This window comes from Camelus bactrianus, chromosome 1 (assembly GCF_048773025.1).
Source record: "Camelus bactrianus isolate YW-2024 breed Bactrian camel chromosome 1, ASM4877302v1, whole genome shotgun sequence".
NCBI lineage: Eukaryota > Metazoa > Chordata > Mammalia > Artiodactyla > Camelidae > Camelus > Camelus bactrianus.
Genome location: NC_133539.1, coordinates 109,552,007 through 109,622,353, shown reverse-complemented (window position 1 = coordinate 109,622,353; position 70,347 = coordinate 109,552,007). Strand labels below are relative to the sequence as shown.

Below are 70,347 nucleotides of genomic sequence, written 5' to 3'. Positions count from 1 at the left end.
GACATCTGAATCCGGACTCCTCCCCCAGCCTTTGGAGGCCAAGGATCAGGCAGGCATTTGATGGAAAATAAGCACCCACCTCTGCTCTTCTGACTTATTTCATATTCTTAGAATTTCCTCTCTTGGACTCTGTCTTTGTTATTTTAAAACTCCATGGGTTGATTAGGGTTGGGAAAATCCCTTGCTGCCCCGAAGAAGAAGCCCCACCAGCAGGCCTATGGGCCGATGTCCGAGTGAGCGCAGTGAGTGCCTGAGTCAGCCTGTGTGAGGGAGGCTCTCGGGGCTGGGCGTGAGCCTGTGCTTGCTGGTCCCGCAGTGGGGACGTGGCAGTGTTTGGGTTCCAGCTGTCTGGGCCAGGGCCAGGCCAGAGTGGTGGTGGCTCTGCTGGGAAATGGTGGGGACCTCCAAAGGGGTCTCCAAGTGGGCCTGGGTGGTACACACACTGAGAGGACACCCCTGGCCCACCAGAGAGTTGTCCCATGCCACATGTCCTGGGCTGCCTTCTCTCCTGGGCTCTATGTGGGGGACACATGGGTTGTGTGCTTCCCTGTCCAGCGTGACTTCTGCCTCTTGCTCTTGTCTCTTTTTAAATTTATTTTTATTTTTTAAGACATATTTTTATTGAAGTATAGTCAGTTTACAACGTTGTGTCAGTTTCTGGTGCACAGCACAATACTTCAGTCATACATGAACATACATATATTCATTCTCGTATTCTTCACCATAGGTTACTACAAGATATTAAATATGGTTCCCTGTGCTATACAGTAAAAACTTCTTGTTTATCTATTTTATATATCTTGCCCTTGTCTCTTGATACCCGCCCCACACGAACGATCATCGTAGCATTTCCTTTAATCACTAATTCATTCATTCACTCATTCATTCATTCTTTCAAGAACTATTTACTGAGCTCTACCAGGTATCTGGCACAGTGCTGGGTACCAGAAATACAGAGACACATTAACTAGAAAAATTGAAAATAGTCTTAGGGTAAAATGCCATAATCAAGATGAATAATATATTAATGAAAAATTTTAAAAAATAAAAATTAATCCATGGTGAGCAAGATAGTAGAATTTTAAATAAAGATAGACTTAGGGACAGTTCTGTGCTGGGGTGCATGGGAATTTGAGGGAAAGGAAAAATCAGTGATACTGATCCTGGGTTCAGCATTAAATACAGCATCGGCAGAATGTCATATAAGTATAAATGTATGTCATGAAAGTTTGCTTATTGACGTAGAAATAAACTCATGGTGTGGTGTCAAGTGAAAAATAGATTACAGAACTGTATATAAAGTATGGTTCTATTAAAAATATATCTAGGTCCTGGGAACTGTAAGAGCGTATGCCGAGCTGTTAATAGCGTTCCCTCTTATTGTCTCTCTTTTATTGCTTTCTCTTTGTTTGTCTGTGTCTTTTGGTTACTTTAACAGTGAATATGCAATACTTGTATAATTTTCTGAAAGGTATTTCAAAAAAAAAAACAAGAGAATTGTAGTAGAGCACGCTGGACTGTATGGTGTAGCTAATCGTGGGCTTTCTGACCTTGGAGAGACAGAAGGACTCCCGCGATCAACCCCCTTCCCAGTGCAGACGAGGAGGGTCAGGGCCAGGATTACCAGTCCCACTTTACAGATGGGGAAGCTGAGGCTCAGCGAGGTCGAGGGACTCAGAGACCCATCGAGGCATGGTGGGCCCGGCCTTTGCAGGCAGCTCTGCCCTACTGGGATCCACACCACCGTGGCCTGGCAGGCTGGGTCTCTTGCTTCCCAACTTCTTCCAAACAAAACCTCTAAGCCTTGCTTCTTGGCTGGTTGCTTCCCGTCGACCTTCCTCTTCCTTCTTCAACTGAGAGCATAAATGTAGGAAGAAAACCTGCAAGAAATACCTGGGTAGCATGGCTGGCCCCTCTCTGGGCTTGTGAGGGACTGGGTGAGGGAGTGAGAAAGTATTTCCAATGTTACGCTTTCCTCTCTGGCCCAGACACACCCTGCAGATTGGCATGAATCATAAGTAATTCTCTAAAGCCCCATCTGCCTGGAAATGCCTAGTGGTATTTCCCAGAGTCCAGAAGCCACCAGCCCTCCGTGCTGGCAGCCTTGACTACTCCCCACCCAGCCACAAAGCTGCGGCCCATCCCCGGGGGGGGGGGGAGGCACTGAGGGAAGAGGGGTCTGAGGCACTTCTGGGGCCTGTGGCCACTCTGGGATTATGTTCACACAAGCCTCAAAGCGGAGACCTTCCTGAGTTAGCAGGCCGCCTGTCTTAATCATGGTGCCAGTGGGGCCAGAATAGAGGCTCTTTCTCTGCCAAGGAGCGGGTTCCAGGCTCCAGCCTGCTCTTGGCAGTGTGTGGTCTCTGCTTGCCTACTGAATGCCGAGGGCAAGGGCACCCTTGCTTCTCAGGGTGTGGTAGATTGCATTTCCCGAAGACGGCTGCGACAGTATTCCCTTCGCAACTAGCTATGCCTGTGTCACTAAGTGTGGCAATGACATGGAAGTGGAATTATTGTGTAGAAGTTTCTGGAAAGTTTTTTTCAAAGAGAAGTGGGGTGCCTGTCCTGTCCCTTTCTCCATGCTGCTGCCTGTAATACAGATTGGATGGCTGGAGCTCTTGTAGCCTTGTTGGGCCATAAAGATTTGGGATGGGGGAAAGCTTTAACAAATATGAGAAACCCAGAAGCTATGAAAGAAAAGATGAACATTTTTGACTAGGTTGCAATTTTAAACTCTGTGTGGCAAAGATAACACAGAGACAACAGATGAAGAGATTTGAAGACTGTGTTTATAAACCAGGACAAAGGGAGCAAAGAGCTTTTACAAACTGATGAGAAAAAGATAAATATTGACAATTTATTCAAGAGCAATTCTAAAGAATCAGAAAATATGAAAAATCACTAGTAGTTAGCAAAGTAGTTAAATCAGCCTGAAAAAAAACGAAAAGGATTGGTAATCCTTACTGCTAGCGAACTTGCAGAAAAGGGGGTATTCACATACGTTGTTAGTGCAAATGTTCATTTTTATAGCCTTTCTAAAAAGTCAATCTGGAAGCATCAATTAAAATTATTATATAAAATTAATAACTTGATATATTGTAATTTGTATAAAATATATGTATATAAATATACTTTGACTGCCAATCTATCCTTTATCATCTATTCTCAAATATCTTTACAAGATAAGGATAATTATTACAGCATCGATCATAGTGTCCAAAAATTGGAATCCAAGATTATAGTTTAAATAAGTTATGGTGCGTTCATAATAGGAATGTTGTGCAGCCATTTAAAAGAATGAAATAGAGATATACCATGAGAAATTTCCACTAGACGTTGAAGAATAAGAAAAGCAAGATGAACAAAAGTATTTACAATATTTAGGGAAAACAATGATTTAAAAACCTAGGGGTGTGTGTGTGTACGCACACGCACATGTGTGTATCGTGTGTGTTTTGTTAGTTTGGGTCCTCCAAGAATAAGTCACCAAAGTGGGGTTAGATTTCAAGTTTATTGGGAAAAACTGTGAGTGAAAAATAGAGAGTTTGCTGGAGGGGACTGGGAGAGTGCAGTCCTAAGACAGTTTCAGCAACTCAATGGGGTGTCCTTGAATCAAAGTCCCAGGTTCCTGGAATCCTATGTCCGGGAACAGTCCTGACTTAGTGTCCATGCCCTGCTGGCTCGATGACAGGGGAAGCCTGGCCTCTTGAAACACTACAGTCAGAGGTCCGAGAGGTGCTGCCACGTGGACGTGTGTGTGTCTGCCTACGGGTAGATGTGTACATATGTACGCACAGGGATAGGTGTGTGTATGCAGTTGTGCGCACATTTTTTAGATGCATGTGTTTCTGGGCGTAGAGACAAGTATGGTCAGTAGGCACTAGGTGGTTTCATGGGTTATAGGAAGGAGTCCTGCAAAAAAAAAGAAAAAGAAAAAGAAAAAGAAAAAAATTGCACTAAAACCCATAGAATTCCAGACTGGTATATTCAACTGTTTATACAGTATCTGAAGACACAACTCAATTTTGACACGTTTTAAAAAATGGATTTCTGAGAACCTTCTTTGTGGCAGGTATTCTGAAATCTCCCCACCACTTGTCTTGCTGTGGGTCTTTCCGCATTTACTGTACTATGCACTTGACAGGCACTTAACTCATGTCCTTCCGTGCAGGGAAATTTTCTTGTGGTATTTTTACATATCCTTTCCTTCTCTCTGCTTCCTCTGAACCTCCTTTCCTCACTGGGCCTCTGATCAAGCCTCCAAAATTTCTCCTCTTTTCTTTCCAGGCCTGTCTCTTTGTATTCTTCTCTCTGGATGATTTTTCTCATAGCCAAATCTTTCTATTTTTATTTTAGAATCACCATTTTAATTTCTGAGAGGTTTATTTTTTTCTCTCTGTCTTTAAAAAAATGCTGATCTAATTTAACTGAAGTTGTTTTCTCGTCTCTCTGAAGATATTATTGTTTTTCTTGATGTTTTCTTCTGCTTGGTGCGTTATCTGTTGTCTGCTTTATTCTGTTTCTTTGTTGTGATTTCTGTCTTTTGTGTCAGGGGTTTTCTTAAGTGACTGGTGATTCTTGCATGTTCTTTTGTATTTCAGGAGAGGTGCTCAAAAAAATCTAACTGGAAATTCTGTGTGCTTAGCTAGAGCTTTGCTTCGCCGGAGGGTGTTAGGGGGACCAAGATGTCAACTTCTTTGGGTCCTTTCTTGGAGGCCATTCTACCGAGAATGGTATAATCTGCTCCAGGTGGGGCAGGCGGGGTCACGGTGTGGCTGGCTGGCAGTGGTTGGGGGTATAAGGAGAAAGGGGCTGGTGGGCACATCCTTCACATTAGACTCTCACCCAATCCCCTGTTTTCAGTGCTGAGTCCCTCCTTGCCCTGTGCCGTGCCTGGTTCCCCTGGACCTGGAGTCCCAGGGTTTAACTTTACAGTCTCCTCCAGGTGGGAGGTAAGCTAGCCTGCTGCCCAGTGGGGAGGGAGCCAGGATCTCACTGCTGTCTTCAGCCCGTGAGCTTGTGGCCTGCTTTCAGCTCTAGCCCCTCCTGCAGTGCCCAGGTCCTGATTCCCGAATGTGTGGGCTTCTCGAGAGCAGGCTCCTCCTGTCTGGCACTTGGCTTTCAGCTTGTCCATCTGCCACTTACTCTTCCTCTTTTATAAACGCACTCACATCTTTTACTTACTAGTTTCTCCCTCCTACCCCTTGCCATCTTCTCATCCCATTTATACATATATATATAGTTCTGCCATTTGCTTTTTTCACACATTACCAGGTCATGGGCATTATTCCATACCTGCACATTCAGATCTATCCGTCCCCTGGATGTATTTAACTATCCCCTTATTATGTCCACATGTGGCTTGTTCTGGATTTTCACCCTTGGAAACAGGGTTGCTGGGAGCTTCCCGTATGTCCTCAGTGGTGCACCTGGCCCTCCACCCTGAGCCTTTGTGTGTGGGACCCTGCTGCTCACAGCTGGATCGGACGCCCTCACACCACGTCCCTGCTGGGAGATGTGCTCAGGAGGATCGGAGGGTGGCTCTCCTCCTTCCGGGAGAGGATAGGCATGCAGGAGGGTGCGGGTAAGGGACTTGACTTCCCTGACAGTCGGCCCATCCGAGGGCCCGACACTGAGTCACTCCCATTATCTCCACTTTTCTAGGGAGGAGGCCTTGCCACCTGCCCAGGGCAGCACCGTGAGTCAGAGATGAGGCTCCCGTCCCACCTGCCCCCTCCCTTGAGCCCTAGTTCCCAGGTCCAAGTTCCCAGGCAGGCTGCCACAGAGATGCCAATAAGAGGGCGCTCCAGCTTTCAGATGACCCGGCAGCCCGGGCTGAGGAGGTCTTCAATGGTATTTATTTATTTTTTGAATAAGTAAGACAGCCATGGACTCTTTACATTCTTGGATTCAAACACAGGGTAATTGTCCCTTATGTTCCTGTCACACAGCCAGGCCGTGCCTTTCATTAGAGGCAACTGGTTCTCTAGTTTCTTGTACATTCTTTTTTTTGGGGTGGGGGGGAGGTAACTAAGTTTATTTATTTATTTAATGGAGGTACTGGGGATTGAACCCAGGACTTTGTGCATGCTAGGCACGCACTCTACCACTGAGCTACACCCTCCCCTCTCCTGTGCATTCTTAAAGAGATATTTTAACAGAAAAAAAAAAAGTGAAAAAAGGCCCGCATTTCCTTATCTGGAACCTCGGAGCAGGTGAGTTTGGGAATTCGGAATTCAAGCAGTGTATAAAGATAGTGTGTGTATGTGTGTCACAGCCCCAGAGAGTCTGTGATGAAACATGTTAATATTTCTGCACCACATGGGATACATCGAGCTGTAATCAGCCTTAAGTCAGTTCAGCTCAGTTCAGGTTTTGCTACCAAATATGTTTGTGCCAAATTTGTTTAAAGAAAAAGCCAACTTCTGTTTTTTGTTTTTTTTTTTAAGAGAGTTTTGAATTTCATAATTGTGGGTAAGGGAATGTGGACTTGTGTTTACACTACTTATTTAAAAACTTCTGGTAACACTCTATACACACTGGATCAGTGTTAAGGAGCTTCTCTGTTATTAATTTGTTTTGTATCTGCATAGTATTCTATTACACACATACACCATAGTTAATTTAGCCTTTTTTGGACTTTTGGATGTAGTTTTCTCCCCAGCTGCTTCAGGGCTGCAGTGAATAACATCGTACACTCATTCAGCACAGGCACAGGCATATCTGTAGGATAAATTCCTAGCAGTGGACTTGCTGGGTCAATGAATAATAATAATAGTTAACATTTGCATGGCATTTACTAAGAGCTGGACACTGTGGTATGTACTTTACAAGAACTAATATATTTTAATCCTCACAAGCATCTTCAGAGGTAGGTACTATTATCATCACATTTTATAGATGAGAAAAACTGAGGCAGAGAGAAGTAGGTGACTTGGGCAGCTGGGATTCACACCAAGGTGCTGGGGCTCCAGTTCATTCTTCTCTTTTTAAATTTTTATTTATTTTTTAATTAATTTTGGGGGGTCAGGTAATTAGATTCATTCATCTATTTATTTAATGGAGGTACTGGAGCTGGAACCCAGGACCTCATGCTTACGAGGCGCGCACTCTATCACTGAGCTATACCCACCCCACTCTAGTTCATTCTCTTAACCATTACGTTTTACTGCCTTTCAAAGGTCGTGGGAATTTGTCACTTAGAGGAATGTGGCCAAATTGTCTCCCCTGCAGTTTTACCAATTCACATTCCCACCAGCAGCATGTGGGTACACTTGTTTTCACACCAGCGCTGTGCTGAATCAAACCTTCTGCTCTGTGCCAATCTGATAGGTGAAAATGGTTATCTGTGTCATCCTAACTTGAATTTCTTTTACATGAGTCAGGTTGAGCATCTCTTCATCTAAGGGCCCTGTGTACTTCCTTTTCCATGAAACATCCACTCATATCTTTTGCTCATTTTTCTGCTTGTTTACATCTGTGACTTTTGATGAGCTTTTTATATCTTGGGAGGATGAATCCCTGGTGATTCAAGTTATACAGATGGTTTCACAGGTAGTCATTCTTTTGATTTTGCTTGTGGTGAGTTTGGGGCAGAGTATCCTGCAGGGATAAGTGAAGGGCAAAGGCTTGTTGAGAAGGGGAGGGAAGGGAAAGACGGAACAGATCCCTGGAGAGAGGTGGTCTCTGCCTAGTGAGGCAGGAAGGAAGGAAGGGGATGGTGAGAGTGCAGGGACCCCTTGTAGAGACAGGGGCACAGGGCTCAAACCCTCCAAATGTGACCCACTCAGACCGGAGGCTGATGGGGAGGGGTTCCACCGCAGACACAAAGGTTTCTCTCTAAGAAAGGACTGCCGGGCTACAAGGCTGTGGTTAGCAGGCAGCCTATAGCTATTGGCTCCTGCTGGGTCCACCCAGCTTTCAGACCAAGTTTAAGCTCTTCCTGGGGTGGTCCAAGGGCCTGGGCATTTCCACGCTTCCACCCAACACAGGCTCCTCTAACTGTCCCTGGCAGGCTGGCGGAGACTGTCAGGTCTGCATCGCAGTCTGGAGGCTCCATCGTGTTTTCTCCCTCTTCTTTCACAGGTGTTAGTTCCTCTGCCCAGCTCTCCCATAAGTCATCTTGCATTCCTAAAGCCACCTCCATGTTGGCTTCCTGGAAAACCCAAGCAGTCCAAACTCTTAAAATCTTTTGGTAAAAATTGCATAAAAATGTTAGCATTAAAGAGCCAGGCCTCAGTTTAACTGAGCTATATTTCATATTTGAGTCTAAAGATCTGCTTATTTGTTTTCTATTTCATGGTGACTATAAATGTCCTTTGACTTGGACATAAAGTGAAAATGTTGTCCTGTCGGGGAAGACAGTGGAGGGTGGCCCTGCCAACACCTAGGGGGATTCTGATCGCAGCTCAGAGGCTGGAGGAGCAGTGTGGAGTGGCTGGTCTGGGGGTGACCTCTGGATGGGTCTCCTGTGTAAGGATTGTGGGAGCACCTCCAAAACTGGCCCCAGGCCTGAGACCACACCATGCAGGACGTGGGGCTCAGAACCATCTTTGCTGGCAGCCTTCAGTGGACCGGGCTGGTCCCCCACCCACTGAGTATTGCCAGAGTGACCCCATCACACCACTTCTCGGTCTTAAGCTTTGGATGGTAAAACCTGGAGTCTATCCCCCTCGCCTGTAATTCAAGGCCCTTCAAACACTGGGCCTGGTCCTCCTCTGCAGTCTCTTTTTGACCAACCCCACCTTTTATTCTCTTCTTTCCACACTCACGGGACCACTGGCCATTCTGAGAGCCCAGTGGGCACTGCATCCCAGCTTGTCTGTCTGCCTAAAACACCTTTCTGTCTCTCTTCACTTGTTAAGGCTTAGCTGATATATCAGCTCCTCAGATGTGCTTTATGAGGAGAGAGAGGTAGAGAGGAGATAGAGAAGTGTAGGTTCACTTTGCCATTCTCAAGTTTCCTTAAGAGACGGCACTAGAGGGGGAGGGTATAGCTCAGTGGTAGAGTGTGTGCTTAGCATGCACAAGGTTCTGGGTTCAACCCCCAGGACCTCCATTAAAAACAATAAGTAAATAAACTTAATTACCTACGCCCCCCCAAAATAAATATAATAAATACAACGAAAAAATTTTTTAGAAGAGAGATGACAGTAAATATTCAGTGTTTTTAATTAGCAACACCCCTCCACCACCCACTACCCTGTGGAACTGCCCTGTCTTTGAAGAGGCTCAGCGCGGAGCCTGGACCACGTGAGAGCTGGGTTATACGGGTTACACATACTTTCCTGGAAGACGGCCTAACAGGCAGCTCTCGGCCATTCTTCCCACAGCCATTTACATCCCCTGCTGGCCGCCCCCGTTCCCAGCATGCGTACTGCCGTGACCACCCTCAGTGATCTACATCAAAACCACTAATGTTTATCAGACATTGTTTCAACTTTCTCACCAGGACTGCCTGAAATGTCGAAATGCAATAGCATGTAAGTCAGCCCGAAAACACGTGTTGAGCACATAATGTGGGTGATGAATGGTGGTGGGTGATGATAGGTCAGGGGGCTACGAGGAAGCACAATGTGACATAGTACCTGCACCCATGGGCTCAGATCACCCCATCTGTAGATAAGGCAAACACCAGCCAGCCAATAGCCGTGCGTGGCCAATGACACAGGCCCAAGGTGACTGGGGACCTCAGAGGAAGGCGATCACTGCAGCCAAGACAGCGAGAGAGCTCCCCACGGACAGTGGGGATTGAGGTGGGTTTTAAAGAACGGCAGGAACTGAAGAGACTGGAGCGTGAGGAGGGCCTCTAGGGAGAAGGCGGTGCCATGAATCACTCAGGAAGAGCCCCACTTATTTTGTTTGATGAGCCTGGGATGTATCAGATATCTCTTTAAAGCAAGGTCTCAAGCATGGCTAGTATTTTAATTACCTGGAAGTTTAAAAAAAAAAAAAAAAGACTGATACCCGGGTCTCACCTCCAAAGAGCTTGATTGAATTGGTCTAGGGTACAGCCCAGGCACTGGGAATTTGAAAAGCTCTCCAGGTGATGTGTGGGGTGCAGCCAGGGCTGAGAGCCTCTGCTTGACAGGAAGTTCAGGCAGCGTGAGGCTGGCAGCCTGGCAGCCCTCGGGCACACACACCTGTTAGGCTCTGGCACTTCTAAGGCATGCCTCTCATTCCGTCCTCCTGGACAGCGGCCACCCCAGGGAGAGGCCCGGCCTCTCTTACATCCCACTCACACACCTGGCATCAGGTTCCCAGGAAGATTTCTCTGCCGGTTTCACACTAAGAGTCACATGGTCATCAGCTGGCCACAAGCTGCTTGGCTTTCCCTCTGCCATCCGTGTCTCTGCCCTGCACTTTCCTGCAGCTCTGAAGGAGGCAGCGGAAGCTGTGGGCATCCACCCACCTCCCAGGACCCTTCACTCGCAGGGGACACATCTACACATCAGGGCTGGGCAGGGGCCTCACATGGACTGCAGAGGTGGTGCCGGAAGGTGATTTCTCTCCCCGCCTTTCCTGACCGTGAGCGGTGAGGGGGGCCTGAATAAAGTCCAGCTTGCCTTTTGAGGCTGTTTCCACCGAGCGGTCTCAGGAATGCTGTTCCTCATTTCAGAGGACTCCGTAGGTGTGGCTGTTGGCCACCAGCCAGCGTGCGCGGTGAGGACCGGGCACTGGTCACAGGTTTGACCCAAGGCCACCGCCCAAACTCCTTTTAGCAGCTCAGCCAGGTGTCTAAGCAGCTACAGGAAAGGGCACATAGGGGTGACATTATGATTTTCCGACAAGAAAGATTGCTACACCCTGGGGTTTACAATCCAGGCAAGAGATGAAGTACCCTGGCTCAGAGGCCCTCTTATTTGGTTATTTATTTTAAAATAACTTTATTGATTTTGTTTGAAAATGGTACACATGTTTTATTAAAAGAAAAAAATGCAAACAGCCACATACTCAGAGGAAACTGAAGTCCTATTGGCTCAAGAAAGTCAGTCTCTCTAGCACTTTGCGAGCATCTCCAAAGGTCAGCGCCGCGGGCACTGGGCTTGTGCACCGGACAGGGGCATGGAGAACCTGACCGCTGAAAGCTCTCTCGGTCCTGGGCCTACAGAAGTAATGTGATGACTCTGTCTCCAAGCAGGCCCCTCTGGAGATGGCCTATCACTCTGCCTTCTTGGAAAGAACATCCAAGCGCTCCCACACTGGAACCCATTAGAACAGAGCGGATGCCGAGGCGGTGGCTCACCTCCTCGGGTCTGGCCCGGAGAGTTCTCCCAGGCTGGCCGTCATCCGCAGTCATCTCCGTTGCCTCACAGCCCTCCAACTATGCTAAGAATGCGAACCATTTCCCATGAGGTTGGCAAGCGTGGAGCAATGTTGAGCCTAACCTCCCCAGATATCTGCTTTGCAAACAGATACAACAGAAACATCCTGAAAATGTGATCTTCAGCCCATTCACCTTAGGCCGTGTGCATGTCTGCTGGCCTGCCAGGAGTGTTTCTGCTTCTAGAGTCCATCTTGGGGTTGCTGGGGAGCCGGCCTGGGATGTGGCACATTCCCCCCGGATGCAGAGAACAGAGAACTCTCTGGAATGGACCTCTCAGGGGAATGAGGGCCAAGTCATGACCCAGGCCCTTTGCAGAGGGCTGGCTTCTACCCCAGTACTGGAGTCATTCGGGTGCCTTTTGGCCTCTAAGACTCCTGCGCTGGCTTCACCAGCAGCAAGGATCCACCTCAACCAGGCTTTGGCCTCCATCCGATTTTGTGGTCAAGCCAAGATCATGCCAGGCTTCGCAGAGTGTGAGAGGAGGCAGAGGACAAGACTTTCTGAGTTGCTCTCACCTTCTGAGAGACTCTAGAATGCCTTGTTGCATAATCGGGCCCCTGTGACCTACATAAACCTTCCAGACATAGAGCAGGTGGGGGCCCGGACTCATCCCAGGGGAGCCTGACTTGGGGAGGGTGGGAGTGGGGAGGCTTCATAGTCCTGAGATGTTGAAACCACCTAGACATTCAGTGATGGCTTAGTGAATCATGATATGTCCACGGGGTGCAATCTCATGTAAAAACGATTATTGTAAAGTCTATTTAGCAACATTACAAATGTTTACGATACCATGCGAGGTGAATAAAAGGGAGAGACGCCTATTTTTTGCACACCAGCAAGAAGAGACTAGAAAGGGATTAAAAAAAAACAGTTGCTAAGGTAACAGTGGTGTGATTATGGACCTTATTCTTTTAAAAGAAAACAGTGGCTTTAAAGTCAGACAGATCCGGACTTAGTTATAGCTCTCATTAGACATGACCTTGGTAGGTAGTATAATGTCTCTGAGGTTGGTTCCTCATCTGTAAAATGGGCACAAGAATTCCTGCCTTACAAGATTCCTGTGAAGACAAATCAGATGATGCGTTTCCTCCCTTCTCGCCTTCTTTCTTCCTCCTCTCTCTCCCTCCCCCTGCATATTTTCCACTAAAACAGCACCATGCGGTTACTTACAAAGGATTCCACCGCTGAGTCACCCTTGGGTCTGCCTAACTCTCTCTCGCTTCCCGGGGAAGCATGTTTGCCTATTTGTGCTCCAAGCAGAGCTGGACGCATATGCCTGGACAGGAGGCGCTAAAGACAGTGTAGTCCAGGCTGCAGTGGGCAGGAGGAAGCTTGTCTGGCCTTCACTTTCAGACCTGCAACCATGATGTCCACCTTCCACCCCCAAACAAAGCCACCAAGGGGATGTGGCCCGGCTGACCACACACTGAGCAGACCCTTCTCCCTTCCCTGCTGCTGGGCTCAGAGCTGGATCGGTCCTTCCCAAAGCAGGTGCCCCTGGAAAGCAGAGTGATTTCCAGTGGCAAGTGGACATACACGTTCATTTGAAGAGGGTGGGAATTCCATATATGTTCAGAAAATAGGAAGCAGTAGCTGTAATGGTGTAACAGAAGTGACAAAAAACTGATCCAACAGAAAGGGAACTAGTGCATAAATCATATTTGAGGTTGTAATGGGTATGCTGAACACCAGGAAGGAGCAGGGGGAGTGCCTTACACTTGGGGGCCACTTCTCTGCCCTCTTGCCTCCATCTCCTAACTCTGACCCAGCTTTGTCTCTTCTAATGTCTGCCCCTGACCACCTCCCCCTGTAGCCAGAGATCTTCCTAAAAGGAAACCTTCACTCTAAAACAGTGCCCTTAGGGAGAAGTCTGGGCTTCTCCTTGGCAAAGCCTCCAAGGCCTTCTAAGATGGGACTCCGCCCGTCTTGAGAGTTTCATTGTCACCCTTATCCTCTTCCCACTTTATGTCCCTACACCCTGGAGTTCCAAACCCAACTTGCTTGGGATGAGTCTTGAGATGTGCTAACACCTCTTCCTGGGATGTCCTTTCTCTTTCCTCTATCTTAAGAACTCCTATTCAACCTTCAAAACCTTTTCAAGGGTCTCTTACCTCTGTGAAACTGTCTTGATCTCTTTGCAAAGGGTTAATCCCACCTTCCCCTCTGTCATGAACCATTATATTACATGGAGCCCAAATTTTCTGTTTCCTCGACTGTTTCCTTGGTGAGGTGATCTCTGTACGCTTAGGATTTTTAGTTCAGGGTCTTAGAACTTTGTACAGTAGTGGATATATGACAGGTGCTCAATGCTAAAAAAAAATGTGATAGTTATAGCTACTGTCTGTGAAGTGTTCTCTGTGTATTGTCTCATTTAATCCTCACAGCCTCCTTAAGAGAAAGAAACTATTGAGACACCCATCTTAGACATGAGGAAACCGAGGCTCAGAGATGGAATACATTTGCTGCAAATCTGACGAGTGGAGGAAGCAGGTTTCACAGCCCAGCTGCCTGACTCTTTTGTGCTGGGCCCCTCGCTCGCCGCTATCTGCTCTGCTGCAGTGCAGAGCCGCCCTCTCAGAGTGGTCAGGGGACTCCTTCCCGCCACCAGGTGTGGCCACAGCCTCCGGCCTGGCTGGGGAGCTCAGGCTCTCGGAGCGGCTCTTTCAAGCTCGCAGGGCTAGGGGTGGAAGCACAGGAGGAAGGAGAAATGGAAGTTGAGTCAGAGGCCTTGTGGAATTTCTGGCCTTTTTTGAATTCTGGGAAGAGAGAAAAAAAATGATCATACTTATTCTAAGTATGTCAAGATCATAAGGGGGGCTCTCTGCTGTTCACATGCAAAAATCTCTGGCAGCCAACACCTGCAAGCAAGAGGCCAGGCCAGGAGTCTGTGAGACCCAGACGCCCTGAGCTGGGCCTCATGCTCCCAGAGGGGCAGCTGGCCCAGGGGGAGAAGCAAGAAGGGAACAGGGAGGCGGGGACCGTCCTGTCCTCACAGCCCTGGCATTTCCTACAGGAAGAAATCGGTCCCCGTCCCTGGAATGTGGGCGGCCTCTCTTGCGTGGAAAGGGAAGTGAAAACGGCCACCTCTTTCCAAGCCCCAACTCCCAAGTGGGTGCCCTTGCTCTCTAGGGGCACTGGGCTGTCTCATCCAGTCTCATTCCTCAGCAATCCTCTCTTCGAGGAGGGGCCCCGCCACTCAGAGCTCTGCAGAAACACATCAGGAAGGGCAATTCGTACTCCATCTTCGTGTACTCAGATGTTCGTGAATTCAGTCAACATCCATTTACTCATTCATTCAACGTGTGCCCTGGGGCTGGAGGTGCTGCCAAATGCGGAGGATTTGGTGGTATCTGGGAATGTCCAGATTGAAGCTTCTCACTTCAATACAGGGGGTGGGTTTGCACTCACACACTCGTGCTGGACCCCACCCAACCTAGGAATCAGGACTTCGGGGAGGGGTCTGGGGCTGAGGAATTTGGAACCCCCCCCCAAGTGATATGGACAAGAATCTCAGGTCCAGATACAGTGATCAGATTGGAAACATTTTTGTTCAGAAGTAGCTAAGGTTTCTATCTCTTTGGGAAGGTGGGGACATAATCTACAGCTTGGATTCATTCATTTATTCATTCCATTGGTTTTTAGTATCTATTGAACTCTCAGCAAGTGCCACTCCCTGCAGGAGGCGTTGGGGTGCAGACCTCCCGGGGCTCCCACAAGTGTGAGGACCCATCAAGCTGCTCCCCTCCTCCGCAGAGTGCCCCATCCCATTCTCATAATGAGAATGCCATGCCAAACTGCCATCCCTGAGGTCCCTTCTGTTAACTCTGTTGAAGGCTGCCACCTGCCCTCACCCCGTCATCACTTACCCCGCTTCTGTTTTCCTCAGCACTTACCACCTTCTGATGTTTCTGTCCTTTGCTAATTTATTATGAACACTGCTACTGTTTCCTGTCTCTCCCTCTCCTCCCAAGGAATCTAAGCACCCAGAGGGCAGTATCTTTGCTTTGTCCCTGATCCAGAAAGTCCCTGGCAGAGATTGGATGCTCAGTAAATAGTTGTTGAATGAATTAAGCAAATAATAACACAGAGAAGTATAAAATTCACTAATGTGGTAACTGCTGGCTAGAAAGAAAGATCAAAATTATCTCTGAGCTCCCAGCTTGTCAGCGCTATCATTTTAGTTCTGTTTTTCTTTGAAACACCATTCGCTTTTTACAATTATCCCGTGTGGTCAAGACTGTTCCTTTCTATTTTTATAGTTGTGTTTTTCCCATAACCCCGACCTCAGGAGGGGAAAGTCTGTTGAAGACCCAGAGGTCTCGGTCTCTCTGCCGCCCCAGGGTTCTCTGTCACCTCCCTGGGAGTGAGGGCAGCAGGGGACCGGCTGGTGGCTGGTGGTCAGTCACGTATTCAGCCAGGATCAGTCGCAGAGCCTATTCAGAAGGATGAGATAATAGGATTTAAAACAATTGTAAAAATACCTAACATGCCAGCAGGGACTCCTTCAGCAGGTTCAGGAGGTACTCAGGCTTCTGACCCTCCATGGAAGCCACGGGAGAGAGAATTCCAACGAAAGCGCTCCAGGGTGTTGAATATGGTGCGTGTGTGTTTGTGTGTATGTGTGCACGTATCTGTGTAAAAAATGCTGACCCTAGTGACCCCGGCTCCAGGACCCCAGCAGAGATCAGAAAAGCCACCTCTTCAAGGCAGACGGAGAACCACATCAAAGGACTAATGCATCAAAGAAAGGATGAGTCAGTCAGAACCCTGGAGGTAGCCAGCCCCATCCCACGCTGACACAGAGGACAGGGGGCAGCAGCCTTAGCCCAGCCCTATGGACCATTAACCATCCCAGGGATGGGGTGGGGGCAGTGGGTCCTCGCAGTCTGAGCCTCTCAGGACCCTTTCTTCTATCTCCACCCACTCTCCCCAGGCGGCTTTTAGCATCTGCCTATTATAAGTGTAACAGGTGTCTAGCATCCTAGTCAGGGTGACCCTAAGGGCCAGTCTTTGGCCTGGTTGATTGGCCCTTTCCCAGAGAGCCAGAGACGGGCTCCAGGAAGGCGAGGATGCAGAGCGGGCTGGGCCAAGGAGGAGGCCACCCACCAGCATCTTCCTGATGCCTGGGTAATGCCTGGTGCCCCAGAGCCATGACCCTCCTTTAAATGTGCTGAGGGATGTGCCTGATGAGCAGGGGCGTGGCAGGTACAGGTGGTGCCGATGAGAGGTCTGCGGGGGGGGGGGGGGGGGGGCGGCAACCTTGGGAAAGCCCGGCACACAGTTGTCTGCTAAGGCAGGGCTGTGAGGCCGCCTCAGGGCCCGAGGCGGGCAATGGAGCCAGAGACACCAGGTCAAGGAGGCTGCAGGGAGGGGGCCAAGGCCAGGGGTGGCATGGCTGGGTCAGGGCTGGCCCATTCCATCGGGGGTGAGACTGGAGGTCACAGGCTGTGACTGAGGTCACGTGGTGGGGAGGGTGGGAGGCAAGTCCTGCGAGCTCACGGGGAGGAAGGAATGCCGGGAATCCCTTCTGCTGGGAGTGAGTCCAGGCTGGAATGGTTTGTGGATTGATCAAGTCATCCCTGTCTCAAGCACCTTCTGTGGTTTTGATACCCCAGGATCCAAGTCCAAATCCCTCATGTTTAGCCTTTAAAGCCTCCAACACCCCCTCTCCCAGGCTCTCCCCGCCTTGGCCCCCAGAGCCCCGGTGCTGCCGGGAACTGTGACTTCTTCCCTTGCGCTTCCCTTGCCGGTGCCGCTGGTGACCTGGAGGGGCTCTTTTGTCTGGGAGTGTCCCTACTTTAACCACAGACAGGCAATGGGTGCAGAGTGGAGAAGGTCAGAAGCCTTAGTACCTCATGAAGCTGGGGCTCAGGGAGCTTCTCCGGAAGCTCATGTCCCCTCAGTGAACCAATCCTCTCAAATTCAAGGACAGCACTAAAGTGTGCGTACACAAAGCATAAGGCAGGGAGGCTTCCAAAGTCCAGTCTCTGACTGTACTGTCCAGACCAGCAGGCCCCAGAGTGGTTCCTTGGAGACAAGAACTCCATCAGAAACAAAAGGATTCTGAGGGAGGGTATAGCTCAGTTGTAGAGTGAGGGCTTAGCATGCATGAGGTCCTGGGTTCAATCCCCAGTACCTCTGTTAAAAAATAAATATAAGTAAATAAACCTATTACCTTTCTCACTCCCAGCTCCCTCTACCCCCCCAAAGCAACAACAGCAACAGAAAAGAAAAGAAACAAAAGGATTCCATGGCCAAATGCATTCAGGCATCTCTCCATGCTGTACATCCTCTATACATCCTCTATCACCCGAGCCCATTAAAGGCTCTGAAAAGTCCTGCAGGAAACTGCCTGTTTGACTTCCCAAGGTTACATAACCAGGGAATCTATACGTGTGTGACACAAATCATGACCCCTGGACCTCTTCCGTGCCTTCATTCTGACCCTTCCGTGCCTTCGTTCTGACACTCTGCCTACCTGCAGAATAAGTTTCTTCTGTGGTCAATGAGGGTGAATACGGTTGGCTGGCGGTCCCAGGAGGACATATTGTAGGATGCTCCTGTGGTTTAGCCTTGAGGTTATGATCTGGGCACATGGCACAGAAGCAAAGGTGAGTCCTGGGAAGCTCATCCAGGACCCTGGCAAGATCATATCCCCCACTTCTGACCCACTCTGTGACCATCTGACCAAAGAACCCCCTACCAGGTAACAGGCATCTCCTGGGGTCCATGCTGTCCTGGTCACCCTCTCTCCAGGCCCTCTACTTTCTAGCCATGCAGAATGACTACTGGGTCCCCCTCCACCTCCACTCCCACCCAAACGCTGCTCTCCTTGCCTTCACCCCAGCCACCAGCCTTCCATTCACAAGCCCCTTCTTTAACTGGCCAGTTCGACCTGTAGGCCTCAGCTCAGATGCTATTGTTCCATGAGATTTTTCTGGCTTCTCCCAGGTCATAGGCCTCTGCTCAGAGTTCCTGCAGATACTCTGCTTCCTTCTTCACAAACGTTCCACATATTGTGAGTTTTTTAATCACCTGCCTCCAGCCAGCTGGAGCTCCTCCAAGGCACGGCCGTGGCACCATCCGTAGCCAGCGTAGTACTAGAGGAGTTGCTGAAAATGATGCTTGAAACTGTGATTCCCTCTCACCCACCCTGGATCTGTTCTGGCATCCTCTTCCCTCCTCCTGTGGGGAGCTGTAGATCGTGCCCGTTTTCTGCTGCTGAAATGGATGAATCACTTGTCCCCACGTTGGCCCCACAAGGTGAAAACCCCCTCCCAGGAGCACAGAGGAAGTGCCACAGGGCTTCTGGCCACTTGTCCCAGGAGGCAAGTGAGTGTTGGGCAGGAGGTGCCAGTGCATAGGGGAGGGGCGGGGGAGCTCCAAGCCCTGCTCTGAGCATCTTCTTGGTTTCTGCCAGCTGGGGCTGCGCAGAGGGGCAGGGTATGGCCCCCACCTGAGCTGAGTCCTGGGGACCTGAGCATCCCTGGCAGATGCTGGGGAAGATAGTGCCCGGCAGCCCCTCCCAGCCCAAACTGCCTGATAGGCTGTGGGATGAGCGAGCCCCGGTGGCTGATGAGGAGCCCAGGCTCAGGTGGGCCCCTCCTAGAGCCTGAGGGGGGAGGCAGGCAACAGACCTGACACGGTTCAGGTGAGTGAAGGGCCTGAAGTGGGGCCCTGGAGTCTTCTAGCTTGGCCAGTCCAGCCTAACGGGAAGCCGGGGCAGGGAGGGCCGGTGGGATGGAAAGGCTCGCAGCCCTCGAGGAGCCAATGGGCTGCTTAGCGGGGGCTCCACAGTAGGTGAGACCTGATGGTCACGCTTCCTCCCAGGTCCAGGGATTCTGGTCTGGGCAAGTCTGGGCCTGATCCCTCCTGTGGCCACTGCCCAGCAGGGACTCTCCCAGGGGCAGCTTCCCTGCCGGGGCCCCTGGCTGCCTCCCTTAGCCCTCCCGTAGGTCACTGTTAGAAGCTTAAGGCCAGAGCTGCCAGAGAAATACCAGGGAGCAGAGCACTGTGGGCCTTGGGGTGGGGACGGCGGGGCCCACGGGGTGAGTCTCCAGCTCCTCCTAAAATGCAAACTGACCTTGCCACTCCTGCCTCCACACCTTCCCTGGTCCCTCTAGGCAATCAGGACAGCGTTCAACCCTTGCCTCCTGGGATGTGGTCTTGACTCCCATTCCTGCCTCGCCCCTTGCTCTTCTCCACTGGTGAATTACCTCTGTTTCTTCTCTGCCCCAAGTGCTGGGTATTCAAAGGCCACCCCAGCACCCAACTCAGTCCTGCTCATTCCGCACTTGCTGGTCCAGGGGGGGCATGGCTCTGACCCCCATCCTGTTCCTCCTCCCTGCAGCCCCACAGCTCCCACCCGCCCCCTGCAGCTCAGTGCATCGCTGAGTGCACCCCGGTGTCACACGTGACTAAGTTGCTGAGGATCCCCCAGAGCGTCTCCCTAGGGTCCCTTCACAGCCTGCAGGCTCCTGCAGCATGTTCGCCTGCCTGCGTGCAGGGTCCACCTGGTCTTACCTGGAGCTGTTTCCCAAACTTCCTAAGGAAGCCCTGGCCACTCCTGCTCCTGGGGGGCTCCCTGAGCCTAGCTGTGGGGCCTTGCTTATGATGTCCAGGCAAGATCTGACACCTTTTATGTTGCTCACATTAGGACTCCTCTATGGGGGCCCAGGCCCATGGATACTCTGCCCCTGAGCCTCCTTACTTGTAGATTCCTTCCCCACGCCGTGCCCACACCCTCCCCACAGGGCCATTACCATCACCTCCCTGCATCTCTGTCTTCCTGGCTCTCGGCCTTCTCTGGTAGCATGTTGCCAATGGGGCAGCCTGGGTCCCTTTGTTCCTCTCCCCTCCCTGGCCTGGGCTTGCTGCGTGCCCTTCCAGTCTGGTCTGAGACATTGCCCTCCTGTCTCTGGGGCCGTTCTGGCCTTGACACCTGCTGCTAGCCTCCCTAAGGTCCTCATGGGAGCTGCTCAAGTGACGGTTTATGCACCAACATCTCCCCCTTCCAGTCTCCGCCCCACGGCAGGCCAAGGCTGGAGCCAGGGCTCGCAGTGTGGCCAACAGATCCTGTCCTCCAGGCTCTCACAGCCTGCTGGGCAAACAGTTTACAAATCAGATAGACCCGTTACTCCGGGTGCTGACCAAGGTGCTCGGGAGCTGGGTGGGCAGACGGGTTGCTGACCGGCAGAGGGTCCAGGAAGATGTATTTGAGCCTTTTGTGACTCTGGCCATTTGACCCCTGCCCTTCATCTGCTCAGACCCTCTCCTCCCAGTGGCCTCTTGTGATGTTCACTGATCTCTGAGCACAGCTTTGGGGGCATGCATGCAGACAGTCCCTTTGCCTGAAGCCGAACATCTGCTCTTTTAACCCCATCATGGACTCCACAGGGGCTGAGCTCTTGGTTGCCCTTGGTGTGAGGGCCTTTTAGCTTGGTGTGCAGCACTGAACTTAGGGATTACATGGGGAAGGAAAGGCTCTGATCTCTAGGAGGAGACCACCCCTCTGGTCCTATGCAGCTGAGGGGCCTCCATGAAGTTCCCCTCCAAGTTCTCTGCCTCCCTCCCATCTGAGCCAAAGGGCTCACTCACCATTGTTGTTGAAGTGGTGAGCAGATGCATTTGTTGCCAGGGCAGCCTGCTCCAGGCTTTCATGGGAGCAGAGGGCGTGGTACCTACAGCAAGGCCAGTCCACATGGTATCACTGCTGGTCAGTGCTGCCGGCAGCTGGGTGTACCAAGGGCCTGGCTCCCATCGCCTTGGGAACAAGGCCAGGCACAAGAACACTGGAGGAGGCTGAGCCTGTCTGCACGGTTGAGCCCCACCCTTCCTACTGACCACCTCCAAGTGCGTATCCCAAGGTTCAGGCTGAAGGCTGTAAGTGGAACTGGGTCACCACCATAACACCCCACACATGGTCTTGCCAGCTCCTGGGCCTCACCTGTGCATCTCACACCAGCTAAGGATGACCCTGAATGCGTCCAGCTCCCCAGCATCTTCCCACTCTGTCATACTCTCAAGCCTGGTCCACAGGGTCTTTCTGATCTGATTCTGTCTCCTTCAAAACCTGAGCCCCAGACCCTCAAAATGCCTCTGTTCCCCAACCAGGCTGTGTTGACCCACATTCTGTGTCTCTACACAAGCTGTTAAGACTATCTAAAATGTCCACCATCTTCCCCCACCCTCCTCCATCACCAGGGAGACTCAGCCACAGGCCTAAGGCCAAGGGTGGGCACCTCTCCAAGCAAAGTGGAGCATGTCTGCTCTGTTCCATGACTGAGGCAGCCGCCATCACACTGCCTGGTGTTTCCTCCACCACCCCCATTAGACTATGACCTTCCAGAGGAAAGGGTCTGGGTCTTCTGTTGTATCCCTAGGGTTTGGCAGGTGGAATTGCTCAAGAAACACTGAATGAATCAATTGTCATAGTCAAGATTCCTTTGGTTACAAGTTTAGCCAAAAGGAAGTTTCTCTGGAAAAAAAATCTCATAACTGCAGGAAGAGGAGGGTGTGGGTGGGCCTCAGAGAGAGCTGGAACCAATGGATGCAGCTCCAGGATTCACCTGCATCTCCTGTTCCCCCTTGACCTCCTCCCTGTGATGGGGGACATGACAACCAATGGATCCAGAGTTTTCCGGCTCCAGATCTATGGGGGCACTAGGCCACCTCTACACTCTCCCATTAAAAACCCCAGGGAAGACTGCTGATTGGCCTACCTTGAACCAGTCACCCATCCTTGGGCCGACCCTATGGAGAGGGTATCTAAGAAGACTGCAGCTCCTTTTCAAAGCCCACGGTTGGAGAAGGATGAAGAGAAGGTCCTGGAAGGAGGGTTCTACCCTGGACAGACAAGACAAAATTAAATGTTGCATAAGTGAATGAATGGATAAAGGAATGAGCTAAGAGCAACACACATCTTTACAGACTACGGTCCAGTTTGCAAATCATTCTCACTGGTTCTTACAAAAGCCCTATGACCCCATACTTTACCCAATGAATAAATGCAGTCACGGTTCCGCCTCTATATAGCACGTGAGATGTGTGCCCTCAGAGGCTTTTTCCCCACAGAAATGTGGGTAGCCAGATCTCTCCTGGGCAGTCACTGGAGAAAAGAGCAAGTGTTTGCCTGTGAGAGAAGGAAGCGGGGACTCTGCCACGGGTTAACTCCGAGCCCATTTCCACACCAGCTCCCTGGTTTGAAAATCTCTTGCCATAGTCAGTGTTGTGCATGAGGATATAGCTGCTTCTTTGGGAATCTGAGATCATGCCATCCTTGCTTTCTGGTTAGATTATGATTCCCAGCGATGATTATCTGAGCTTGTGCTGGAGTCATAAAGTCATAAGGGCACAGGACATGGGGGTCATTACAGAACCAGACAAAGGTGAGAGGGCCTTTGATCTTAGAATCAGATGGCAGCCGAGTTTTTGCCTCATACTATCTCCCCCCACAGACACCAAAGAAAGCACTGCTTCCTCCCATGCCTTTATTCTAATGCATGGCTCATTCTCTAGTGCATCGTGATCAGCGGCTTCACTTGCTTCTTAGGGGCAAGGCCTGCCTCCGTTCATCTTATCCTCCCAGAACTTGGAGACTATGTTAGATTGTTTGCAAAGATAGTTTCAACAACTCCTCTCATCCCCTCGTGCATGCCCCATTGCAATGTGACTCTTTGTCCATTAAGAGGAGGAGTCAGTTTCCCTACCCCTTGAATTTGAGCTTGTCTATGACTTGCTTTGACCACTAGAATGCAGTAGCCTAGTTTCAAGAGGCTCGTCAGCTTTTGCTCTTGTACTGTTAGAATGTGCTGGGCTGTGTGTGGAGCATGAGAGACACATGGAGTAGACCAGTGCCACTTCAAAGGAGACTCATTAGACTGCTGGCACCAAGAGTCTGACGGATGAATAAGGCCATCCATCTTGGACCCTGCAGCCCCAGCAAAGCTACTAGAACACTGTCGCCATGCTAACAATCCAGGTGAGACTAACAGAAGAATCTCCCAGCTGAGCCCAGCCCAAACTGCTAACTCACAGAATTGTGAGCAAGTAAAATGGCTGTTGTTTTAAGCAGCTAAATTTTGAAGTGATGTGTTATACAGTAATAGATGATGGGTATGGAGAAGTTCCTGGCTGTAGTGGGTTGAACTGTGTCCCGCCCCCACCCCATGCCCCCACCAAACATGTTCAAATCCTAACCCCTAGTACCTGTGAATGTGACCAAACTAAGATGAGGTCATACCATATTAGACTGAGCCCCAAATCCAATAATCCAATGGCTGATGTCTTGACAAGAGAAAGGAGAGCAATTTGGATATAGAGACATAGAGAGCACACAGGGAGGAAAGCTGCGTTACTATGGAAACAGAGGAGGGAATGATGCGGCCATAAACTAAGGAGTGCTAAGGATGGCTGGGAGCCACCAGAAACCAAGAAGAGACAAAGGAAGGATTCTCTTCTAGTGCCTTTGGAGGGATCATGGCCCTGCTGACACCTTGATTTCAGACTTTCAGCCTCCAGAATTGTGAAAGAGTAAATTTCTGTTGTTTTAAGCTACCCTGGTTTGTAGTGATTCGTTATGGCAGTCCCAGGAGGTGAAGGCGTTAGTTTGACAGTTTTGCTCAGGGAATGCTGGCTGGTTGCATGGAGAAGCTGAGAAGCGGAGGAGCAGAGAAGCCATCCTTTGGGCACCTTTGCCCTGCGCTGGCTGCAGTCACCATACAGCTGGGTCACTGCTGCCCAGGGCTCAGACATATGCATGTTCCGCCCAGCCCTCCAGGGCTGGCTCCTGGTGTGCTGGCCATGATGCTCATGCTTTCTTTGAAATGAAGATGTGGTGTGTGTGTGTGTGTGTGTGTCCGTGTCCACTTTTTTCTGCACAGAAAAGTAGTTTTATGACCCTTTAAATATGCTTAGAAAAGATAACAAAGCCAAAAGATGAAAAGCAAAATTACCCATAATTTTTTTTATTTTTATTTTTTAATTGAAGTACAATCAATTACAATGTGTCAATCTCTGGTGTACAGCACAATATCCCAGTCATGCATATATATACACATATTCGTTTTCATATTTTTTTCCATTAAAGGTTATTACAAGATGCTGAACATAGTTCCCTGTGCTATACAAAAGAAACTTTTTTAAAATCTATTTTTATATATAGTGGCTAACATTTGTAAATCTCAAACTCCCAAATTTATCCCCTCCCATCCCCTTTCCCCAGTAACCATAAGATTGTTTTTCTATGTCTGTGAATCTTTTTCTGTTTTGTAAATGAGTTCATAGTGTCTTTTTTTTTTTTAGATTCCACATGAGTGATAACATGGTGTTTTTATTTCTCTTTCTAGCTTACTTCACTTAGAATGACAATCTCTAGGTCCATTCATGTTGCTGCAAATGGCATTATTTTATTCTTTTTATGGCTGAGTAGTATTCCATTGTATAAATATACCACAACTTCTTTATCCAGTCATCTGTCTATGGACATTTATGTTGTTTCTCTGTCTTGGCTATTGTATATAGTGCTGCTGTGAACATTGGGGTGCATGTATCTTTTTACATTAGAGTTCCCTCCAGATATATGCCAAGAAGTGGGATTGCTGGATCATATGGTAAGTCTATTTTTAGTTTTTTGAGGAATCTCCACACTGAAAATTACCCATAACTTTATCTTCCAGAGACAACCACAGTCAACATTGGTTTGTAAAACCTTAGTCTTTTTGTTTATACAAATATTGACACACTATATATGTGATGTGTTGTGTCCTGTATTTTTCACTCAATAAAATGCCATGGACTTTTTCTGTGTCAATATCCATGAGTCTATTTACTCAGCACGGATTTATTGAATTCCCCCCTTTGTGTCAGACACATGTAACAGTGCAATGATGAAAATGACTGCATTCATGGTCCCTGTCCTTGGGAAGTTTATAGCCTAGCAGGGGACACAGGCATCAAGCAAATCATTACACAACTGCGTTTCTGATTTTCTATTTTGCAACCACTTCAGAGTTACAGAAGCGTTGCAAAAATGATGCGAGTTCTCATATACCCGTTACTCAGCTTCCTTGATATTAACATCTCCCACAACTATATTACAGTTCTGAAGGCCAAGAAATTAACATCAGCACAGTACTATTCAGTACAGACTTCCTCATCCACATATGTATATATAAATATGTATAGTTTTTTTTTCCCTGTTTCAAGATTTAATCCAGTGTCTCATGTCATGTTTGCTTGTCATTTTTCATTAATCTCCTCCAATCTGTGACGATTCTTTAGTTCTTCAAGACCCTGAGACTTTTTACGAGTACTAGTCATTGACTTTTTAGAAGGTCCCTTAATTTGAATTTGTCTGATGTTTCCTTACGATTAGGTTGAAGTTATGCAATATAGGAAAGGATGTCACAGGGGTGGCATGTCCTCCTCAGTGCACAGTATCCGGAGATACATGATCACAATGTGTTTAATTACCGAGGATGTTAACCCCTTGGTCACTTAGTTAAGGTAAAATCTGCCAGGTTTCTCCAAAGTTACCCTTTTCCTCTTTGTCAGTAACAAAAATTTGCTTGGGGGAGAGTATTTTAAGACTATGCAAATATCATGTTTCTTCTTAAACTTTTGCCCTCTGAGATTCATCTCCAGGGGTGGACCTTGCCTGCATAGATCTGGGGTTCTAATGATTATTTTGGATTTCCTCATTCCTTCTATATCTAGTAAGTGGAATTCTTCCTATTCTCCTTAAAAGCCAAATGAAACCTGTGAGGTGTCAGAGTTTTGGGTTTTTTTTTTTTTTTTTAGAACTTTATTATTTTAAAGCAGTTTTTGGTTCACAGAAAGATTAAGGGGAAGGTACAGAGATTCCCCACATGCCCCCTGCCCCCACCCCATGCCCAGCTTCCTCACCAACAACATCCCCCACCCCAGTGGCACATTTGTTATAACTGATGAACAAACATCAACACGTCATGATCACCCTAAGTCCTAAGTTCACAGTAGGGCTCACTCCTGGTGTCATACGTTCTACGGATTTGGACAAATGTATGATGACCTCTATCCACCATGATAGTAGCATACAGGGCAGTTTCCCTGCCCAAAAAACCCTCTGCATTCTGCCTTCTGATCCCTCCCCCATCCCTCCCACCTCCAGCTGTCAGTTTGTACCTGTGCGTGGCTGAATTGTAATTTATTATAGAAGGTGCTTAGCTCTCACCGGGATGGAGAGGCATCACTGGTCCTGGTCTTGGGGGCATTTCAAGCTGGAGCTCTGGCCTGGCTCATTCTGCTGCTCTGCTTGCTGGAAGAGCAGGCAGGGCCCAAGGCCAGCTCCACAAGCACTTTGGTTGCTGAAAGGGCAGCAATACATTCTTGGTGGATTCACTGAATTGCTCTGATAAGGCTGGTATGGAGGAGATAAGGAGCTCAGGCCCGAGCCAGAATCCGGGGAGGAGCTCCCAGCGCTCGGGGAGGGCAGGAGCCGGAGTCCCACCTTAGAGCTGGCAGGCTGCGCCCATCACCCCAACTCTCTGGCCACACCCAGCTTTCTTCCAGCGGTGCCCCCTTGCACCACTGCCTTGGCGTTGTGCCTGGACTGTTCTTACCGTGTCAAGAGGCAGCCTGACACATGGTGGGGGAGGGAGGGGCGAAAGGAAGGGGCAGCTTTCCTTTACCCTAAAGCTCCAACTCAGAGAGACAAGAGAAAGCTTTCTTTCCTGCTTGTCGGGAAGAAGCCTTCATCCGTGTCCAGGTTAGAGGTGAGGGTGAAACCCTGATACCTGCTCTTGGTTGAGGGGCAGGTTGCCTCATGCTTTCTGGGGCTTGGATTGGTCCAAATGGCCCCTACCAGGGGATTTTTAAAGTTATGAAAAAAATAAAGCTACCAGAGAGCCTGGCTGTCAGTGGACTTCCTTCTAGAATCATTTTAAAATTGATAAAAATGACCATGAAAATAATAATGTCCTCATTTACCAAGGCAAATTCTATGCCAGGGGCTGTTCATACATTATCTCATGTAACCCCCGTGCCAGCTCCCAGAGGTCCAGATTAATAGCCCTGTTTTCAGGATAGCTTAAAAACCTACTCAGAAGTTGTATTAAGGCCAGGCATGTAAGTAGTGACAGATTTGGCTGCCACAGCATCCAGAAATTCACGCCCGGACCACAGCAGACAAGACCCTGCTGTGCGCAGCACACGCACTCGTCTGTCTCGTGTTTGTTCTCAGAGGCCCTAGAGCTTTCGTCACCATCCTGGGACCTTGCCATGCTTCCCTGGCTGCCGGGAGCTGTCTGTTGTGGGGAGATGCCAAGTCCCCAAAAGCTTCTGCCTCCTGAGTCTGGGCCCCCAAAGTGAGTTACCCCTGACTGGTGGACTGAGCCGCCCAACGTCCCCTTCCCTGGGAAAGGCTTCATTGTAAGTTTGGTTTTTTCATAGTCTCCCCTGCCTCTGTGCTTGACAAGGATCACGCATCCTCAGATATTTGTGACAATGTAATGGTCACTATTTCTAACATGAGCTCTTTGGAGGCTCATGGGATCCTGTGTTTTCCAGATTCAGTTTTCCATTCATTTCTTGGGGCTCCGTGAGCCCTCACTGCACCTGGCACTGCTAGAAGGACTGGGAATCCAGCAATGATGTGGCCCCAGCTTTCCCAAGCTTATATTCCTGTGGGAAAAATCCTCAAGGAACTACTAGCAGAATTAATCCCTACAAAAAAGATTATATACCATGGTCAAGTGGGATTTACCCCAGGAATGTAAGCTTTGTGTAACATCTAGAAATTAATATAATTCTCCTATTGGTTTAATGACAAAAAGCACATGATCACAGAAAACACATTTGACTAAAATCTAACACTGTTTCATGATAAAAGCACTCAACAAACCAAGAACAGAAAAGAACCTCCTAAACTTGATAAAGGGCATCTACAAATAACTTATATTTAATGGTAAAAAATAAATGCTTTTCCCCTAGGGGCAAGGCAAGGATATCTGCTATCATTGCTTCTATTCAGTATTGTACTAGCAGTTGTAGCCAGAGCAGTTAGGCAAGAAAATTAAACACAAGTTACCCAGATTAGAAAGGGAAAAGTAAAACAATCTCTATGTATAGATGACATAATCTTGTATATAAAAAATCCCAAGGAATCCACTAAAAAACTAACAAGCAGTAATCAGTTATTATACACAGCAAGGGCGCTTGCCCCTGACACATGCTCCCCTATGCTGCATCGACCTAACAAAGGACTGGAATAAAAGGTAACACCTATTTAACACCTGCCGCCCATGATGGCTGGGTTTTCCCCAAGTGTGTTTCAGTCGACCTTGGGTCCCGGCATGTCGGCCAGCACTTCTCGTCACGGTGACCTACTTGTCAGGAATGCACACGGCTGTCTGCCCCTGGCCTTGAGTCAGCTCCCGGGGAGCTCTGACATACTCCTGCCCGAACCTGACCCCGCCCCAGCCTTGCCCTCCCGAAGGTCTGAGGGTGAGGGGACTCGCCCGCTGCCTGCTCCTGTGAGGCTGTCGGTGGGGCCACCTGAATGCACAAGTGTACTTTGTCCCATCCGTCTGTCTGCCGCTCGCTGCAGACACGGGGTGTTTGCTCCTGGTAGAAACTCTCTTGGGGAAGAGTGAGTGCGTGTGCAAGGAGCCCGTGTACATTTCTGTGTGAATGTGTGTGTGTGTTTAAAAGTGTGCATGCCTACTTTAGAGTACATGAAGGTTTATGCTGGATGTTTGTGGGCAGATGTGCACGTGGCCAAGCCCGTGAGTGTATTTCAAGTCTGGGGGTGTGTGTGGTGTGGAAGTGTGTGTATGTGACTGGACTTGCACTTGCAGGTGTGAAAATGTAGGCAGCAAGAGAAGGGAATCGCCACGTGTCCACTGTGCCGTGTACCCTGGGCTCAGATGCAGAAAGAACTCAGATGGAACCTTCCTTGTAGTCATGGCCCCGCAGCGACGTGGACCCCCACAGCGATGGGGGTCAAGCCACCTCCGGGGCTGGAAGCACCTCTTCTGTTCAGGGCTGAAGGTAGATGCACTGAGCTTGGCAAACAATGTCTTTTTACCGAGAGAATGGCCGGCGTTTGGTGTTCTGGGTGACTGTGGCAGGTGTTGAGAGCTGGCGAGAATGGAAAAGAGTTCTAAAAAGAGGGAGGAGACCCTTTTCAGGGAAACTGTGCTGCCATTAGGATCACAGTGGCTCCAGGGAGGCCCTGCCTGGGCTGCGGACGGATGCTCGGAGGGGATGTGGACCACCCCAGGCCCACGCCGGGGAGAAGCCACATTGGGTGGCTGCAGACACTGCAGAATTCAAGGAGGGTGTCCTTGGAGATCCCCATTTCTTCCCCCTTTACAGTGCTCCCTCACTTCCTGCCCCCTGCCACGACCAAAGTCCAAGTTTGTAAAACTCTCCTTTTCTTAACACTTCTGTCTGGAGAGATTCTTTCTTCAGATACATGCATGGCTCTTTCCTTTACCTGCTTCAAATCTTCACTCAAATGTCACCTTCTCAATAACCACCCCTCGAAAATTGCAACCCCTGTCACCCTTCACCTCGCTTTTCAACTCTTCATCTCTCTGGCCCTCTTCCATTTTCCCCAGAGCTCTCATCACCTTCTCACACAGTGTGGCCCGGCCCCACGAGAGGATATGAGCACAGAAACTGAGTGTAAGCAGATGGAAACTTCTGTACTTCAAAATCTACAGCAATTTGACTTTGCCCAGAAATCCAAATGCAGATTGGAAAAAAAAATAAACTGGCCTTTTGCACAGGCAGTATAAGAATCATTGTTGTATGCAGTCGCTATAGAGGACGGTATGAAGGTTCATTAAAAAACTAAAAATAATCCACTCCTGGGCATATATCTGATGGAAAAATATAATTCGAAAAGACGCATGTGCCCCAATGTTCACAGCAGCGCTATTTGCATTAGCCAAGACATGGAAACAACCTAAATGTCCACAGACAAATGACTGGATAAGGAAGTGTGATATAGTTATACAATGAAATACTATTCAGCCATAAAAAAGAATAAAATAATGCCATTTGCAGCAACATGGACGAATCTGGAAATCATCATTCTAAACGAAGTAAGCCAGAAAGAGAAAGAAAAATGCCATAGATATCACTTATATGCAGAATTAAAAAAAAAAAAGACACAAATGAACGTCTTTACAAAACAGAAACAGACTCACAGACATAGAGAACAAACTTATGGTTGCCAGGGAGTAAAGGAGATGGGAGGGGATAAATTGGAAGTTTGAGGTTTGCCCCTCATGGGGAGTGATGGAAATGTTAGGTATCTCAATTGTGGTGGTGGTTGCATGGGTGTAGACATCTATCAAAATTCATCAAATTGTACATCTGAAATATGTGTAGTTTACTGTACAGAAATCATACCACAATAAACTTGTCTTTTTAAAAAAGAATCATTATTCTAACACAGTCTATAAAATTTATTCAGTTTCCTGTCTGTCTTCCCCCCATCCCATTGCTGTTTGAATGCAAGCTCCACAGGGCAGGGATTTATCTGCTTTATTCCCAAATTCTCCCCAGGACCTCGAATAGTGTCTGGTGCATAGAAGGGTTTCATGGATATTTGTCGACTGGGCGAGTGCGGCAGAGATGGTCTGAGAGGCTGAAGCATTGTCAGCTGGACACGGGGTTGGGGGTTGGGGGGCCGCAGAAGCTCCCGGCCACCAATCCCTGTCCGGCTGTGAGCACAGTGCTCCGGGTCTGAACCCTCATGAGTTGTTCTTGGGACTCAAGTATTATAGGGCATGGCTGGGAACTGTTGTCCTGATAAAAAAAGAGTTCCACTCTGCCCCTTCCCCTGATGCTGGCCTGTTCCCAAAGGGCACCCAGAGCTGGCAAGGCTGGGCAGGAGCGGCTCTCTTGGAGGTGGAGGGAATTTGGTTCTGCCAGCTGTTCCCACGGCTGGGCTGGCCAAGGCCCACGTGGCCTGCAGCGCCTGGGCCTGCCTCACGGGCCAGTCATCCGGCAGAGCTGGTTCTGGGCTCACACACCCACGGCCACCTGCTCAACTACTCCCTTCCACCTCGACCCAAGCCCTCCAGCTCAACTTCTCCTTCTCTGACCCCAAGACTCTACCCACAGACTTTGTTTCTTCATCCCCTAGCTCCAGAATGGTGGGGGTGTGGCCAAGGAGAAGGGGGCATGGCAGACCCTCTGCCAAAACATCTTAAGGGACTACTGTCCAGGAAGTGTTCAGGGCCATCTGTGACTCCAGCAGGGGACAGGAGGAACCTCTGCGTAATTGAAAATATCAGCTATATCTCCTTACCTGCTCCCTTTCAACCAGCAGGACCACAGACTAGTATCTGCTAACAAGGGTCCCTCCATCTGCAAGCCTCACCTCCTCCTCCTTCTGGTCCTGGGACAAATTAAAGGAAGCTGTGGAGGGGAGGCTACAGGAGGAAGAGATGTTTAAGCTGGGTTTTGATGGATGACTTTTGAATTAAACAAGTCAAGAGAGGAGAAAAGAGATGAGACAGGGAAAAGGAATAGCATGTGCAAAGGCCCAGGGGTGAGAGAGACCACAGTGCACTCAGAACCATCCATCTGTTGTTTGTTTGGCTGGGTGGACATGGGAAGGTGGTGGTATTCTGAGCCAGGCAAGTGGATGGGCTAGTTCTTGTCAAAAATACTCATTTAGTCAGCCCCTGTGCTTGGCTCAGGATGGGGTATAAAATTAAAAGTGATGGGAGGGACATAAAGGTGTTTGGACACAAATTTGCTTTATCCATCACTGTGCCCTCCATGCCTGCCACAGTGCTGGGAACATGGCAGGCAATCAATAAACATCCATAACATGAATGAATGAATGAATGAATGTGTGGAGAGAAGGCCAGGACACTTACAGAGAGATAGGATGAAGTAAAGAGAAGCCAGTTCTCTTGCTGAGGCAGAGAACCCAAGCCTTGGAGAAAAGTCTCTGGGAAAGAGGACTGTTTTCCTTTATGTTAAATTAGGGAAGATTGCCGTCGTTCTCAGGGCAAACTCGAGCCATGCCTTGTGCTGTTAGTCACTCCACAATTGTGATCTGGGTATTTTTGCTGATGATGTAACACACTATGAGAATTTCCACGTGCATCGCATTGAGCAGGCACCGGCTGCCGAGGAGAGAGGGGGCAGAGCTTCCTGGAGCTGGAAAAGAAGGCCAAATTGATGCAAGAAGAGGCAGACCAGTGCAGGGAATTGTCCACGTTGTTGCCCAACCACACCTGGAATGTGCCCCAGGTAGGAGCCTTTGGACTCGCAAGAGACATTTATCTGAGGACAGCTTGTGACATTTGGCTGGCTCAGAATCGAAAGCGGACGGACAGGCCCTGCCACCATCAAGTGGCCTGGCTCTCCAAGGGCACCTGGAGAGCTGACTGGCAGATGCCTGTGTGTCCCCACCCTCACCCCATGGCCTCACCAAACTCTGGCTGGGGGCTAGAGCTTTGCTTGGTGGGTGAGAGCAGAGGGCAGACAGCCTTGTGCCCCAGGTTGGAGCATAACTGCAGCCTCATTGACCCCACCCCCACCCCGCTCCAGGCCGCATCTAGGACAAGGATGCACCCGAGTCATAGCATCTCCCAGAGCTTCATTCTTCTGGGGAGAAACGGTACCCCATTAATGCCCAGATGCAGCCTGACCAGGAGATTAATGAAGCTCGTGTCTCAAGAAGCTCCCTTGAATGAGCCCCTTCCAAGACTCTAGACCTCATTTTGTATTTGCCTTTTGCATTCTTCTCCTTAAAGATGGTCCCCTCAAATTAGAGAAACTTCAGCTCGCACAAAATTGAGCCCACCCCTGCCAGTGCTCCTCGACTCTGGAAAACCTTGAGCAGACAGTGGGGTGCCTGGGGGCTCAGGGCTGACAGGCCTTCTTCCCAAACCTCAGGCCAGGGCCGCTGCCTGGCAGCCTGGGGGTCAGATGGTGGGGGGCTCCAGCTCAGAGCGGGCAGCGTCCTCTCCACAGCCCAGGGGAGGTGTGCGGAGCTGCCGGCTGGCCCGGTGGAAGGAGGCTGTCAGCCCTAGAAAGATCAAAGTGTCCTCTTGAGAAGAAGGAGCCGACAAGTGTGAATACGCCAGATCAAATAGCGCTTCTAATTATGTCCATGTGGACCACTGGCGGGACACTGGCAGATGACCCTTGGTTGACCGCTGGTTTAAAATGGATGCTGTGATATAAAATACCCTGAACTGTATACTTTAAAAGGGTGGATTTTATAGTATGTGAATTATGTCTCAATGAAAAAAAAAAAACAAGTGCTGAGTGCGTGGGTGCTGTGGGGCTTTCCCCCTGGGTTGGACCCCGGCCTGGCGGGCCCACAAAGGCGCTGCTTGGTGCTGGGGCTTCTGGGCCCTCGAGCTGTCAGTCACACACAGAGACCACTGTGCTGGGCCCACCTCGTCCTAGCCGGGTCCTCACCAAGCTAGGAGACAAGACGGTGGCAACTGCAAACAAGGTTTCTGTCCAGCTGGGGCTCCCCGAGCCAGTGGAGGGCCTTTAGCTGTTTCTGGGAGACTGGACCCTAATCTGCTGCCCCCGTCTTGGCACATTCGCCAAGCCCGCTGAGCCTGACACCTGCTCTGCTTGGGCCAGGAGAAGTTAATGATTAACCCGGAGGTGAGAGGGGAGAGAGCAGAAAGCACTGGAGGCGCGCCCGCTGGTTGAACTTCCCACCCTCTGGGGGAGGGGAGGAGCAGGCAGAGCTGGACTGTCCCTCACAGAGGAACTGGGCCTCCAAGGGCCCAGCAGAGCCACCTGAGGGACCCAGGGACCTGCCCCCTCATCACGGGTGACCCCAGGCACACAGGCAAACACGCCCCTCCTCAGGGCCAGCCCAACCACACACGACCTGCCGCTCACCAGCTCCTGAGCTTCGTTAGGCTGAATTTCAAAGGCCACTGAGAAGACTGCTCAACCCGTGAAGACCCCGCACACCCACTGGTGACTCTGTGGCTGGAGAGCCCCGTTGTCCTGCAAGGGTCCCAGCTAGAAGGTGTCCGTGCCCTCCCGCCTTTCTCTGGGGCACATGCTCAGGCACACGCTTGCACAGACACATGCACAAATACACATGCACGGACATGTGCTGGGCGCACTGGTTTCTTCACCCCCACCCCGCTCTGAGCCAAGGAAATATTACAGTGACTCTTGACAGTGACTCCTGCAAGAGGCACAGATGCTTTGAAACCCCTGGCCAAGGTGCTGGGGTTGGAATGATGCCCTTGTAAGGCCTTATTGCATGGGTTCGAGCTGCCCTCCGGGTCTCTTTTAAGGGGCAAGTGGAGGTGAACAGGAACTTCTTTGCTAGACAGCTCTTTGGAACACCATTTTGTCCGGACACCATGTCTCAGCATGGTGGGCTGGTGTGGCCAAGGGAAGCAGGTGGGAACAGGAACTCTGCTGTTCAGGCCACCTCTGAGGACCGGCCTGCATCCTAGGAGGGCAACCTATCCACATGCCACACAGCAAATCCCAGTACGGGGCCTGGTAGGAGGAAGAGAGGCACAATGGTGCCCAGTGGGTGGGAAGTGGGCAGAGAGAGCTGGGATGGAGGCATGGCCACAAGATGCATCATGCTGGGCAGGGAATCCTGCATGGAGACCTCCCCATCCTCATCCTGGAGGGCCCGTGGCCATCTGCAATGTGGCCAAAAAGTCCTTGAATGTTTCAAATTCCCCTACCTGCTTGGCTCAGCTCTTGTGGGCAGACAGGTAGACCAGCTCAGGAAGCCGTCCTCTGGGGTCCTATGTGGCTACTCATCCACATGGCCGCTGTGCCCCGACACCTGCCCTGAGAATACTTCCCTCACGGCCATGGGGGTGGCTGTTCCCATCACGTGCCCACCAGGCATGTGACCACCAGGTGGTCAGCCTGGTGGTCAGCCTCTACTGCCAGCCCACATCTGGATGGGGAAACTCGGGGTGCTGAATGGCCCGTGGAGGCAGGGGCTTTGTTTCTGATACGAGGACACCTGAAATTGGGAAGGGTTTGCTCTTTTGTGCATTGGAATGATTTGTTTTCCTGGGCCTCAGGCAAGTGCCAACACCAGGGAAGGAGGCGGCACCCAAGATCGTGCCACACACATGAACACCCTCTCCCCGTGTCCCAGCGTGGTCTTGTCTCTCAGATGGTCCAGGACAAGGACTCCCTGTGCTGGGCAGGGGGAAGGGAGGATAAAGCCACCTTTGGACACCTACTCCTGCTATAGGGTAACCACAGCGTGGGGCCGACAAAGCCAGTTACGACAAAGCTACCTGGGGAGGCCCCCCATCTGCCGGCCCCTCCCAGACTGAGAGAAAAATGTAAAAGTGGCAAGAAAGCCAACCACATCCTCACTCCAACTCTCCTTAATGCAGCCTCACAAAATTCCCAGGACTTGTCATGGATCTTGAAGAGATTACACTGTGTACCCTCCTAGCCTTGCAAATAAGGACGGACCTGCTTCACCCACTGGCTTCCTACAATCAGAAAATGGAAAGCGGCACTCTTCACGCCTCACGTCCGAGAAGTGGCAGTGACCCTGAGCTGGCTGTACACGGATATGCTCCAGCCAGTGTTTAAGAACCAAAGCGCACAGATCATGGGGTGGGCAAGTGGAGGTCCAACTCAGTGCCACAAGGGGTCAGGGACTATGACATGGGTGGCCCCCCAAAGTCCTTACCCGCCCTCTCACCGATGAAAAGACACCACTTTTAATTAAAAAAAAATTTAATTAAAATACTGTTATACCCAATGGAATGCAGCAGCAATCCTGGTACAGGGTGGCATAACAAAACAGCCATGTTTACACTTTAAATATTTACCATAACTTAAACATACAGACACACATCATGGTCTTTGGCAGAAAATGTTCACAGCACAAAAAAATACTTTAAAAGAAATACCAAATATTAATCCAAAATATATTAAGTTTTTTTTTTTCCTTTCACAATATTTTTTTGCCTTTTTTTCTTTTTTTTTCTTTTTGCTTTGTAAACAATGCACAAGAACCAAATGCATTTTTCAGCTTTAAAGAGGGGTTGGGGGGTGGATTTAAAAAAATATGCAATTGTCCAGCAAATGCAAATGTTTAAAAAGGAAACTTGAGGAACCACGGGAATAAAATAACATACAAAACCTAAAAACAGTAAAGGAAAAAAACAAAGATTCATGGAGAACTAAAAACAGTCAAGACAAACGACTAAAACCCACTAATTGCTCCTGGGGCTGAGTTGGGGGACTCTTTAAGACCAGAAGTCAAGGTCACGGCCATGGGCAGGCTGCCATTGGATGCTTCACTCCCTTGGCCAAGCGCTGGCCCTGCTCTGGGACACTGGACGCAGGCAGCTAGAGGAGCCAGCCTCATGGCACCATGCTGCAACGGGGGCTCCCCTCAGAGGACCCTCTGAGCTACATCTCACATCTCACATCTCACAGGACTAGTTCTCACCAGCACAGCTCCCTCTCCCAGTCCCTCCAGGTGGGAACAAAGGCTCTGACAAAAACAAGGCCATCTCTCCAGTCTCCTTCAGGAGAGCCGGTGCTGGGAAGCCCACTGTGGCAATGCCTGTGTGGTGACTTACATCATCTGGTTCAGGGATCGTAACCAAACCGACAGGATGTCCCAGGGACAGGAGCTGTGGAGCCATTTCAAGAGGCTGGTGATGGGGGTGGGTCCCATGGGCATATAAAACAGGGCTCAGGATGGACAAGAGGACAGCTAATATCCTGTGGACCCATCAGTATCAACAGCCACAGGCCAAGGACTTGGGAAGGGGAGGTAACTGGGAGGCTGGTCAGAAGTCACGGGAACCGGGCCACACCTGCAGCAGCCCGCTTCAATCTTCTCTTCCACAAGAAAGGGGATTATGTACAAACTGCACAGCGCCTCCCAAGCCTCTCCAGTGAGCAGCTGAGGCGGTGGCTTCTGCGGGACTAACACCCTCAACAGTCCCCATGAGATATGTCTTAATGATCCCAAGAAGGCAGTGAGGAGCTGAGGAGCAGATGAGGTGGGAGGGACCACAATTCAGCCAGGCTAAACCAGCGCACCTGGTGTCCGCGGCAGCTGTCCTTGGAAATCAGCCCCCCTCAAATCGACAAATCCCCTCCCTCCCGGCCTGAGTGCCCACTAGGGGTGCCGAGGGGGCTCCCTTCTGAGCTTTCAGTTACTACCCCGGCAGCAAGCCTTGGGCAGCAGGTGAAGCTTATGGTACATGGGCCCAGGAAGAGTGTGGGGCTGGCAAGCAGGGTCTCCTGGGGTGCAGGTGCTCACAGCTCCCCTCTCCCCTGCAGCATCCTTCTTCAGCTCCGGGGACCAGAAGGTCCATGGGAACAAGTGCCCGGTTGGGGAAAGTGGGGAAGCAGCAGCTGGAGGGGCTGCTGGAATGGCCGCGTGGCAGAGGGCAGAGGAGAGTGGGGAATGGTTCCGAGTCCCCGAGGCACCCCCTCCTTCAGATCAGTATCTCCACCATGTCCGACAGGTCCTGGACTCTGGATGTAGCAACAGAATCTGGAGAGAGACATGAACACAGGCACAGGTCAACGGGCGTTGTCAGACTGCTCTTGTCAATCCTGCCACATTTTAGAGATAGGATCTATCTTCACCATCTTGCCTCGCCTCAGCTGCCCGGGTCCCCAGATCCCCAGAACTTGGCCAAACAAGCACAGAGCTCTGCTCCCTCTCAGACCTCCAGCCTCCCGAGTGGAAGATGCATTTGTTTATAACTTGGAACTGGTTGGAGGGCTTGGGGGAGGGTGGAGAGCCCCCAGGGAGGGAGGCTGCCGCATTCTTTCCGTGACTGTGGTTTTCTGAGATGCTGAGGCACAGGCAAATATGCAAAGGCTAATGTGAAAGGGAGCAAACACATTAAATGGCATCTTCTCCAATTTCTCCTTCCTGGACTCTCTTTAGACAAAGTCGTCTAACTTGAGAGCGCCACTGGGGTAAATCGCCAAGCTCCATGATCTTAGCTATTTGGACTGGCAACTAAAGAGGTAAGGAAGACTTGATAAAGTGCCTCCCAGCTGGATCAGTCTGTAATCAGGGTTGTCCGTTCCTCTATTCATGTATCCAACCAGGTCTCCCATTCCTAGGGAGGTGGGCCTCACACCCTGCTCGCTGGGAGTGTGGCCAATGAGGGGGCAGGGTCTGGGGGTCCAATTCACACCCCAGCCTGCCCTCAGCCCTGCACACAAGTCAGGGGTGTCGGGGGGATAAGGGACTTACCCAGCGAGGCTGTCCTCTGGCCACTGCTGCACCCTAGAAGGCTGTCAGGCTCCAGGCCCAGGCAGGTGGTGGTGCTGTCCGGGGGGCTGTCAGTCTGGGTGCTTCCATCTCGGCTCCCGTGTTTGGCATGGGCAGCGAGGGGAGCTGCGGCCACCAGTTCCTCTGCTGGACAGGCACGAGGCTCATAGTTATTGCCTTGTCCCCAAGATATAGCCCCCATAACACCCCAACTTAACTGGACCTACTGGGGGTACAGATGGCTTTTGATTTGCAAGAACTTCAATTACGACTAAATGCTCCTGTTTCCAAATGGGGGTAAATACCAGATTGGATTGGGTTCCAAAAGCTTCAAGTGGAAGAAGCCTTCTTAAAGGGTTGTAGATTAAATCTTAAAACCAGTAGGGACCCTTGAGTTTCTGTGGCATCTGCTTAGGAGGAGTGGAAGGGCTGGCCCCAAAGGTGCATCTGCACAAGGTGCTCTGTTTTTACTTAGGGTAAGTGGTTGGGGCCAGGCTGGTGGAACCTGGTGGAATTTATGGAGATGGAGATGGGGGCTACAGCATGCCTCTTCACATCGCGGGAAGCTGCGGGCTGCAGTGTCACTGGAGCCAGAGGATAAGCCGGCTCCCCTGGGTGAGGGGTTGGGAAGCCCTGGCTCCTCTAAGCCTCAGTTCTGGGAGGAAAGGCCTGAGAACAACCTAGCCCTGTGCCATGCCACCCACCCGCATCCTCTCACCTGCAGCCAGCCGGGCAGGGGCATCCACGTGCCGCTCGCTGGGGGAGAGCCCTGGCCAACCCTGGGTCCCTGTTGCTGCAGCCACGAAGATAGATGGCACCGACTTGGCGGGCCTCAGGGAGCCCGGGGTGGCCTTGCCAGGGTCTTTCCTGGAGCGCTGCTGAAGGACTTTGATCACCGCATCCTTCTCCAGGATCTGGGCGTGGAGCACCTTTAACCTGAGGGGTGAGAGGCCATGCTTACATCTTCAGACCCACAGATCTGGTGGCCTCCACCCTTCCCACCTTGTAAAAGTTGAAGGGAAAGCCCTCTTTACTGCCAGTCTGGACCCTCTTATCCTTATAGCAGGGGCCAGGAGGGGACCTTCAGAAATGCCATCCCAGCTCTGGAATTTGATGCTCTGAAAACTACCAGTGCATGAGGTGCTGGGCCTTTCTTATACCAGCAAAGGCAGGCTGGTCATCAAGGGAATGGGTTCTGGGTACACCTGATGACATCAATGGCACCATCCCGGTCCTGGAGGGCAACCCCCCAGGGATCGGTCCATGTCCTTGAGCTTCTGAGTTAGGCATGGGTCAAATGGAAATCTTATGGGGCATATGAGATTGTTTCTTGGAGATAAAATACTAGCTACTCTCAGACCAAGGGCCTAGTCCACATTCCTTCTAGGGTGGTACACAGTGGGACCCTTCCCGCTGATTTACACAGGGGAGGTGGAGCGGGTAGAGGCCCAGAGCCTTGGATGGCATCCGACAGTGGGGTCTCCTCGGGCAGCCCATGCACTCGGTTGTAACATATGTACAGTGCCAGCTGTGTCAAATGCACTGGGGCTCAGCTCAGAAGCAGGAGGGTCTGCTGGGCTGGTGGGGCAAGGGACGTTTATCAGGGATTAATGACAGGGCAGGGACTGGACAGCGCCATCCCCCACCCCTGCCCAGGTGCACCGACCCAGCCTGTGATGCCCCACCTGCTCTCCATCTCCTGATGCCTGTGGCCGCCAGCGAGCAGGCCCTCATTGAAGCTGCTGCTGGGCGAGGGCTGGGGGGAGTGTCGGATGAGAGTGGTGTCGCGCTGGGCGGCGGCCGTGGCGGCTGCATCCATGGCAAACTGCCTCATGGCACGTTCCTCCAAATACTTCTGTTCCCACTTGGTCATGTCAGCCTCCAGCGCCAGGACCTGCTCCTCCTTCTCCCGTAGCTGCTCTGACAGCCGCAGAGCGCTGAGCTCCGGGGACCCACCACTGCCACTGCCAACACCGGGGTTGCCTGCTTGTCTCTGCAGAGAAAGCACTGTGGTCAGGGGCGACGGTTGGGGTACAGCGGCCATCAGTCCTTACCTCCACGGCACACTCTCCCCACACCCTGTTCCACCCAGAGACACAGGGGGAGCCATGGGTCCCCACACCCTTGCCCTGAATCCTCCGGAAAGATCAGGTCTGCCTTTGCATAGGTGACCACGTGAGTTATCCTTCAAGTTGGGAAAGGGTGCTCTTAATAATGACTCTGGGACAACAGGTATAAATCAGGACAGAACTGGGCAACCCAGGAGGTCTGGTCACCTTACTGCTGTGGGAAGGGTGCGGTTGAGAGTGGAGACAGAACTCTCTCTAGCTGATAAACATGAGAGCTATTTAAATAGAAGCCCAAGTCTTAAGTCCCCAAGGTTGGTACACAGCCAAGTGGCAACGCTTCTGCGACGACTGGTGGTCGGGAGGGGCTCTCGGCAGGGCTGGTACAGATCACCCTGGCTTCCCGAGGGTCTGGCCTCGGAAACCGGCCTCCTCCGATGCTGCGCCACCTATGCCACCTCTGCCCATCTTCCCAGCTCACCTGCTGCGCACGCAGGGCCTTGAGTTCCTGCTCCAGGCGCGTCCGCAGACGTAGCTCCAGCTGCTCCCGCTTCTCGCACGCAGCCTGCAGCTGCCCCAGGGCCTGCTGCAGCCTCTCCACCTTCTCCACATAGGCCTGCTTCTTCCGCAGCTCCTCCTCTGCCCGCGCCGCCCGGCCCTGCGCGTTGCTCAGCGCCTGCTCCAGCAGCTCGGCGCGCCGCCGCTGGTCCTCAATGGCTCCACGCAGCAGTGCCGTCTCCCGCTCCAGCTTCTCCTGCTCCTGCTGCTGCTCGTAGCCTGCAGGCAGGGAGGGCGGCCCGGTCAGTGACGGCAACCACCCTAAGCTGGCCCCACTGCGCACCCACTATGTGGCGGGCTCTGTGCTGACCGCTGCATGGGCATGACCGCATCTGATCCTCTCAACAACCTAGGAGTTAGGTCCCATTCATAAGCCCATTGTAACTAAACAGCCAGGAAACTGAGCCCCCGGTTATGTGGTGAAGTCACGAGTAAAAGGCAGCACCAGACCAGGGCCCTTGCAGCAATGACTGGGTTACACTGCTCGCCTGCTGGGACACGGCTTTCCCAGGAGAGAGCCCCAAACACTGTCCACTTGCGCCAGGCGTCACCGTTTCCCAAACACATTCACAACTTCCCTTGAGGCTCATGGTGACACTAGAGACTCAGAAGGAGCAGGCTGCTTGGCTGCAGTGTGAGGCCCTCACACTCAGAGGCATCCCAAAGTGGGCATCAGGGCTCATTCTGTGGACCTAGGGCCCCCCCGTTTAGCACCACATTCCCTCCATGGTCTGGAGAGACGACTGAGATGTGGGCAACCAGGCTCATAAAGAAATGCAAACCTTCCAGCTCAATGAAAATGACTCTGGTCCAAAGATTTGTGTCTGAGGTCCCACCTATCCAGACTTCTAAATCATCTTGTTAACTGCCCAGAAGAATTCTGTTCTGAGACCCTCTTCAGAAAGCCGGGCCGAGCAAGGACTGAGTCAGACCACTGAGTCCTCCAGCTGATGCTCTAGACTTTAATCCACCTCCCATGCACCTGCCCTTGGGAGTCTCAGGATAGCCCCCCGCCCCAGCTCCCAGGCCCGAGTGTGTCTGCAGCCGGCCTCGCCACAGGGGGTTGGGCTCTGGGCCTGCCTCATGGACTCAAAGAGCAGCACTATCATAGCACAGTGGACTTCTCTGCTGTAATGGATTTGTTCCACACCGTGCCAACCAAAGCAGGAGCCACTAAGCAAGTGTGGCTACTGAGCACTTGAAATGTGGCTAGTGCAAGGGAGGAGTCGACTTTTTCATTTTATTGAATTTTAATTAATTTGAATCTTTGGGCCACGTGTAGTTAAGTACCTATCATATATTATATATCATATCATATCAGTACAGGTTCTAAAACAGAAGAGTGAAGGCTTGGGACCTGGCAGGCAGAAGGGCCCTGGGGCAAAGAGGGAGGACACAGGCGACCCCAGGCAGCTCTAGCTCACTCTGGATTTTTGAAGGCTGGGCCCAAGCTGGCCTCATTCTTTGATGTGAAGGGGAAAGATGACAAAACTCAATAATACTGAAATTGAGCCTTTCATACTAGGCTGGCTTGACACCTGAGGGGGGTGGAGGGGACAGACAGGGAGTGTAGTTGGGAACCTTGGACCTAGGGATAATGACTCCATCCTGGTGGCTTCACAGAGCCCGACACCTTACAGAGTTTGCAGAAGGCCTGCATTTCATCTTAGTCTTATGACCGCCCCATCTTATAGCCTCAGAACCCGAGGTTCAGGTGAGAAGAAACTGCCCAAGGGGGACAGGGCTTAGGAGAACCAGGCCTCAGGACTCAAAGGAGGGCAGGTCCTGACCAGAGCTGGGGGTCCACATGGCCTGCCCAGCAGGAAAAGCAGATGGCACTGGCGATAGTGCACATTTCCCTATTAGTGTTGACTGACTCCACAAAAACGCTGCGGTCAACCAGAGACATTTTCCCTGAGAATTCTGTCTTCCCCATGGCTTTTAAGGAGAGAGGATGAGCTGCTCGGATTTTCTCAGCCAGTGGGGAAGAGCCCCGAGGACTCAGGCTTTGGCTTCCAGCAGCTTCTAAGGCCCCAGCAAGGGCTGGGAGGCCTGAGACCTAGGCCATCTCCAGACACCGGGATAAAATCTTGGGCCTGTCTGGTGGGGAGGGGAGCTCCCAGGCAGGGGGTGGGGGAGGAGCCTGGAAATATGTAGGGGGGCCCAGGGCTGGCAGGAAGGCGGGGAGAGCTGTGCAGGGAGCAGGGGGCTGGGCCTTTCTCTTGAGAAAGCAAGGCCCCACCAGCACTTCCCAGTCCCTTTGTCCCAGTGTCCCTCCCGCAGCGCGGGCGGGGCGGGGCGGGGCGGTGCGGGCAAAGCGGAACAGCCCCAGGCTCAGGAATGCCCGGCATCCAGGTCACCCGCAGCTTTGAGATTAATGGTTCCAGCCCCGAGCCAAGAACCGCCTGCTCGCTCGCTCCCTGGGGAGCGGAAACGCCTCCGGGCCGGCCTCCCCCCGCACCTCGCAGCCCTCCCTTGCCTGCTCCCAGAAACCCGCCCGTGACTTCCTTTCTGTGGCAGAGCCTGGCCCTCAAAGTTGGCCCTCTCCTCCAGGAAGACCCCATTCTGCCTCCTTCCAGCAGCCTGTCCTCTCTGGACCCCCAAGGGCAACACCAAGGTCTGCCCCCGCCCCCCTCTCCTGTACCCCACGTTCCTCCTAGAGACCCTAAGTCTTGCCTCCAGTCAGTACAGCCTGGCTTACCTCCTGCCCACCCCTCACCCTCTTCAGTGCTGCCCCCCGCCCCGCCCCCAACACCATTCTCCGCCCTGGTTGACCCTGTCTAGGGCTCTGAGTCCTCCTTGAGAAAGGAGGTGCTGCCAGCCAGAGCTCAGTCCTCAAGCTGCCCCTCCCCTCCTGGATACCCCCTGCTATCCAGCCACTGTCAGAAGCCACTCTCCTTCCTCAGAGCCACCCTCACCAGACACCACTCCTCTTCTTTGCAAACACCCCAGACAGTCACTATAGCTCATAGTAAGAGCATACAGGAGGAACTTAATAAACCGTCTCTTCCGATAGCTGGTGCTTCTTCCTGCCGCTGAGCCTGTGGCTTCCCAAACTGCCCGCACCTCCACTTGAGTCATCCCACTGCTTCTTCACCTGTTACCCGCTCCCCACCACCCTGCCATCCATAGAGCCCCTCTCTCAGGCTGCTGGGGACATCGCTGGGAACCTCTCCTCATCACTCCAGGGCCAGGCCACCCTTGTCCCCAGGAACCCGTGATGGGAAGATCCTGCTCCCTCCTCAAGCTCAGCCCCTCTCTTGACCTCTCTGCCCTGGTACCTCCCTGGGCTGCTCTGTTCCACACCTGCCAGGGGCTCAGCTCAGTTCCACTTGTGAACAAATGACTGACTGAATGAGTCAACAGTGAACTCATCTGCTCTTCCAGAAGCCTTCGACCACCCCCTTAGGGGATCCTCCTGAATTCCTTCAGGCTGTCCTGTTGGTTAAGCTCCAGGAGCCCATTTTGAGCTGGTGCCTCCCCTTGGCTGCCCTGTTATGGCCCAGGCTCACCATGCTCCCCAGCTTCCCACATTCCCCTCTGGCAGCCCTCACCTTTCTATAGCCTGGAACTAACTCCCTCAGAGACTCAGACTCTTCCTTGTCTCTCATCCCATCTATCTCTAGGGCTATCTGGCCGCGCCCACGGCCCCCTGCACTTCTGCTTCTAATGGTGCACTAACGGTCAGCTCAGCAAATCACTGCTCCCCAGCTGTCCCTCTGTATCCACCCATCTCCCCAACACACAGAGAACCAGATCTTGTTCCTCTTTGGAAGCCGCCCCTCCCCCCCAGGCCAGTCCAGCACTGGGTGCCCAGTAGGCAGTCAGTCAACTCAAGCTCCAAGCACTGACAGAGGGGGCCGACCCTCCGATCCTCCCTGTCCAGAGGGGCTGTCCTGGTCCCACCGGCCACACCCCTGGCCAGGTTCCTGAGTGGGACCCCCTACTCACTCTGAGCCAGCAGCTTGGCGACCATGTCCTGACTGCCTGCCTGGGCCTCCTGCGTCTTGCTTGCCAGGCGGCGGTTTGCAGATTCCAATCTTTCTGTTTCGAAAGAAGAAAAGACGTTTCAAGGAAAAATGTTTGAGGACAGGTGAAGCTGCCTGCCCAGGCTGGGGTCCCCTGGGGTCCTATCTGTCAGGCTGCATCCTCCAAGCTGGGGTTGGGCTCACAGGGAAGCCCCAGGTCTCATAGGGGTCTCATGAGGAGGCAGCACCCCGGGCCATGTGGCTGAGCGCCCCATGAGGGACCCCAAGGTCTAGACTACAGAGACAAGCATCTCTCTGTCAAGGCGGCCCCTTTTGAGTTGATTTGTACTATTTTTGCAGAGGACAGAGATTCTGAATTACTCCCTAGAATAGAGGAATCAAGCCATCCCCAGGCGCTCCCCGCCCCCGCCCCGACCTGGGTGACTGGCCCTCACCTCTCAGATCCCGGTTGAAGTCCTGCAGCCTCCTCATCTCACTGTCCATCTTGTTCCGCATAGTCTTCTCCAGGGCCTCCCGCTTGGAAGAGGCCCTCATCAGGCTCTCGTGGGCCTCGGAGAGCCGCTGGATTTCGCTCTCCAGCTGCAAGAGGTAGACAACAGAACTGAAGGGGCAAGCTCCTGGGGATGGAGTGACCCAAGTTCCCCGCCAGACCTGACCTGCTACTCTCCATTAGAAAGAGAGAGAGGGGAGAGGATAAAAAGCCATAGCAAAAAATCCAGCTAGCTCAAGCAGGACGGTCAGCAGGCTGTAGCTCCTGGAGGTGGCCCAGACTGCTGGAATAGGCAAGCCAGGGTCCCTTCAAAGTGAGCTCAAGGCCAGGTTCTCTGGAAGTGGCTGCCTCCAGGGTGACTAAGCACAGCTTTCCTGTGCCCAACATCCAGAGAGATGTATTTCTTTTTGTCCAGCTTCTATTGAGAAATCTGAGCCCAGCGGGCCAGGAGTGGGCACTCAGACTCCAAGCAGGGTCTGGGGGCGGTTGACCTATCCTGTACACCACAAGACGGCCATGGGAGGCCTAAGGCCACCTGCTAAGGCTGGTAAAACTTCACTGCAGAAGGGAGGACCAGACCCCATCCTGAGCCACCTCTGCCTGGAGTATCTGCTTCTCGGGCCATCGCTGTCCACCCCGGAGGGCCAGCCTGCCCCGCCTGCCCCTCCCACTTGGCGGCTGGCAGGCCCTGCACGTGCTCCTAGCTGGCCTGCGATTCCAATAAGTCGCTAGTTTTTTCCAAGAGGAGAGGCCTTCTCTTTGGCCAAGGCTGGCCTGGAACAGACTTGCTGTTGTATGGGGGACACAAAGGGCTCTCTGTGGGAGGTGGCCCTGGGAGGGGGTGTGTGCAGGGGAAGGGTGCGAGTGTGAGGGAGCTGGTGAATGGGCTCTTTCTCATCGCCCCTGGGCAGCAACTGCTCGTGCTCCAGGCCCGCTCTGCCGGCTGCTCCCCAGCTGTCTGGAGTCAGCCAGGGCGGGTGCATGAGGGACAGGGGTGGGGGCCCTAGGGACGGGGTCAGAAGCCCAGCCAGACAAGCTTTCAGACTTCTCTGCCTCCCCTGCCTCCCTTTGGATGGTCCCCTCCCAGGTCAGCCCCTTGGGGTGCCTTCCTCCCCCCAGCCGGTCCCCCCGAGGCCCCAGCAGGGCCTACCTTCTCGATGCGCCCAGCCTTTTCAGCCGAGCTCCCCAGCTCTCTCTGCAGCCTCTCGTTGTCCCTCTGCAGCCTGGCGTTCTCCCTCAGCACGGTCTCCATCTGGGCCAGGTGGGCGCTACCCGAGGTGGCCGAGGGGGCCTGGGTGCTTACTGGGCCCTCCACCCCAGGTGGGCCGAGGGGGCCCAGCGGGCCATGGCTGAGGGCAGCAGGGGGTGCAGGTGGGAGGTGCTCCTGCGGCTGCTGCAGGTACTGGTACTGGTGCTGCTGCTGCTGGAGGAACATGGGGGGCACCTGGGCCTGCAGGATCCTGGGGAACAGAAGAGACAGTACTCAGAGACCCTCCTGGCTCCCACCTCAGAGCCACCCCGAGCCACCCCAGTCCTCCCAGGCAGAGTGGACAGACAGCCTCCCCACAGCATTAGGCAGCGAGCAGTGGGGAAGGCCATTTCCACGTGGTGTCCGCAAGACCCTCAAGGGCCAGGGGAGCGGGGCTGAAGGGGATGAATGTCAGGATGCTTGTTTCTTGCCCAGCCTCACCGTGGCCGAGGACTTGGGGATCAGCCTGAGCAGTCCTGGCCTCCTAAGGGACCAGTGCTTAGATAATAGATCTTTAAAAATGCTCTCTTGACCCTTCTCATCAATAGAAGGCTCTTTTTGCGTCTGGAGGCCACCATGACTGAACACACAGCCTCCCAGGTCCCTGGGCCACTTGGGAGCTGGGTCCCAGCAGCTACCCCCGTGTCTCTTTCCGGCCACCAGTGTCAGGCCCTACGCCCACACCTGCCAGCACTGCACACTCACGTGTTCTCCCTCCTATTTCGGGTCCCATCACCCCTTGAAGAAACATTTTTAGACGACTGTGGCTAAGGTTAGAGCGGCGAGACAGATGTCAGGGTTAGAGTCTGGGCTGCAGAGTCTGACAAAATAGGCATTCAGATCCTGGCTGCAATGTTTAACCTCCCGGTGGCGGCAAGGCTCAGCTCAATCACGAGGGTAAGTGTCTCTGGCTGCCTCCAAGGCTACACAGGCCGGGCAGAGTGCTGGGCCTGCCATGGGCACTCCCACAAAGATGGCCCATCCTCTGTCTCTCCTAGAGGTGACTGCAGCTTACTCTCAGCTCAAAGTGTAAATGTGACCCAAGCACTGGATTTTCTGGGGTGTGGGGGCTTCTCTGGACTCCTGCAATAGCCTGAGCTTAGGGACAACGTCCTACTGGCCTCTGGCCCTGGTGTCACATCACCCTCAGGGCCCTGTGTCTAGGAAAGGAGCAAAGAACAAGAGGCATGTGGGCTCACAAAGACCTTCTGGGGCCTTGTGACTCCAAGAGTCAAAGAATAGACTGCCTCAGTTTCACTAGGAATTTTCCCAAGTCCCAGGAGCCCCATAAAAATTTAATTCCACTTCCGGATCCATCCCCTCAGCACCCATGCCTGTCCTTCCCCTTGTCCCTCCCCTTCATCTCTCCCCCTCCAGCCTAAGACTCCCCAGATCTTCTTAGGATCTAGACTAAAAGAACAGCCTTGCCCACAGGTCCCAGCAAACAAGCCTCATTAGATCAGCTGAAAGAGACTGGGCTGATGTGTTTCTCTTACAGCTTTCCAGTAAGAGTTGAGGGGGGTCCCCACTGGAACGTGCAGACTCTCCCCATGCTCCTAAATAGGGCATCTTGGGGTTGCTTCATGAACTTGCTCCCCCTGCCCCTGGGCCAGGCAGACACAACTGGCATTCTTTGGGGATGACTTAGCTCCAAGAAAGAATAGAGCCTCCTTTCCTTCACCCTTGCTCTCCCTTCCCCTAGTCCTCCCCTCCCCTCCTTCTTTTTTTTGTTCTGCAAACAGGCCACTTCCTTTCCACGATATTATCTTTTCCTGACAGGGCTCAATAAGGCTGGTCCAAGAGAAGAAACCACGACTCAGCTTCCGAAACTCTCCCCAGACCGAGCCCTGAGACGGGAGATAAGGCAGGGGGGCCTGGGATATGGAGGCTGGCGAAAACCCACAGTCTCCAACCTCTGGTTCCTCCATACTGACGCTGTTGCATCACTCATTTTTCGAGGACAAGGAAAGGCATCTTTCGCCGGAAAAGGCCACACGGTGGGAAACTGGGTGACTATGTGAAGACTCAGCAGGCATGAAGAGAACCAGACGTGGACCTTGGGCCACCAGAAGAAGGGAGTCTGCAAGTCCTCAGGTTTCCCTGATAGGGTTTCCTGGACCCCCCTGGCAGAGATGCAGGGCATGGGAAACGAAGGGTGTGTGTCAGCTTCTCAGGGGAAGATGCTGGGCCAAGTGAGAGCCTCATTTCTAGGAAACCCATTTCTGCAAACTATCTGGGCTTCCTGCCTCTCTCTGGCAGCCTGGCTTCCATTCTTTTCCCTAGAATCCATTTTCTACATGCAGCAGAAGGGCCTGTTTCAAAAGATAAGCCAAATACCATACTCTAAAGGTCTCCCTTCACGCTCAGAATCAAACTCTTAAGTTCCCCCAGCAGCCTCTCTGGAGCCTCCACAGAAAGGGGCTCGCCTGGACCCAGAATCTTCTCCTACTCCAAGCTCTGGCCACATGGGCCACACAGAAAAACATGAAAGGCAATGAATGGGAGGGACAGGGCAGTCCAACCCGGGTGTAGGATGGGAGAGGTCTCTAAGGAGGCTCTCTGGTCCTTCCTGCCTCCAGTTCAGAGTGCCTCCCAATAATCCCCAAAAGCAAACATGTCTACTTGTTTTTAAAATCCTCCAGAGGAGGGCCCACCTTCTCCCCACTTAACTTGGAAACAGTTTGGCAGTGATTTCCGACCCTTGTCTTTGCAAGTTCTTTCTGAAACCTAACCGTTCACCTCCTGCTGTAATTCATAGCCTCTAAGAACCCCAGCTACTGGACTGCTACAGCCAATCAGACAATGGTGTCCATCTCTGAACTAAAGCAAAGGATGCTGCTGAGTTCTCACATGTGACCCTGGCTAAATCCCCTTCTCCTTCCAGCATTGGCTCCCATCCTGGGAGGGAGAGGGTAGCACCAGCCTTCCTCTGGGGCTCTCCACCCAGGAAGGACTACACTGGAAGGAGGCCAAAGGCTTGAAAGATGGAGGTGGGAAGTTACCTGACTTCAGCATGCTGGAAGTGTGGGCTGCCACGGGCGCGGTACCGCGGGTCAGGGACGGCAGAGGCGGTCTCATGAGCCAGCATGACATGGGGATACTGAGGTGGAGGGCCGCGGGGCTCTGGGCCCTCGGCAGGGGCGGCCCTGGGCGGGGGGCCCTGCTGGTTGCGGGCCAGCTGGGGGAAGCTGTGGGAGGAGCTTATGTGGCTGGGGGTGCGCGCCCCATTCCTCTCCAGGGACAGCTGCAGGAGCCGTTCACTCAGGGAGCGCACATGCCCATGCCTCAGCTCTCGCAGCGCCTCATCCTGCCTCCGACCACCTCCCGGGGCCCCGCGGGGATCCCGGTCCCCAATATGTGGCCGGGGCCCTGCCTGCTGGGCTGCGTAGTACTGCGAGTGGGCTTTGGCCTCCTCGTAGGTGGGCAGCTCCTCGCCCTTGCTGGGCTGTGGGCACAGCCGGTAGAGGTTGTTCTCTGCCAGGTGGGCCTCGGTGCCCTGGTGCTCCTGGCCCTGGGGCTCCTGCCTGGTGGCCTGCTGCAGCACCTGGCTGTCCTCGGGTGCCACGATCTCCAGGGGGGCTTGGGGGGTCCCTGTGCCCCCAGCCCCGGCCCCACCCCGCAGGGCCTGCTGCTGGATGGCCAGCAGCGTGCGTGTCTCAGTCAGGTTGCCATAGCGCAGCTGCTCCTGGATGAGGCGGTGCAGGACTGTCCCCGAGGAGTCTTCCAGCGTCCTCATGCTCCCTGGCCTTGCACGCACCCGTCTGGACAAAGGCCAGCAGCACCCAGCCCCAGAGCACCTGGGAAGAGAGAATGAGCAATCAGTGAGAGCACATGGGAAAGGAGGGGGACTTTCTATGACTTTCCATGACAGTCTGGTCCAAAGCACAATGGTAAAGACCAAGGCTGTGGAGGGGTACACAAGCCAACTGGTTCAGTTGCCACTGATGACACGTACAGATTAAGGCAAGCTCCCTAACTTCAGAGCCTCAGTTTCTCCAACAGAAATATGGAAGGAATAATGCTTCCCTTGTGGAGTTGAGAATTAAAAGAGGCAATGGTTGTTGAGCTCCCGGGGCACCATAAATCCTTGGCAAAGGACTGCCATTATAATCATACTCATGGAGATTTACTGTGCCTAGAGAAAGACTCCAGTAATCTAGAAGGTAATCAACCAGGAACCACAGCCCCCTGCAGTCAGCTTCCCATCAAAGAGCCAGATAAGAGACTCCAGGGCAGGTCTAGCTCAGATTTAATCACTGAGATGTCCAGTCCAGGGGTGGACAGGGCCCCAGTTTATTGGCAGGTGATAAAGAATGAGTCCAGCCCAGCAGAAGCCCTAGGCAAACAGCCCCCAGGATGCTCTAGGGTGAAGCATGTCTGAGCCCCAGCCTGTGCACAGCTAACTCCCCATGAGCCCTCCTGTCATGGGATGACCTTGGTAGTCACTCTGCAAGGTGAACAGGAAGGAGAAAATGCATCTGGATCGGTGAATAAAGGATGAAAGAAGAGTGACTACAATAGGACAATGGTTTTGTGAGGCAAGGCAAAAAGGTGCCACCCATTAAAGTTTGTGGGCCAGTCACACAGTCTGTGTGCTGACAGTAACCACATAGGTGCCCCAGGAAAAAGAGAACGTGGCCCAGTGTCTTCGGTTTTATGATTACCACCCCCCAGACATGCACACACTTGCTCCTTGGAAGTGCCCTGATGGTCCTCTAGGCACCCAGGGGATCTTGACATGAGTAACACCCACTTGAGCCAAATGAAGGTGTAAGGGAGTAAGGCGGAGGCTCTTGGTTGCAGCGATCTGGGGCTGGGGGCTGGGGGCTCTGAGCCTAAGCGGCAGGGAGAGAACCCCTGAAGAAGGTGTTCCCTTCTGAGCCTGGGCTCCCAGTGGCTCATGGCCTGGAAGTTTGCCTGCCTTACCCGGCTTCCTTTCCATAGCCTCCTCCAACACAAACCTCCAAACTGGCATTCAGGGAAGACCAAACAAAACCCACACCTCCACAGGTCCTGTGTGCACGGGAGGACAGTGGCTGGAATGCAGCCCCTCCTCTGCCACAAAATTAGCCCTAGTGCCCGGCTCCAGTTAGGGCCTGGCTGGTTGGCAGAGCAGCCATTCCCAACGCACTCCCTCCTCCCAGCTGCCCAGAACTGGGGAGGCAATGAGTCTGGAGGGCATCTCAGTACCCATCCTTTACCGCACCCCATCATGACTCCCCCCCCCCTACACACACACACAAGGAGGGGAGATGCAAGACTCTAGAACTACCAGAGGCAAAACAAACGGAATCAATTCACCCTAGCTTTTCATCCACAGGGCATTTCCTAAATTAATCACTGTCTGGGCTGACTCCCGCTGGGGAGGACCGAGAATGCAGCTTTCCTGACACATTCCAAGCCCCCTCCCCCCAACAGTGTGCCTGGGAGCAAGGAACACCTCCTCGACCTCTCATCCCGCGTTTGTCCGGGTCAAGCCGGTCAGATGCACGTTCTTTCAGCTGAGCCGTTACAAAAATCTGTGCCGCGGAACCCGGTGATGCACACCTGCTGCCCTAGCGCGCCCATCTCTCTGAATAACCCCTACCCCATCACCACCTCTTCTAAGCAAGTACACAACTCCTGCCTTTGCCTGGGCTCACGCTCGCCTAAGGAAGCAAAGCGAGGGTCTCTATGTCAGATCACACCCGAGCCAGGGATCCCGCCCTACCCGGCCTCCTGGCTGACCACGAGCACCCGGTGCCCGCCGCTGCGCCTGGAGCGGGTGGACGAGGGTAGCCCGCGGTCCGGAGAGGTCTTTAAGCGTCATGGGTCCGCCTCCCACCCTCCCTCCCGAGCCCTCTTTGTTTTCCAAATGCTCCAGCGCTGACGTCACCGGTCTGGACGGCAGGCTGCATTCTTTCTAAGTGAGAGCCAGACCGTGGCTCCAGAGAGGATTTTCCAAGGAAGACAAAGAGGAATTCTTGGGCTAGCTGGGGGGCAAAGACACCTGTAACCCCCACCTAACCAAATCAGCCCCCAGGGCCCTGCAACTTGAGGTCCAAGCCCCGCCTCCTGGTCAGTTTCGCGTCCCTCTCCCGGGCTCACGACCCCAAACACCCACTCCGCTCTCCCCAGAGGCTGCCCCCTCTTCCAGCCACAGCGGCTTCGCGCGCCTTCGAGAGACCCTAGGCGCCCGGCGCGGCGCCCCCAGCTGAAGCGGCCCTTGCCCGGCTTCGCGGCTGCGGGGAAAGGCGCGCTGCGCCTGGAGGACGTTCGGTCGTCCGGGTTCCCGCTCCCGGAAAAGGCCGGGCTGCGCCGAAGCTGGTGCTTCGGCCGGGGCGCGTCTCTGCGGCCCCGAGCGCTCCCCAAAGCGCCGAGCGGTCTTCCTTACCGCTGTGGCCCGCGGGCGCTCGGCGCGGTCAGACCCGACGACCCGGCTCGGCTCGGCTCGGCTTAACGCGGCGGCGGAGGTGTGCTCTCGGCGGTGGCGCCGACGCTCTGGCCGCTCGGGCCCCAGCGCACAGCCCCAGGGTCGGCCCGCGCCGGAGGCGGCTGCTATGCCAGGAATGTGAGAGTTTCAGGTTCCCCCTCGGGATCAAAGCGAACCACAAATAACCTCGCAGCGCGCCGCCCTCCTCCGCCCTCTGCCTCCTCCCTCTCCCTCCTCCCCGCCCCCGCCTTCCTCCGGGGAGGAGGCGCTGCGGACCCGGCCACCCGGGCCCTCCTGGACGCGTTGGGCCCTTCCCCGCCCCTGCCCCAACCCCTGCTCTGTCTTCACAGCTGCGGGGGAAGAAAGAATCCAACCTGGCCCCTTACCGCTCCCTGCTGCGTCCCTGCCTTCCTCTCACTCTTTCAGCCCCATCGACGGGGCGACACAGAGGGATGTACATCGCATGTCCCCGAGGGACTCTGGGTGTTGCTGCGGGACGGGGATGGAGTTGGGAGGGCTTGGGGAGTGTGTGTGTGTGTGTGTATGTGTGTGTGGTTGGGGTGTGTGTGTGTGTGTGTGTGTGTGTGTGTGTGTGTGTGGTGTGTACAGGGAGGGAAGACTGCAGAGCTGTATACATCTGCCAGGCCTGGACCGTGCCCTCCGTGAAAAGATGATTCTTAATTCCAGCACCGAGCGGCTTCACTAACACCCACTGCTTTCACCAGCGGCAACCTTTGAATTGCACTTTTATTGTTTACAAACACCTCTGCCAGCTCTTTGCGAATCTGTCACCACAGGAAGTGTGAATCTGGGTCGAAAAATCTGGTTAATTTGACCCACCTCACCCCCTGAATCACTCGTCGCCAGGCGCCCTGTCCAGCTCTTCCGGAAGAAAGTAGTAATGGGCGCCCCTTCACGCAGGGCGCGCGGTGCGCCACCACCCGCTTTTCTCCAAGTCATCCCATTCTGCCCTTCCAGTCGTCCGCCCAGGGATTTCTGTTATCATCCCTGTTATACATGAGGAAACCAAAGCTCAGAGAGGTTAATTAGCTTGCCCAGGGTCACCCAGAGAGAAAGTGAAGCCAAGTAACCAGTGTGCTGCTCAGTTTCTCATTCCCAAAATTTGTCCCTGACCACCAGAATCCTGGCTCTCTAGGTGGACAGGACAGACTCTGGGAGCCCTCGTCTCTTGATCTGTCTGCTCTCTATTCTGATTTCTTCATTTTCCTCCACACCTCTGCCGACCAGGGGCTCTCCCTTATGTCCACTTCTGTTGTTCAGGCTGTTCCTCTTCTGGATGAAATTCTCTCTTTTGCCCTGGGACCCTTCCTCCTTAGTCTTCACACTAGGCTGGTCCATCTGTGCTGGTGGAAACTCCTTCAGAAAGCCTGCTCTGACAGACCCTCCCCACATGCACCCATGCCCCTCCCACACACTGTGCGCCATTCCTGGGCCCCCAGCACCCCAGTGTGCACCACACTGGGCCCCTCAATGCCTCCATGTGTGAGACCCAAACCCCTGTCTATCAGGACAGCAGGAGAGTCAGGGCTGACTTCTACCCCGACTGGGTCCTCTCCACCCCCTGTCACCATGGATTTCCAATTCCCAGATCCGCTGGAGGGGACCAGGGACAAGAAAACTTTCTGAGTTCAAAGAGCTGTTTACTAGCCAGAGGCATTGTTAATTTTTAATAAAGCCCTCCCCCAGAATGTTTGTAGGTATGTGTGTGATTTCTTTGGAAGCCAAATCTTGCATTTCAAATACAGCCATATCTTGTTTCACTCTGCTATGCTTTATTGCATTTCACAGATATTGCATTTTTTACTAGTTGAAGGTTTGCAGCAACCTTTCATTGAACACATTATTGGTGTCATTTTTCCAGGGAACTCTGCTTACTTTGCGTCTCTGAGTTACATTTTGGTAATTCTAGTAGTATTTCAATTTTTTTCATTTTTAAAATTATTTTTGTTATGGTCATCTGTGATTTTTTTAATGTTAACTATTGTAAAAAGATTATGACTTGCTGAAGGCTCAGATGAGGAGCAATAGATTTGTGTGTTTTGTTTTGTTTTGAGAATAGAAAAGGAATTTATTAGGTTACGCTACCATAGACAACAGAGAACAGTGGGCCAGACAAACAAGAGGTGCCTATGTGAGCCTAGAGTATTTTTAAAATAAGATATGCACATTGCTTTTTAGACACAATGCTATTGCATACTTAATAGACTGCAGTATAGTGGAAACATAATTTTTATATACACTGGGAAACCAAGAAGTTTGTGCGACTTGCCTTGTTGCAATATTCACTTTGTTGCAAAAGTCTGAAACTGAACCTGCAGTATCTTCAAGGTATTCCCGAAGTGATCGGCTGAAACCAGCTAGACAATAAGTCACTTGTGCCAAGCAACAGGCTATTTGGCCATTCAAGGATCACCTCTCAAAGAGAAGCTAGGGCCAATATGCCACTGTTCCAACTAGATACTCTAGGTCACTAGGTAGGAATTTCAGAAATGAAACAGAAGAGCAAAGAGGTCCTCAGATGGCTTTACTCTGTGGACAGCATTCTTCTTGGAAATGCTTGGTTGGAGGTGTGAGAGTGGGTGTGGGCATGAGCACTTGGGTTGCAAAATCCGGGAAAAGGTCTCATAGTACGGTTCTCTGTTCAGGGGCATCTGGCGGGACACTGGTTAAAATGTTTGGCAAACATTCTTGAGCTGGTTGCAGACAGGGGCTACCTCAAGGTGGCTAGAGTCAGGAGGTATATCTTGTAGTGGGCAAGCCTGCTGCAGACCTCAAAGGGACCCCATGACTGCCTATCTCTGCGTTCCAGAGACAGAAGGGGGAGGGGGCTCCCGAAAGCGGATGGGAAATTTACACACATTTTCCCTCTTCCTCTTGTTCCCTCCTCTCTGGATGGAGGGCAGGGCCTCCCAGGCAGGGCAGGGCCAGGGGCCTCAGTGGACCCTGCCTAAGCTGGCAGCCACACCTAGGTAAGAGGGTCATCACAGCTCACATGTGCCAGATCAAGTGTGCACAGATGGGCACTGGGCTGGCCAGCCTGCTAGCACATGCATTTGCTTCACTCACAGTAGGGGAAGAGAGGCTCGCCCAGTAGGTCTGTGCTTTCTACCTCCAAGATTTTCCCTCTCTGTCCACCTTGCTCCCCTCTTCCTGTAGGTCATGATTCTTCCCAGGTGACAGTGTGGCTGGCTGGGCCTGGAATCCTGCCCAGGAAAGATGCAGAGGTGACCCAGTTCTCAGAGTAAGCAGACTTGATGCCTTTGCTCTGGAGAGTGCAGCTCCCAGGGGCGTGGTTGCATCATAGGTGTGTATGTGGCTGAGCAAGGGATCCAGCCACCCACACCCTCATTCCCTCTTAGCCTGGGCTCGGGCTCAGGCCTGGGTCTGTGCCTGTGATGTGGCCTCAGTCTGGCCCTGCAGCTGTGCCCTCACTGCACCCAACAGGAAATCAAGGCGAGTTCTGAGCTAGGCCTAGCAGCCCTCCCCCCCCCCCCCCCGGAGCTGGGAGGGGAAAGGTCCCTTTACTTCCCAAATGGTTGATTGGTAGAGGGGGAGCTCCGGGGCCCAAGTGGCAACATCAAAGGCAGACTCTGCTAGTTGTGAAATTCTCCCTTCTAGCCTCCCCTGGACACGGCCTTTGACAGTTTATGGGACACAGGATGCCCACTGGAATCCGGAGAAGGAAGCAAATCCACAGGAAGAGCCTGGATACCAGGATGGAAGATTCCACCTCTACTTCCAAGTGTCAAGCTGGGGGATTGCTTTTCTTTGTCCTTTTGCGAGTCCCGGTGGTGCACTCTCTGAACCCTTCTCGGCCCTCCTTTCAGGTTTTCCCCCAAGTCTCTTCTTCCAGCACCACCCCTCTCTCCACTGCAGGCATTGGGGCCTGAATCTCTATCAGGCTGCTTCACAGGCTCTCTGTCTTTCACGGAGTTAATTCCACCAGAGTCGGAGCATTTTTGGAATTAGGCTCCACAATGATTGAGGTAAGAGAGTGTTATCCTAAAGTATGACGGAGACTTTACTTTCCAAACTGCACACATCCCTTGAGCCTCACTCTGTGCCCCTTGGCTTCTGATGCTCCCACAGGCCCAGGGCCGGGATGATTCCTGCCGGCATGAAGTCCCATCAGGGAGGGAGCTCTGAACACTGCTCCTATCTCCTCCCACTGCTTTAAACCTCAGAAGCGCACCCCTCCCTTTATTCTCATCTGGGCAGCCATCAGGCTGGGGAAGGGAACGAGGATGGAAATCTCAGAACTGGCATATTAGAGGCAGGAAAGGAGGGAAGGTCATTTTGAAATATCAACTTAGCCCCAAGCACCTGCCTCTTCCGCAGAGCTACCCTGTACTGAGCGGGTTCTGATTTGGTGGACGTGCACTGCTGCTTGGAAAGACCCTCTGCTCCTGGCAAGAGGTCCCAGGGAACGTGAGGCGGTTCCAGGGTTTGCAAGACTCCTTGCAGAAAAGAGCCCGGGGCAGGTGTCCGAGGCGGCTGGGGCAGGGCCAGTGTGATGGAAGAGTGCCCCCTAGCGAGCCTCATCCTTAGGCTGCTAGGGCCAGCTCCGCCCAGGGCTCCCAAGGTGGACCTGGGGTTCCCCAGGGGTTGGGGAAGGGGTTTGTTTGGGACAGAATTTCATCTGAGGGATACCTCTCTTCCAGGCCCCTCCAAGAACGGACTGATGTCTCCAGTCATGTTTCTCAGCTTTCCTCGCATTTCAGCCTCTCCTGGGCTTTCCCTTGTTCTTCAAAGAGATACCACCTTTAACACAAACAAACATTGACATTGAGGAAACATCTGTCATTTACTCACCTATTTGCCCTTTCATGCATCTCTTCTGTCTTGTATTTCATGTATTAGTTCAATAAGTTTTTCCTGAGCCCCAGCTCTAAGCCAGACCTGGTGACTCAAAGCGGGGGTCTCCATCCTTGCAGAGCTCACAGATCACTGGGTGCAGGAGAGAAAACGCAGAGAGCTCCACACTAGAGGAAGGAGGTATGGGCATAGAGAGGGAATCCTGGCAGGCTTCCACTAGGAGATGCTTCTCAAGCTGAGTGCTGCAGGCCAAGATGGACTGTGAGCCTGGCATCTGGAGAACTTGCACTAGAAGCACAGATCCCCCTGGCTCACTAAAACAGAAGCAGGATGTGTCAAGCCATTCACAGGTGGCTTCTGATCTCCAGCCACTCATATGTGCCTGTCCTGGAGTAATTCTGGGACAGAAGGACTCCCAGGGGACACAAGGAAACTTTGGGGGCTGCTACATACATTTCCTGTCTTGATTGTGGTGTGCAGATGTCCACATGGATCGAATTGTGTACTTTAAATCAGTGTTGTTTACTGTAAGCCTGGTATACCTCCATAAAAAAGAAAAAATGTAGTAAGTTACATAGCGCTGCAATGTGAAAAGCAGTGCTAATTGCATGCTTCTCCCCATTCAATTCCATTCCCAAGAGACAACCACTTTCAAGCCTTTTAGATGCTCTGTTATTTACACCTTAATTTCTAAAAAAGCTTCAATTTCATGGTGTTTCTTTTTTAGGTACCATCTATCTACTTCCTACTACCTCTTACTCACCACATATCCACACAGACACTTAACCCACACACACACTTCTCTCCTCCACCCTCCACATGGCAGCATGACACTTTGGTCAAATTACTATCCAGTGTTTATGTTATTGTGACTATGTAAATACTGTTCATAGCTGAATCACATACTGTGCCATGATGACACTTCCTTTCTTTTACAACTTTTGTTTTCCTTGGAGTTAAATATTTGCCTGACTTTTTTCCTTTTCTCCTTTTCATGGCATGCTACATATTTAGCATTAATTTGTGCCCAAATGGACAGAAAAAAACCCCTAAAATTCCACCCAACGAAGGTAGACCCACTGGTGTTCGATCAGGTCCATTTTGGGATGGATTTAGGGATGGATGCCTTAGGGCCATCCCTGCTGGGGAGCTGGGATGGGGTGCTCTCTGGTCCCAAAGAACAGCTTCCCTCCAGACATCTCCCTTCATCTTCACTACTGGCCCTCCCCTCACTTCTCTTCTGTTTGGTTCCTTGTTTTCTGGATTCCTCATCTTCATCTTCTAGTAGCTTCCTAGGAATGGAACTGTGGGAGGCAAACATTTTTTAAACTTTCACATCTCTGAGTGTCTTTACTCTATCCTCATGCTCTGTTGTTGATAGCTGGCTGGGTATGAAATTCTAGCTTAGAAATGAATTTCCCTCTGTATTTTGACAGTGTTGCTCCATTGTCTCCTTGCTTCCAATGCTGCTGTTGAGAAAAATGATGTGATTCTGAGTCCTGATCTGTGGATAGAAACCATTTTCTCTCTGGAAGCTTTTAGGATTTTCTTGGCATGTCCGATATCCTGAAATTTCCCAGCAATGTCCTTTTCTATGCTTTTATTCTTTGTTCTGGGACAAACAGACAACTTTGTTTATGGGCCTTTCAATCTGGTACCTTAGGTCCCTAAGCACTGGGAAGTTTTCTCATATGATTTTTTTTTAGCAGGTTTTTACATTTTTTGAAGCAGGTTTTTACTTTTTTTTTTTTTTTTTTTTTAAAGCAGATCTCCTATGATTTTCTTGGTACTTTTTGCCAGTTTAACTGTTCTCTTTTGGGGCACTCCAGTTATTTGGATGTCGGAACTCTCAACATGATTCTCTAATTTTAAAATCTTTCTTTCCTATTATCTTTATTTTTTTCTGGGAAAATTCCACCCCTTTCTATTTCAACCCTTCTGTATTTTTGCTGTCATTTCTAATTTTCAAGAGCTGTTCCTTATTCAGTGTTCCCTTTTAGAACATCACCCTCTTGTTATATGAATTAACGATCTCTCTTATCCCTCTGGAAATGGTATTTATAATGAAAATTGTTTTCTTATTCCCGTCTGCACATTATCTCTGTTTCCTTGGAGTTCATTTTTTTTTCTGTTTGTTTGTTTTGGTCTCTGTTTTTCGTAGTTACGGCCTCCCTCAAATGACTTGGATTCTTGGCTGTCCGGTCCTGTTTAAGAGAAAGGCTTTCACAGCTGTGGATGCAGAGGTAGATTCTTGGCAGGTCTCACAGATAAAGGATGGGATGCAGTGCTGGCCCTGACTGGGGGGACCCCAAAATATCAGAATATGTAGGCCATTTCCATTGAGCCAATCAGTTTCCCAGTGAAGGATCCTCTGAATTTCCTGCCTGAAGGCTGGCAGCCTGGCTGCCTGTGTTTCAAGAGCCGAACAGGGAAAGGGAGAGAAGGGGGTTTGGGGGGAGTGACTCTACCCCCGCCTCCCGACTGCCACCGCTGCCAGCAGTCTCTCCACTTGGCTGCGGGGATTGGAGGGGGAGGTGCGGGGGATGGGTGGTCTCTTCTTCTTGTGGTGAGGGAGGGGTCTTCCGAGGGTGCATTTTTCATAAGGCTTTCAGCCCACCCGCGGGTTTCAGCCTCCACTCACCTCTGTCTTGGAGATGCTGGGGACTCCATTTGCTTAGAGTGTCTGAGGCTCTGCCCAGCTTGCTTCTTTCCCTCCCGGAACACCCCGCAGTGAGGGAAAGCTAAGCCCTCATCTCTCTGCTTTCCATTTCCCAGAATTCTGCTGGCATCGCCCTCCTGCCCTCTCCTCTCCTGACCTCTCCTCTCCTGCCTTCTTTGGCCAAGGGGTTGGGCTTTGGCCTTTCACCTCTTTTCCTGCCCGGTGGGGCCCGGGTGAAGGTGCTGGTCTCTCCTTCCTCCCAGTTTGGCTGGTCTGGACCTCCTCTTGGTTTTTCTCACCGAGGTGGCTCATGCCGGGCCATGTCAGGACTGGTGTGGGCACTTGGGCAGGAAGCTGGCAAATTCAGGGTTGTTCAGCTGGTTCTGTGACTTCAGGGCTGGCTCTCCCTGCTGTGGGCCGGGTCCACGTACATCCTCCCAGGATAAGCCAGGATGGGGGGGCTTCTGTGACTAAAGGACACACGGTGCTTTGCTACCCAGGCACTGCAGGGCTGCAGCCAAGACTTTGGACAGGAAGACTCGAGGCTTGGGGGTTTAGAACTTCAGTTCCAGGAGGTTGCTGGTTCTCCCTTGAGACACCACCTTGTCTTCCCAAACCTTGGTATTTGGGAGAAGGCTGGCCCGGACAGGATGGAAACATCCTGATAACTGGCTTATTTTGTGCACAAGCTCTCAGGGTGTGTTGTTGTGGGGTGCTCCAAGAAACCTGTGGTCAAATGTGCAAGGGAGACTCCATAAATAGTATTGCTCCCTCTGAAGTCTGAAACCTCCAGCAGGAAGGAAGCCATATCTGTGTTTAAGGCACCCACATGAGTGAGGACAGGCTGAAAGAAAGACTGATCTGAAAAGGTATCAGGCAGTGGACAATTGGAGTCCAGTCTATCATCCTGGTGGGAAGTAAGATGGCCCCAGAATCAGAGGCAGTGAAGAAAGCTGCCCATATTTAGGCTAGTCCTCGGCTAAATTCTGTTGGAAGCAGTGGGTCTTGGCTGCCTGGCCTGCTTTTCCAGACTCTTTTGGCAGACCCTCCCCCAACACCAGCCCAAATCCAAAGTGGCTGGTGCTGGGGGAGACATGGAATCCGACACCGGGACAAAGAAGTGACCCTGGAGAGGCACAGAGAGAGTGTATCCTCTGAGGTCAGCAGGGACAGAGGTGCATCGGTTACAGGGAGCAGAGGGCAGAAAGAGTTTAAAGCACAGTTTGATGAATTTTGGTAATTCTGTCTAGCTGTGTAACCACAGTCACAATAAAGATTTAGATCTTTTCCGTCTCTTTAAAGAGTTTCCTTGCGCTGATTTGCAGGTAATTTCCTCCCTTGATTCTCAGCCCCAAGTAACCACAGGTATGCTTTCTGTCACTATAGTTTCGCCTTTTCTAGAATTTTATAAAAATAGAATCATTAGTCTTACAATAAGTAGCCTTTGATACATAGCTTGATTTCTTCCAGTTAGCATTTTTCTTTTCAGAGTCTTTTAATTTGTTGCCTGTGTTAATATTCCATTCCTTTTTAAAAGATGAGCAGTATTTCTGGGTAGAGATGTACCACAGTTTGTCCTTTCTCAGTTGGTGGATATTTGGGTAGTTTCCAGTCTGGGGGTCATTATAAATAAATTTGCTGTGAATATTCATGTACAAGTCTTTGTGTGGACACACATTTTTATTTCTCTTGGGTGAACAGCTAGGAATGAAATTGCTGGGTATGTGGAAAGTGTGGGCTTCACTTTATAAGATACCACCACAATGTTTTACTAAGCGGTGAACCATTTTACATCCCCACCACTGATGTAGGGGTATGTCCAGTTGCTCCACATCTGTCAGCACTTGTTATTGTCAACCTTTTAAATTTTACCCACTCTAGTGGATTCATAATGGTGCCTCATCATGGTTTTAGTTTGTTACTCTCTGATGAATGGTGATGTTGATCATCTTTTCATGTGCTTATTTGCCACGCATACATCTTTTATAAAGTGTCTGTTCAAATGTTTTGCCCATTTAAAAAATTGTCTTCTTTTTATTGAATTGTAAGAGTTCTTTATATATTCTGTATACAAGTCTTTAAAAATTTTTTTTGTTTTAAAAAAATTTTTTTTGGAATGGGGAGATAATTAGGCTTATTTATTTGTTTTAATGGAGGTACTGGGGATTGAACCCAGGATCTCATGCCTGCTAAGCATACACTCTACCACTGAGCTGTACCCACCCTGCTGGATACAAGTCTTTTCTGAGATACGGTTTGCAAATATTTTCTTCCAGTCTGTGGCTTGCCTTTCCTTTTGAGTTGGAGATTAACCACATACTTTCTGGGTGACCTTGAACAAGTGACTTAACTTCTCCAAGCCTTGGTTTCCTCATGTGTAAAATAAGAATAAAAATGGTATTTAGTCACAGATTTGTTATGAGAATCAATTCACTGTAAGGTGAGAAGTGCCTGGCCTTGCCTGGCACACACTGGGCTATGGTTTCCTAGGGGAAGCCCACTCTTCTGAGCATGAAGATGAAGGGAAAGCCACCGTACAGATACCATGGCCACTGCTGATAAACTTGACAGATGACTTGGTGCCAGGCCACTCGACTGTGGGCCTAGGAGAGGCTGGTGGGCTCCATTCAATATGTGTAGGGATTCTGTAGGCCAGTGGTCATGAAATATTTTCTCACATACACCCAACACTTTTGAACATTTTTTTACTCTCTAGCATACTTAAAAGTTAACATTTATATCAGAAGTTTAAATAGTTCCAAATGGTGTGATTTTCAATAAAAATGACATTTAAAAATAAGATGGCTCATTTGCTCTTTTAAATTATCATACTGGATCTAAGTGTTACCACACTTTAATACCTACCAACATGCTTTAGGAAAATTAATTACATGGAAGATCCTTTTTTTAAAAATCAGAAATTCTAGTTAGCTCTTTTCTTCCTGAAATTATATTTCTATCCTCTTTCCTAAAGAATTTTTTGCTCTTCTAATATATTTTTATGCTAGAAAGTCTTTTAATGATCCTTCATCATACTTCTCTTCAATGAAAATAGAAATGAAAACATTTTAAACATGTAAACATTTTCTGTGATTGTAAAGCTCTAGAAAGTAAACATTTCTATTCTGAATTAAGTTGTATGACAATTATTATTCACATACAATTGATAAAAACAAAGCATGTTACACATTTTGACAAATAATTATTAAACAAAGTAATATTTTATTGGAAATTTATTTCTCAGTGTTACAGATGGAGTGTGTGTTATGGGTCTTATTGTTTGGGGTTCTGACCCCGGGGACAATGCACTTGAGTGAGACTCCTTTGCCCCCGTGGAGAGGGTGAGGGTGAGAGGGGAGGAAGGGAAGGAGCCCAGCAGGAGATCTCCAGCCCAGGACTCACAGGTAGACCAGTTTTAAGAGGTTGTACAGGTAAGTTGAAGTCCGGGAAGCTGGTTCTGTTAAACACCAGCGCCCTCAGTTCTTGGCAAGTCCATAGGTGCCTCAAGAACGTGCAGAGGTTGGCAGCATGCCAGTGTAGGTTACACAGAGGCCTGCTTGGGCTGTGTCCCGTGCTTTCCAATGCAGACGTCTGATCATAGGGTGAGTGTGTGTCTGGAGATGAGTGGGGTGTGCCTGTGGGATATGAGGTGTCTGTAAGGAGGCAGCAGCCCAGTAATACACAAGCAGAATAAATAAAAAACACACAATAAAATGTTTGGCATTTTTTACCAATGCCCCCTCCTCAGCCAAGCAAATGGCAGCATATTTCCCCCCCAAAATGTTTGTTTTTAATGCACAGAAAAAGAATCCGTATAATCCTCCATTGATATAAAAGGCAACTTAAGCTAATTAGCTTTTCAAAAAGAGAACAGTAGCTGTGATAGTTAATTTCATGTGTTAACTTGGCTAGACTCTGGTGCCCAGTTGTTGCGTCAGACACCAGTCTAGATGCTGTGAGGGTATTTTTAAGATGTGGTGGCAGGGAACTCATGGCTTAAGTGGTAGAGCACATGCTTAGCACGCACGAGGTCCTGGGTTCAATCCCCAGTACCTCCATTAAAAATAAATAAATAAATAAGCCTAATTACCCTACCCCCCCAAAAAAAACACCAAAACAAACAAACAAACAAAGAAGATGTGGTTAACATTTGAGTAAAGCAGATTTCTTTCCATTACGTAAATGGGCCTCGTTGAATTGGTTGAAGGCCTTAAGAGAAAAGATTGAGATCCCCAGAAAAGGAAAGAATTCTGAATTCCAGACTGCCTGCAGACTCAAGGCACAACATCAAATCTTACTAGAATTTCCAATCTGCCAGCCTACCCTATACAGATTTTGGACTTGCCAGCCCACCGCAATTGTGTTAGTCAATTCCTTACAATAGCTCTCTCTCCACACACACACACACACACACACACACACTCACGATTTACTGATTTCTCTGGAGAACCCTGACTGAGGTAATAATCATTGGATTTTCACACTACATGCAAAACCCTCTGGAACTTTTGTGAGGATAGAATACATTTCTTGTTTATTAAGCCCTTGCAATGTGGGGGTTGATTTATTATTGCTGCCTAGTCGACACTAATACACAAATCTACTATGTGCCAGACACTGTCTAGGGATAAGATTCACCTCAAAGGTCTGTTGTGAGCATTTAATGAAATGTTATGTACGAGAAAGAGGTTTGGCTGCACAGGGTTTCTCTTGAGGCTGCCGTCAAGATGGTGGGGCTGCAATCATCTGAGGTAATTGGAGCATTTAGCTATTTATATTTAATAAAATTACTAGTATCTTTGAGTTTAAATCCATCATCTCACTATTAGTGTTTCATTTGTTTCACTTGTTTTTTGTTTTTTTTCCCTCCTTCCTTACTTTCTAAGCACTTTTTATTACTCTATCTCATTTAACTTACTAATTATATATTCTTTGATTAGTTTTTAGTGATCACCCTAGCAATTACAATATGTACCTTGATTTATTAAAGTTAAAAAAAAAGAATACTTTTACCATTTCCAGGACATTGCAAAGATCTTAGAACAATTTAACTCCATTACCCCCCTCCCATCTTTTGTGCTGTATTTTAATTCCACATATATTTCAAACCTCACAAGTCATTATTATTCTTTTCTTATATATAATCAATATTCATTTAGTTTTACCATATATTTATCCTCTTCATTGCTCTCTATTCCTTCCTTCATCTCTGTGCTTCTACTTGGGGTCATTTTCCTTTTGCTCTCGAAGTGTTCCCTTAATGGGGGTTTGCTGGTGACAAAAGCTCTCCATTTTATTGGTTGGAAGTCTTTGTTTCATCCTCCCTCCCTCCCTGTCTGGAGGAGCAGTGCACTCTTGGCTGCCAAGAGAAGGCCCTGGTACAGCCAGGCTGTCCTTCTAGATAACATGGGCTGTGTCAAAAGTTCGCCCCATCTTTCTTGGGTGCCAGAGGCACCAGTAAAGGCAGTGTTTGACAGAAGCCAGAGGGAGGGATTTGATTCTGACTTGGGCCAAAGGATCAGATCTGGCTCTGGTCAGATTTCGGAAGGAGACCTGTTCTTGGTACCTCATCTTACAGATCAGGATCTCCATGGAGCAGCTCTGGTGTCCAGCCTTACTCTGGTCAGGTGAGATGGGGAAGGAGGGCCACTGAGTCCGCCAGACGTCCACTCTCATACATGATAGGTAACTTTATCAGGCTTACTTTCTCCACAAGGCCAAGCAAAACTATTTCGTAAACTGCTCTCCCCTGGAATTTGCCCAATAAGCCCAAGGCCTGTGTGGATGGAAGTGAGTGGTCCTCAGTGTCCCGTCTCTGGCCAACTCTCAGCAGCCAAAGTGGCTCATGCTGGGTGTATTAGACCCTGAGGGGGTCTGATCCAGTGTGAATCAGTGGCTGCCCCCAAGGATCTCACAGTGACTTGGGCAGTTCAAGTCTCCAGATGGTATCCTGGCCTGGGGTCCCAGACACCCAATTCTTGCATCCTATACTCCGAGTCAAGCAGAAAAGCAACACCAGGGCGGAGGGCAGGTTGGAGAGACATTCAGTAGCCTCCTTCCTCCCCACAAAATCACAGAAGCCCCACCTGCCAAGGTGAGTAACCATCTATGTTGAGGACACAAGAAACAAAACAGAAGCACAGCTGACCTCTGTCTGGGCCTGCGGCTCTCTTTGGAGCCGAAGGAAATTTGGAATGCTTTTCTAGTGGGCTGCCCATGTTTAGTTATTTCTCTACAGGCTAAAAAGAGAGGCAGAAAGCCTTTCCTTCTCTAAATTTTATTTTGCCGAGCAAAACAAAAACACATTCTACATGGTTCCCTCTGTAAGGAGTACTTTCCGCCAACATAGCCCACGGCTCATGCTCTCACTGCCGGTCTCTGCTCAAATGCCACCTCCTCAGAGAAGCCTTTCCAAATAGCTTACTACCACTGTCACCCTGACTCACCACCCACCTGAAACCCTGGCAATTTCCCGTTTCCCTTCACTGCTTTGTTTTTCCCTGTCACCAGGCCTCACTTATCATCTGCCTCCACTCACTAGACTGTCAGCTTCACGAGGGCAGAGGTGTGTGGATGTTTTGTCCCCTGCTATGTCCCAGGACCAAGAACGCTGCTTGGTACCTCATTGGTATATGAATTATTTATTGCTTCATAAGAAATCACCCCAAATTCAGTGGCTTAAAATGACATTTACTATCTTACAGTTACGGTGGTCAGGAATCTGGATGCAGCTTGGCTGGATCCTCTGGTTCTGCACCCCTCACAAGGCTGCCGTCCAAGTGTCAGCTGTGGCTGCAGCCTTATCTGAAGACTCGAGTGGGGAGGATCTGTTTCCGGTTCATAGGGTTGCTGGCAGGATTCAGTGTCTTGCAGGCTGTTGGACTGAGGGCCTCTGTTCCTCATTGGCTGTTGGCCAGAGTCTGCCCTCATTGGACATCTCACAACATGGCAGCTGACCTCATCAGAATGTGTAAACACCGAGAACCACAGACATCATGAGCAAGGTGGAAACTACTACCTTTTGTAAACTAATGTTGGATGTGATTTCCCATCACCTTTGCTGCATTCTATTCATTAGAAGAAAGTTACTAGGCCCAGTGCACACTCAAGGGAAGGGGATTACACGAGAATATAGTAACCAGGAAATGGGATCATTGGGAGCCATTTAAAAAATTTTTTTTCCTTTTTACTTTTTATTGAAGTATAGTTGATATACACTGTTATATTAGTTTCAAGGGCGCCATCTTAGAAACTGGCAATCACAACTGACTTTCAATTAGTGTTTGTTGAATGAATGAATGAATGAATGAATTTGGATGAACGCAGAGGGAGAGTAAAGACAGGAGGGGGCACACTGCTGTTGCTGTTAAGAGCTTGTCTCTTGAGCACACTGGAAAGCCAGGGATCTGGGCGTCAAAGGGCTCCCCAGTCTCCACCTGTCACTTGCTTCATTTTCAATACCAGTTACCTTCTACCCAGATGCCACCTCCTCATTCACTCACAAGTGCACGTGTGCATACAACATACAAACAGAAGGGCAATTCATTCTTTAAGAGAAATGAAGAAACTGGAGAGCTTACACACTGGGCTCAGAGGTTTGTGAAATGCTTTCAGAGGAAAAGCTGGGGGAATTTGTTAATTTTGGGAAAAGCACATTTTTTTCCACTTGCACAACTCAAATAAGACTGAACACTCCCGTGGTGGAATTTTCCAAACGGTTTTCATTTCTCCAATGGAGAAGGGGAAATTTGGACAAAGCCGAGCCTTGTTTTTAAGGGAGAAATGAGCCATATCTGTGGTGTAACTTTTGTGCACTCAGCACGAGTATGCCCTCAGGGAGGAAGATTCAAGGTGGTTGGAGGGACCAGACTAACAGGAGGGGATAACAGTGAAACACAGAGACAATGTGGCCTCAGTTATGAGGCTCAGATGCTGTGTGCTGTTGGAACTCAAGAAAAGGGGCTTCATTGGGCTGATGTGGGCAGAGAGGGGTTCTGGAAATAGGTAGGTTAGAACTTCACTTTTGAGTATGAAGAATGTTTGAACAGGAGGAGGGCATCCTAGGTGAGGAGCAGCATGGGAGAAAAGGCACAGAATTTGTGTGTCACTGTAACCGAGTAGGACCCTGTGTGGCCTCCCCGGGACAGATCTCTCCCCCGTATCCTCTGCTGCAGCTCCTCTCTGAAGTTCCCAGATAACAGTATCTCATGTATATTTCCTGAGCTTTTCAGGTGCTAAAAACCACCACCAAAGGGAAGAAATTAACTACTCGATCGATCGAGAGCATGTGGCCCCAAGCACTTTTGGCACCTAGGGGTTGACAGTGTTGACCACCCTGTTACCTCCACATCAATCAGAGAATTGTGCATGAGCTGATCACGTACCTTCCTCCCTCTCCCTTATCTGGCCTTTAAATATGCTTTGCTGAAACCCTTCCGGGAGCTCCGGGTTTCCTTGAGCGTGAGCCACCCCATCCTCCTTGCTCGGCCCTGCAATAAACCTTTCTCTATGCCAGACTCTGGCGTTTCAGTTTGTTTGGCCTCATGGTGCATTGGGCTCATGGACTTGCCTTCAGTAACATTATGATCACAGACAGAGAAAGAGGCCTGAGTAAACGGAAGGTACGGGTACGTGGTAAAAACTCGGAAAACAGTGAGGGTCTGCGGGTGGGCCATGGCCTTCCTGAGTTTAGGGGGTGGGATTAGCGGGACAAGTCCTGGCAGAGAGATGAGGAAAGTACTGAGTTCTGGGGGTACTTAGCTCATCCCCTAGCCCTGTGATGGGCCTGTGATGGGGCCGTGATGAGGGGCTGACACGATGCCCTCTTCCTGTTCAGGAGATGCTGCTGAGAATATGAGTGGGCTTTGGATACAGCTGTTGGGGGAACAACAAAGTTCCCCCTGATTTTTGTGATCTGCTCTTCTGCTCTAAGATGGAGGCGGGGGGACCATCAAAGGAGAGAAAAGGGCAGGTCATGCTGGAGTTTCTGAGTGACTCTGCCCCTTCCTCTCCCAGCTCCTCCCGCCTCCCTCTCCTCTCTCCTTGTCTCTTGTCTTGTTCATTTTTCTCCACTGCACTTGCAACCACATTTGCATGTTCACTTACTTGCCTTGCATATAGTCTGTTCTCCCCACTGGAATGAAAGCTCCGTGAGGGCCGGCGTTCCCAGAGGCTACAAGAGCACCTGGCACGTGGCAGACACTCAGTATCTGTTGAATGCAAAAGGCTGTGTTACAAAGTGATAAGCTTGGCTGATAAGGAGTTTGATTTGGTTGGGAGGATGGGGGTCACGATCTGCTACCTTGCTCACAGCCAGGGCAGCTGCATGGCATATGCGTGTGTCTTTACCTGCAGAGAAGAGCTTGCTCTTGTGGGAACAGCCCTCACCTTAGTCAGGGTGCCAGGGCAAGTCACAGGTGACATGCTTCCCTCAGGGTCACACAGGTGTCTGCCAGCAGCCTCACTTCCCACGTCTCCGAGTTTGGCCGGGATCCCTGCACCAGCGCCCCACCACCTCCCAG

General features: G+C 51.1%; 1 protein-coding gene across 3 annotated transcripts; it reads right to left on the bottom strand.

Annotated features, from left to right (window-relative positions):
- Positions 1-36,031: 36,031 nt before the first annotated feature.
- Positions 36,032-53,505, bottom strand: AMOTL2 (angiomotin like 2). Of its 3 annotated transcripts, none has more exons than XM_074371042.1 (10): positions 53,293-53,505; positions 49,922-50,716; positions 46,821-47,130; positions 45,615-45,759; positions 45,143-45,235; positions 41,115-41,410; positions 40,253-40,560; positions 39,286-39,503; positions 38,550-38,714; positions 36,032-37,832 (listed from the first exon to the last, which is right to left on the bottom strand). In XM_074371042.1, the coding sequence occupies exons 2-10, from the start codon at positions 50,653-50,655 to the stop codon at positions 37,774-37,776; spliced, it is 2,328 nt and encodes a 775-aa protein (XP_074227143.1). In that variant the 5' UTR covers positions 50,656-50,716; positions 53,293-53,505; the 3' UTR covers positions 36,032-37,773. The 3 variants fall into 3 exon arrangements, with proteins under 3 accessions (XP_074227143.1, XP_010946015.2, XP_010946014.2); XM_010947713.3 differs by lacking the exon at positions 53,293-53,505 and adding an exon at positions 52,630-52,759; XM_010947712.3 differs by lacking the exon at positions 53,293-53,505 and having other exon boundaries at positions 38,550-38,711.
- Positions 53,506-70,347: the final 16,842 nt, after the last annotated feature.

Excerpts from the sequence above, each read along its gene's own strand:
- AMOTL2 (XM_074371042.1), bottom strand. The coding sequence starts at position 50,655 with ATGAGGACGCTGGAAGACTCCTCGGGGACAGTCCTGCACCGCCTCATC. Across the intron at positions 39,504-40,252 it reads CATCAGGAGATGGAGAGCAG|GTTAAAGGTGCTCCACGCCC; the intron begins GTGGGGCATCAC and ends CTCACCCCTCAG. Across the intron at positions 37,833-38,549 it reads CCAGAGGACAGCCTCGCTGG|ATTCTGTTGCTACATCCAGA; the intron begins GTAAGTCCCTTA and ends GTCTCTCTCCAG.